Source organism: Oncorhynchus tshawytscha, unplaced genomic scaffold (assembly GCF_018296145.1).
Source record: "Oncorhynchus tshawytscha isolate Ot180627B unplaced genomic scaffold, Otsh_v2.0 Un_contig_8410_pilon_pilon, whole genome shotgun sequence".
Lineage (NCBI taxonomy): Eukaryota > Metazoa > Chordata > Actinopteri > Salmoniformes > Salmonidae > Oncorhynchus > Oncorhynchus tshawytscha.
In genome coordinates this window covers 1-60,000 of record NW_024609226.1, presented here as the reverse complement: position 1 = coordinate 60,000, position 60,000 = coordinate 1, and the positions used below count along the sequence as shown (strand labels likewise).

Here is a 60,000-nt window from a genome sequence, read left to right as displayed (position 1 = left end):
CAGTATGAAGGGAGAACCACTGTGTGAGGTATTAGATAAGACAACGACAGTATGAAGGGAGAACCACTGTGTGAGGTATTAGATGACAGTGTGAAGGAGAACCACTGTGTGAGGTATTAGATAAGAAGACAACAACAGTATGAAGGGAGAACCACTGTGTGAGGTATTAGATAAGACAACGACAGTATGAAGGGAGAACCACTCTGTGAGGTATTAGATGACAGTGTGAAGGGAGAACCACTGTGTGAGGTATTAGATAAGAAGACAACAACAGTATGAAGGGAGAACCACTGTGTGAGGTATTAGATAAGACAACGACAGTATGAAGGGATAACCACTGTGTGAGGTATTAGATAAGAAGACAATGACAGTGTGAAGGTGGTGTCATGGCTTTAGTAGGAACAAGGACCATCTCGTTCCCTGAGGACTGACAGTAATGTTTCATTATTTGACCAGGACAAAGCAGACACATTGTACAACCATAACTGACCAGTATTTTGGAACAGTGAACACACAGGCATACAGCACAGTGGTTTACAGTAGTATATTCATGATCACTGTAGGCTGTATGGTACTGTATCCAATCTGTGAGTTATTCAGATTGAGAAACCTCTTCTACATCACAGTGAGGCGATGAGGTCACCCCGTTTCTAACCGAGTTACACTCAGAGGCTTCCTGTAACTCCCTCATCTTCCCCTCTAGTCTCTCGGCCATCACACTCTGATGGGTCTTCCTCAGTATTTCAGGGAGTCTCCTCAGGTCTTCCTCTGAGGCATCCCTGATCCAGTCCTTCACCTGGCCCTGCAAGAGGCCTCTCTGGCCGGACTGGGAGAGGCTGCTGGCTGGGTGCTGCTGCTGCTCCTGCTCAAATAAAATCAAATTCAACTTTATTTAAATTGCATTTAAAATTGAGGCACATTTTCAAATAATAAAATGTAGGAGAAATACAACAGAAGGCAAATACAAGAGAATAATGAAGTGAAATCATTGATTAAAGGCCAGGTTAAATGTAAACCTCTAACTGTGTGTGTTGGTCATTTGGTATTTAATTAGGATCCCCGTTAGTTGTTGCCAGAGCAGCATTACTCTTCCTGGGTCCCACACGCAACATAAACCAGGACATAATACAGAACATGAATAGACAACAACAGCTTAACAACAGAACTACATCACTGTACAGTGGGGCAAAAAAGTATTTAGTCAGCCACCAATTGTGCAAGTTCTCCCACTTAAAAAGATGAGAGAGGCCTGTAATTTTCATCATAGGTACACTTCAACTATGACAGACAAAATGAGAAAAAAAAATACAGAAAATCACATTGTAGGATTTTTAATGAATTTATTTGCAAATTATGGTGGAAAATAAGTATTTGGTCACCTACAAACAAGCAAGATTTCTGGCTCTCACAGACCTGTAACTTCTTCTTTAAGAGGCTCCTCTGTCCTCCACTCGTTACCTGTATTAATGGCACCTGTTTGAACTTGTTATCAGTATAAAAGACACCTGTCCACAAGTATTGAGATAAACTTTTGTTATTGACCAAATACTTATTTTCCACCATAATTTGCAAATAAATTCATTAAAAATCCTACAATGTGGTTTTCTGGATTTTTTCTAATTTTGTCTGTCATAGTTGAAGTGTACCTATGATGAAAATTACAGGCCTCTCTCATCTTTTTAAGTGGAAGAACTTGCACAATTGGTGGCTGACTAAATACTTTTTGCCCCACTGTAAAACAAGAGAAATATAACTAAGGTTCTGTACTGACTCAAAACAGAGGAAAACAAGACAGAGACCTGCTATTCTAGGTCTCCATTTCTCATGTATGTGTTCATATATGACATTACATTCAGTAGCATCGATCAGTGCAGACACACACAATACTTAGGGTCTGTCTCTCTAACCTGGTGCTCCTGCTCCTCTTCAGTGGCCATCAACCTCCAGACCAGCTTCCTCAGCTTCACCACTCTCATCTTGTGATGAGTGAAGAAGTCAGGAAGGAAAGTTCTGAGTAGTTTAAACTCACCTGCCAACGAGGAAAACATTTTGATGTGTCTGTCAGTAACACTAACGTAATACTAATGCATAATACCAATGTAATACAAAAATATACGAATATTACTTTCATTACATTTCATAAAAGTCTGCAATAAATAAAATATAGACCACCAATTCTGTTTCAGTATTTGGGTTTGAAATACACCACAGCTAAAAACAAAAGTCAATATCAAGATCTTGTCGATAATGTGATACCCACCTCCATCTTTCAGTTCTTCACAGGAAAGGGCGCAGAGGTTGTCGTGCCAACACGTACCCCTGAGGACCGTCTTCCGCCCCAGTGACGCGCAATCCGTGTGATTTACGCACAGCGCGCGAAGAAGTGCTGTAGGAGAAGGAACCGGGAGGGCATTTTTCACACTCTGTGTCCGTCTCCGTCGTACCTGTGGGGGCATTTGACATTTTTAAACACATGTATATTACTATTTGTCCGTTATAAACCGTTATATACCGTTTTTCGATCTATCTGCAAAATAACGCTATTGCGCAAAGACGGAAATGGTGATATATCTGTCCATTCTGTTTCTTACCTCTCCGTTTCACCCCGTAGCCAGAAGGACACTCCGAGTGTCTGATACAGAAATCGGCGTCCCAGTAATATCCTCCTTTGCACTCACACACCCTGTCATTGAGGACCGAGCACTCCTCCTTGACCACCTGGTGCTCCCCACAGAACGTGCCGCAGTACAGGCACTTGTGCAGGTAGTTCCAGTACTGAGTGTAGTGGCCTGATGGACATGGTGTACACACGGTCTGCGTGGTGGCGGTGCAGTGCGCAGACATGTGATGGCCAGGTGGACAGCGATGACAGGTGAGTAACTGGCCGGTGGAGGAGTCCAGGTGGTGATACGTGGCGGGGGTCTGACTTTGAAGAACCTCTTTCGTTGCGCTACAGCTGAGATCAACCGACGCCAGCACTACGAGGATTGTGAACAACTGTAAATATAAGAAAATAATGCACTTTGTTTAGAGCACGTTGTGACAATACATTTGATTGATATAAAGGTTTCAACTGTAGGCTAAGGGGCTACCAATTTATTACACAACATTATTGTAAAATGGACTAATAATTACAAACAGCTTTTTGTCATGGCAACACATTCACATTGTACAATATACCGAAATATGTAACTTTAAAATGTTGCAATATATAAATAATGTGTTAAAAAGGAACATCCTTGTATGTGTCATTATCCCATCATGAGAAGAGTGACTCACCATGTTGATGTTGTCGCTTGTCCAGCTGTAAAAGGACTTGATCATGGATCCTTCTCTGCCCTTTATCGTCAACCGTGGACTAGAAAGAGGAAGGGGAGGAGTCATATCCTCTATTGTGGGCTGATTCAGACCTTATCGCCCTTTATCGTCAACGGTGGACTAGAAAGAGGAAGGGGAGGAGTCAGGAGACATGCCCTCTATTAGATCATATTATAACACCTTCACAACACACCTGGTGTCCCCTATTAGTTATAACACACCTGGTGTCCCCAATTAGTCACAACACGCCTGGTGTCCCCAATTAGTCACAACACGCCTGGTGTCCCCAATTAGTCATAACACGCCTGGTGTCCCCAATTAGTCATAACACACCTGGTGTCCCCAATTAGTCATAACACGCCTGGTGTCCCCTATTAGTCATAACACACCTGGTGTCCCCAGTTAGTCACAACACACCTGGTGTCACCAGTTAGTCATAACACGCCTGGTGTCCCCAGTTAGTCATAACACACCTGGTGTCCCAGTTAGTCACAACACACCTGGTGTCCCAGTTAGTCATAACACACCAGGTGTCCCCAGTTAGTCATAACACACCTGGTGTCCCCAGTTAGTCATAACACACCTGGTGTCCCCAGTTAGTCATAACACACCTGGTGTCCCCAGTTAGTCATAACACGCCTGGTGTCCCAGTTAGTCATAACACACCTGGTGTCCCCAGTTAGTCATAACACACCTGGTGTCCCCAGTTAGTCATAACACACCTGGTGTCCCCAGTTAGTCATAACACACCTGGTGTCCCCAGTTAGTCATAACACGCCTGGTGTCCCCAGTTAGTCATAACACACCTGGTGTCCCCAGTTAGTCATAACACACCTGGTGTCCCCAGTTAGTCATAACACACCTGGTGTCCCCAGTTAGTCATAACACACCTGGTGTCCCCAGTTAGTCATAACACACCTGGTGTCCCCAGTTAGTCATAACACACCTGGTGTCCCAGTTAGTCATAACACACCTGGTGTCCCCAGTTAGTCATAACACACCTGGTGTCCCAGTTAGTCATAACACACCTGTGTCCCCAGTTAGTCATAACACACCTGGTGTCCCCAGTTAGTCATAACACACCTGGTGTCCCCAGTTAGTCATAACACACCTGGTGTCCCCAGTTAGTCATAACACACCTGGTGTCCCCAGTTAGTCATAACACACCTGGTGTCCCCAGTTAGTCATAACACACCTCCCCAGTGATAACACACCTGGTTGCATCACTGGTGTCCTGAGTCCTGACTGGTGGCACCTGCTCGGCCTCCTACCGCAAGGCAATACAGAGGGTAATGCGTATGGCCCAAGCTTCCCGCCGTCCAGGACCTCTATACCAGGCGGTGTCAGAGGAAGGCCCTAAAAATTGTCAAAGACTCCCCTGTCATAGACTGTTCTCTCTGCTACTGCACAGCAAGAGATACCGGAGCGCCAAGTCTAGGTCCAAAACGCTTCTAACAGCTTCTACCCCCAATCCATAAGACTCCTGAACAGCTAATCAAATGGCCATCCAGACTATTTGCATTGCCCCCCCCCCTCTTTTACACTGCTACTACTCTCTATTTATGGTTTATGCATAGTCACTTTAACTGTACCTACATGTACATATTACTCGACTAACCGGTGCCCCCGCACATTGACTCTGTACCGGTACCCCTGTATATAACCTCCACATTGACTCTGTACCGGTACCCCTGTATATAACCTCCACATTGACTCTGTACCGGTACCCCCTGTATATAACCGCCACATTGACTCTGTACCGGTACCCCTGTATATAGCCTCCACATTGACTCTGTACCGGTACCCCTGTATATAGCCTCCACATAGACTCTGTACCGGTACCCCAGTATATAGCCCCCACATTGACTCTGTACCGGTACCCACTGTATATAGCCTCCACATTGACTCTGTACCGGTACCCCCAGTATATAGCCCCCACATTGACTCTGTACCGGTACCCCTGTATATAGCCTCCACATTGACTCTGTACTGGTACCCCTGTATATAGCCTCCACATTGACTCTGTATCCCCCCTGTATATAGCCTCCACATTAACTCTGTACTGGTACCCCTGTATATAGCCTCCACATTGACTCTGTACTGGTACCCCTGTATATAGCCTCCACATTGACTCTGTACTGGTACCCCTGTATATAGCCTCCACATTGACTCTGTACTGGTACCCCTGTATATAGCCTCCACATTTTACTTCTGACTCTGTACTGGTACCCCAGTGCATGTATATAGCCTCCTACTGTTATTTTACTTCTGACTTTTTTTAATTCATTTTTGTTCCATATAGCTGTATTAGCCTCCATTTTTGTAAGGCCTCACACAGATGCTGTATTTGTGACTAATACAATTTGATTTGAGATGTGTTACCCACACATTAATGCTGATATCATTTGTATCCCACTAGGCCATTATTAAAGATCTTTAATTAACAAGACATAAGGATACTTTAGATCCATCTGCCTGGCTCTCAGTCACACACACACACACACACACATTCTCACTCTTACTTCCCATGACAACCAAACATGTCTATAAAAAGGTCTGTAAAGGTCACCACTACTTCCTAAAGGTAAAAATGTGGAAGGGCTGCTGGGTCCTCATGTAGACCACAGCAGAACAGTCTTTAAAGGTCAGCTGACCAGACTCTAACCTGGTCCCAGATCTAGTTTGTACTGTCTTACCAACTCCTATGGTCATGCCAATGACAATAGGACTTGGGATCAGGCTAGACTCTGGTCAGCTGACCTTTAAAGATATCATAATAACATGTATGACAACATTATGATCCTCTGTAGGAAGTTACCCTGACTACACACTCCTGACAACCAAACAAGGAGCTCTGGTTCCTTTCTGAGGAGCAAGGTGAGATGGCGTGAAACGGCAGTAGGTACAAAGCAACATCAAACCAACAGGGATCAGACTAGTTGTAACCAGATCAGACTAGTTGTAACCAGATCAGACTAGTTCTAACCAGATGAGACTAGTTGTAACCAGATGAGACTAGTTGTACCCAGATCAGACTAGTTGTAACCAGGTCAGACTAGTGTAACCAGATCAGACTAGTTGTAACCAGATCAGACTAGTGTACCCAGATCAGACTAGTTCTAACTAGATCAGACTAGTTTTACCCAGATCAGACTAGTTGTAACCAGGTCAGACTCTTCAGACTAGTTTTACCCAGATCAACTAGTTGTAACCAGGTCAGACTAGTTGTAACCAGATCAGACTAGTTGTAACCAAATCAGAGGTAACCAGGTCAGACTGGCCCAGACTCCAGTCACCAGATCAGACTAGTTGATCAACCAGGTCAGACAGTTGTAACCAGATCAACCAACCAGGTCAGACTAGTTCCAGATCAGACTAGTTGTACCCAGACTCAGACTAGTTGAACCAGGTCAGACTAGTTGTAACCAGATCAGACTAGTTGTAACCAGATCAGACTAGTTGTAACCAGATAACTAGGATCAGACTAGTTTTAACCAGGTCAGACTAGTTGTAACCAGATCAGACTAGTTGTAACCAGATCAGACTAGTTGTAACCAGGTCAGACTAGTTGTACCCAGATCAGACTAGTTGTAACCAGATCAGACTAGTTGTAACCAGATCAGACTAGTTGTAACCAGGTCAGACTAGTTGTAACCAGATCAGACTAGTTGTAACCAGATCAGACTAGTTTTACCCAGATCAGACTAGTTGTAACCAGGTCAGACTAGTTGTAACCAGATCAGACTAGTTGTAACCAGGTCAGACTAGTTGTACCCAGATCAGACTAGTTGTAACCCGATGAGACTAGTATAGTCGTAACTAGTTTGATCTGGTTACAACTAGTCTCATCTGGTACAGAGGAGACAATGACCCTAGAAGACATCACAAACAGATCTGGGACCACACTAGTGGAGGTGAGACAGTGAACCGCCTTCCAGGAGACAGAATGACCCAGTGAATAACCTTCCAGGAGACAGAATGACCCAGTGAATAACCTTCCAGGAGACAGAATGACCCAGTGAATAACCTTCCAGGAGACAGAATGACCCAGTGAATAACCTTCCAGGAGACAGAATGACCCAGTGAATAACCTTCCAGGAGACAGAATGACCCAGTGAATAACCTTCCAGGAGACAGAATGACAGTGAATAACCTTCCAGGAGACAGAATGACCCAGTGAATAACCTTCCAGACAGAACCAGGAGACAGAATAGTTGAATGATAACCTTCCAGGAGACAGAATGACTAGTTCTAACCTTCCAGAGACAGAATGACCCAGAATAGTGAATAACCTTCCAGGAGACAGAATGACCCAGTGAATAACCTTCCAGATCAGACTGAGTGAATAACCTTCCAGGAGACAGTGACAGAATAACTTCCAGAGACAGAATGACCAGTGAATAACCAGGAGACAGAATGAGTGAATAACCAGGAGACAGAATGACCCAGTGAATAACCTTCCAGGAGACAGAATGACCCAGTGAATAACCTTCCAGGAGACAGAATGACCCAGTGAATAACCTTCCAGGAGACAGAATGACCCAGTGAATAACCTTCCAGGAGACAGAATGACCCAGTGAATAACCTTCCAGGAGACAGAATGACCCAGTGAATAACCTTCCAGGAGACAGAATGACCCAGTGAATAACCTTCCAGGAGACAGGAATAGAGACAGAATGACCCAGTGAATAACCTTCCAGGAGACAGAATGACCCAGTGAATAACCTTCCAGGAGACAGAATGACCCAGTGAATAACCTTCCAGGAGACAGAATGACCCAGTGAATAACCTTCCAGGAGACAGAATGACCCAGTGAATAACCTTCCAGGAGACAGAATGACCCAGTGAATAACCTTCCAGGAGACAGAATGACCCAGTGAATAACCTTCCAGGAGACAGAATGACCCAGTGAATAACCTTCCAGGAGACAGAATGACCCAGTGAATAACCTTCCAGGAGACAGAATGACCCAGTGAATAACCTTCCAGGAATGAACCTTCCAGGAGACAGAATGACCCAGTGAATAACCTTCCAGGAGACAGAATGACCCAGTGAATAACCTTCCAGGAGACAGAATGACCCAGTGAATAACCTTCCAGGAGACAGAATGACCCAGTGAATAACCTTCCAGGAGAATAACAGGAGACAGAATGACCCAGTGAATAACCTTCCAGGAGACAGAATGACCCAGTGAATAACCTTCCAGGAGACAGAATGACCCAGTGAATAACCTTCCAGGAGACAGAATGACCTTCCAGTGAATAATAACCTTCCAGGAGACAGAATGACCCAGTGAATAACCTTCCAGGAGACAGAATGACCCAGTGAATAACCTTCCAGGAGACAGAATGACCCAGTGAATAACCTTCCAGGAGACAGAATGACCCAGTGAATAACCTTCCAGGAGACAGAATGACCCAGTGAATAACCTTCCAGGAGACAGAATGACCCAGTGAATAACCTTCCAGGAGACAGAATGACCCAGTGAATAACCTTCCAGGAGACAGAATGACCCAGTGAATAACCTTCCAGGAGACAGAATGACCCAGTGAATAACATTCACATACTAATTTTGCAGTAGAGTAAAGATGAGTCAAGTCATTTCATAGAACAGGACGGACATTTTTATTTTACCTTTATTTAACTAGGCAAGTCAGTTAAGAACAAATTCTTATTTTCAATGACAGCCTAGGAACAATTGCCTTGTTCAGGGGCAGAACGACAGATTTGTACCTTGTCAGCTCGGGGATTTGAACTTGCAACCTTCCGGTTACTAGTCCAACGCTCTAACCACTAGGCAACCCTGCCGCCCCCTACATATCAGCTGTACACTGAAGCTTCACATAAACACTATATTTCCAAGGAAGGAATACCACATCCTTATTGAGTAAGTGTATTCCTGTTTCTTCCTGTTTCTTAATGAATGCCCGTAACAAGACTGAGTCAATAGGAGGAGTGGTGTGTATCAGAAGTCCGTCAGACACATGTTACTGCAAGGAGAGTAACGACACCAGGGCTCTACATTCACACTAACGTAAGGGGAAATAAAAACAATACAACACTTGTCATTTAAAAAAAAAACATACAACAATTTTATCAAATGGATTTTAATCAGATAATTCGACATAATGTTTACAAATGTTAAGGACATGAAAAGGGCTGGTCCAACCAAAAACATCCCAAATAAAGATCCATACCTTTTTTATACAAAAATGATTTACAAAACAAATCCCTTCAGCTACAAACAAACAACATTCAAACCTGCAGCATTCAGAATCCAGTTTTTTTTTTAATAGAGAAATAAAAATAAGCTTTTACAAACAAATTTGGTAAGAAAAATTACATTTAAAGAAAACAAATTGCACTCCTTTGTACATTCATAAAAGCTGACAATGTTTGAAATGTTTTGACAGTGTCAATAGAGCTTTGGATGTCAGCAGTCCACACAGAACAGCGGGGGTGGCACCCTATTCCCTATATAGTGCACTACTTTTGACCAGGGCCAATTGGGTAGTAGTGCACTATATAGGGAATAGGGTTCCATTTGGAACGCACACAGGAGGAAACATTTCATTATGAAATAAATCTCCTCCTTTTAAAACAGTGAAAAAGCAAGACGACCCCTCTTCCCTATCACCCTCCCTTCCCTATCACCCTCCCTTCCCTATCACCCTCCCTTCCCTATCACCACCCCCTTCCCTATCACCACCCCCTTCCCTATCACCCTTCCCTATCACCCTCCACCCACTCCCTTCCCTATCACCCCCCTTCCCTATCACCCCCCTTCCCTATCACCCTCCCTTCCCTATCACCACCCACTTCCCTATCACCACCCCCTTCCCTATCACCCCTTCCCTATCCCCCCCTTCCCTATCACCATCACCCCACTTCCCTATCACCACCCCCTTCCCTTCCCCTATCACCATCACCCCCCTTCCCAATCACCACCCCCTTCCCTTCCCTATCACCCCTCTACCTCACCTTAAAAACACCAGACTATATACACATTTTAAATAGTTTTCTCTTTTCGCTAAGGTTGGAATCAATTCCATTTTTAATTCAGTCAATTCAGCAAGTGAATTCAAATTCATATTCACAAACAGAAATAAAAATCCTCATGAATTGAATTTCCACTAAATTGACCCCAACCCTGTTTTTTCACACAGTTAGGACTAATCCTAATTTACATTTTAATGGAATTTTCACTTAGTCATGCATTGATATCAATGGGAGACCAAGTGAAAATTTGACGTAAGTGGACGTTAGGATCCACCCCATCAGACCTGGGTTGCAAATACTTGAAACATGAATTTACAACCTTTATCTGACCCTGATTGAGCTTGTCTGGAGCAATAAACCAATAGAAACATCACAAAAACGTCAAACCCCATCCATCTGACACTCCAGGCAGACTCTAACAAATTCTACATTTTTTAAGTATTTGAAACCCAGTTCTGCCCCTCCCCTCCCCCACCTTAGACCCGCCCCATTTCTCCTATTGGTTGAAGGGTTTGGTGTTGAAGCAGGTCCCGTCCTCGATCATGTTGAGGAACATCTTCTCGTACATCTTGTGTATGGAGGAGGTGGAGATGATCCGGTTGATCTTCTTGATGCTCCTGAGGAGCGGGCGTGGTGCCCCTGCTGCCGAAGCCTGCTCAGGCTGTGAGCCAGACCCTTTCATTGATGGAATAATAGATTAGCTTTTATTTTGACCATTTAAACAAATACATACACTGACTACATTGTTTTAACGATCAAGGAGAACACAAAGTGATCAAGTCAGTTACTCCGTCTTCTCCATTGCGGTGCTTTTATCAAAGGAAACCCAACACTCTTCTAATTGGATAATCTTATCTTGTTGTTGGTACGTAGAAAAGGAAAATGAGGAATGTCCACAGTCATAATTGGTCTAGATTAAGGCAGGCGTGTTAATGTGCATGGTGGTGGCGGACCAATACCTTATTGATGTCCAGGTCCTTGTTCTGGTTCTTCCAAAGGTGTAGGAGCTGCAGGAGGTACTGCTGGGATCGGCATGAGGAGACCACGGCCCTGATGTCTTCCTCGTGAGCCCGGACCCCTGGAAGACTCTTCATCACCATCATCAGGTCACCCAGGGTCAAGTTCTTCAAACCCGCACACCTGGACACCTCTTCAAACCCGCACACCTGGGACACCTTACGCTCACAGTGGTTCACACCTGAGATAACAGGGTAGAGGAGGAACTCAGGTTAAACTGATACTACTGTAAGACACCTGGACACCTTACGCTCACAGTGGTTCACACCTGAGATAACAGGGTAGAGGAGGAACTCAGGTTAAACTGATACTACTGTAAGACACCTGGACACCTTACACTCACAGTGGTTCACACCTGAGATAACAGGGTAGAGGAGGGAACTCAGGTTAAACTGATACTACTGTAAGACACCTGGACACCTTATGCTCACAGTGGTTCACACCTGAGACAACAGGGTAGAGGAGGGACTCAGGTTAAACTGATACTACTGTAAGACACCTGGACACCTTACGCTCACAGTGGTTCACACCTGAGATAACAGGGTCAGAGGAGAACTCAGGTTAAACTGATACTACTGTAAGACACCTGGACTCCTTCTGACAGCTGGACAAAGGATAGGGAGAAAGTTTAATGATACTATCAGCTGGAAGGCTGCCACTTAACCAACGGTTATGGATGAGGAACTCAGGTTAGAACATCAGGGAAATTGAAAACTAATTTGTAGAACAAACAGCTGACTGAAGACGGGATGGCTGGGAACACTCGTGGTGGTTGAGTCAGTCTCTGCTATAACATGGACTCTACAGTGTGATGAAACTTTGTTGCTCCAGGCTGAAAAGAAGCAAGGTGCTGTAGCAGACAGCTGGATTAGGTTGCCTAGGCAACCCCTCCCCATTTGTATTGTCTTTGTTGTTGTTGCTATTCCAACGGTTATATTAAACAGCTGACTGCGGTCATTTGGCTGACCAATAACCATCATCTAAAATACCACCCCTAACCTGGACACCCCTAACCTGGACACCCCAACCTGGACACCCTTAACCTGGACAGCCCTAACCTGGACAGCCCTTGGAACCTGGACAGCCCTAACCTGGACACCCTTAACCTGGACACCCTTAACCTGGACACCCTTGGAACCTGGACAGCCCTAACCTGGACAGCCCTAACCTGGACACCCTGGACACCCTAACCTGGACACCCTTAACCTGGACACTCTTAACCTGGACACCCCATACCAGCCCTAACCTGGTCACCCCTAACCTGGACACCCCTAACCTGGACACCCTTAACCTGGACACCCCATACCAGCCCTAACCTGGACAGCCCTAACCTGGACACCCCTAACCTGGACAGCCCTAACCTGGACACCCCTAACCTGGACAGCCCTAACCTGGACACCCTTAACCTGGACACCCCTAACCTGGACACCCTTAACCTGGACAGCACCCTAACCTGGAACCTGGACACCCCCTGGACACGTGGACACATTTAACCTGGACACCCTTAACCTGGACACCCCATACCAGCCCTAACCTGGACACCCCTAACCTGGACACCCCTAACCTGGACACCCTTAACCTGGACAGCCCTAACCTGGACACCCTTAACCTGGACACCCTTAACCTGGACACCCCATACCAGCCCTAACCTGGACACCCCTAACCTGGACACCCTGGAACCTGGACACCCCATACCAGCACCCCAACCTGGACACCCCTAACCTGGACACCCCTAACCTGGACAGCCCTAACCTGGACACCCTTAACCTGGACACCCCTAACCTGGACAGCCCTAACCTGGACACCCCTAACCTGGACACCCTTAACCTGGACACCCTTAACCTGGACACCCTTAACCTGGACACCCCATACCAGCCCTAACCTGGACACCCCTAACCTGGACACCCTTAACCTGGACACCCTTAACCTGGACACCCCTAACCTGGACACCCCTAACCTGGACACCCTTAACCTGGACAGCCCTAACCTGGACACCCTTAACCTGGACACTCTTAACCTGGACACCCCATACCAGCCCTAACCTGGACACCCCTAACCTGGACACCCCTAACCTGGACACCCCTAACATGGACACCCCTAACCTGGACACCCCTAACCTGGACACCCCTAACCTGGACAGCCCTAACCTGGACACCCTTAACCTGGACACCCTTAACCTGGACAGCCCTAACCTGGACACCCTTAACCTGGACACTCCTAACCTGGACACTCCTTAACCTGGAACCTGGACACCCTTAACCTGGACACCCCATACCAGCCCTAACCTGGACACCCTAACCTGGACACCCCTAACCTGGACACCCCCTGGACACCTGGACACCACTAACCTAACCTGGACAGCCCCTAACCTGGGACACCCTAACCTGGACACCCCTAACCTGGACACCCTGGACACCCTAACCTGGACACCCTAACCTGGACAGCCCTAACCTGGACACCCCTAATCTGGACACCCTTAACCTGGACACCCTTAACCTGGACACCCTTAACCTGGACACCCCATACCAGCCCTAACCTGGACACCCCTAACCTGGACACCCTAACCTGGACACCCTAACCTGGACACCCCTAACCTGGACACCCTTAACCTGGACACCCTAACCTGGACACCCCTAACCTGGACACCCCTAACCTGGACACCCCTAACCTGGACACCCATTAACCTGGACACCCTAACCTGGAACCTGGACCTGGACACCCTAACCTGGACACCCCTAACCTGGACAGCCCTAACCTGGACACCCTTAACCTGGACCTGGATACCCTAACCTGGATACCCCCTAACCTGGACACCCCTAACCTGGACACCCTTAACCTGGACAGCCCTAACCTGGACACCCCGAACCTGGACACATTTAACCTGGACACCCCTAACCTGGACAGCCCTAACCTGGACACCCTTAACCTGGACACCCCTAACCTGGACACCCCTAACCTGGACATCCTGAGACAACAGGTGGACACCCCTAACCTGGACAGCCCTAACCTGGACACCCCTAACCTGGACAGCCCTAACCTGGACACCCCTAACCTGGACACCCTGAGACAACAGGGTGGACACCCCTAACCTGGACAGCCCTAACCTGGACACCTTCCACTCACAGTGGTTCACTGGATAATAGATATGATGAGCCCAGGACATAACAGGACCCTCTCATTGGATAATAGATATGATGAGTCCAGGACATAACAGGACCCTCTCACTGGATAATAGATATGATGAGCCCAGGACATAACAGGACCCTCTCACTAGATAATAGATATGATGAGCCCAGGACATAACAGGACCCTCTCATTGGATAATAGATATGATGAGCCCAGGACATAACAGGACCCTCTCACTAGATAATAGAAATGATGAGCCCAGGACATAACAGGACCCTCTCACTAGATAATAGATATGATGAGCCCAGGACATAACAGGACCCTCTCACTAGATAATAGATATGATGAGCCCAGGACATAACAGGACCCTCTCACTAGATAATAGATATGATGAGCCCAGGACATAACAGGACCCTCTCACTAGATAATAGACATGATGAGCCCAGGACATAACAGGACCCTCTCATTGGATAAAAGTCTTTAGAACTCATATGCAGCAGCCAATAGCAGAGCTCTACTAAACGGATCCTACTGACCTTGAATGATGCCGTAGAGTTTAACCTGGTCTTTGTTCTGTTCTCTCCAGAGTCTCAACAGGAGTAGTATCTGCTGCTGGGGGGAGCAGGCCTTCTTAAGCCTCTCCAGACTCTTCCTGTCCACCCTCTTCCCAGGCAGGCTCTCCAGGAGACGCTCCAGGGGGACGGAGGACAGACGGAGAGACGCCAGAGACTGGAAGATGGCCTCCTCACACAGCGACACGTCTGAGACAGAGAGGGAGAGAGAGAGAGAGGACACTGACGTTACATCCTGGTACTCAGGTACATGTTTTCTTTCCGATACATTGAGATGTTGATTGATTCTGTGTGAAGAGACAGATGTGTTTGGTTTACTCTATTGGGACCATAATTGTATCCTATTCCAGAAACAGCCTTTCTATTTCAGGTTCTATCAAATAAACATTCATTTATTCTATTGAACAGATATCAAATCACTAGATGGTGAGCACCAGTTCACATGAAGACCTCAACGCCTGCGGAGATGGACCTCAACCTTCCCCTGATACGGCTCACTGTGATACGTCACACAGCAGACCTGCTGTGATGGAACAAAGGTGTTCTGTGTGTGTGCATCGTTCTGGTTCTAGAACTCAGTACTGTGTTTGGGTCTCCTGGGAGACTCATCAGGCTCACTCTGATGTGGTGTGTGTGTGTGTGTGTGTGTGTGTGTGTGTGTGTGTGTGTGTGTGTGTGTGTAATGGAGGGTATCCAGTCATTACCAGACCAGATAATGAAAACATCACTTCCTCTCACTTCTTTGTTCCATCCCAGCGGCGACACACTCATTTCCCTCACAGCCTCTCCTCCTTCATCCTTATGTACTTCTGGCTTCGTTCCTAAGTCTGTAGTTGACTCTAAAGTGCACCGCATTCCCTTTATAGTGCACTACATTTGACCAGGGCCAATAGGGCTCTGGTCAAAAGGAGTGCACTATATAGGTAATAGGGTGCCATTTTTGGGATGCAGGTCTGACCTACAGCAGGGCTGACTTGGTTGGGAGTTACCCTGGTGGTGGGGTGTGGGGTTACACTGATGCCATGATTACTGTATTTATGTCATAACCTTTAAACACCTGCAATGTGCAATGATGGAAAAGTACTGGGTAAATGGAGATGTACTGCTTCAAGTTCTCAGGATGAGAATCGTCTGCACCTGCTGATAGTCACACAGCCTCAAGGACGAGATAGTAGAGAGAAACCACAGTCTAGACCTGTTTTTCTCATCTTAGATACTTTGTTTCAAATCCAATGCAACAATGTTATGATATGATTGACGGTAGATCGTATAAAGAGCGTTGTCTCCTGTTTCACCACACAGATCGTTACGATAGACTACTGAGGTACTCTGCATGTGAATCTCTGTCTGCAATTACATTTTATTACTAACGAGTTTAATACCAAAGTTCCTGTGTCATCTATCTGGAAGACTGATTGTTGAAGGAAACTGACATCACCCCATGCAAAGGACCACCCAACTTAGAGCAGGTCTGACTTACAGCAGGTCTGATTTATAGCAGGTCTGATTTACAGCAGGTCTGACTTACAGCAGGTCTGACTTACAGCAGGTCTGACTTACAGCAGGTCTGACTTACAGCAGGTCTGACTTACAGCAGGTTACTGATTTACAGCAGGTCTGATTTACAGCAGGTCTGATTTACAGCAGGTCTGATTTACAGCAGGTCTGACTTAGAGCAGGTCTGACTTAGAGCAGGTCTGATTTACAGCAGGTCTGATTTACAGCAGGTCTGACTTAGAGCATTTTCTCAAATCTAAACCAACGGCTTAGACATATTTCCTCTCAATTTGACATTTTTACTTCAAACTATTTTCTAATTCTTTGCAAACGATCTGCGGTGTCACCATAGAAATACAACGACTGAATCATTGTAATTGTATGTGTGTCGTATCCTACGAAAACAAATCCTGAATGAATTGTTAAGGAGAGCGTCAGTCCCCAGGGAAAGTAACAGTTCTGGGTGTTCTACTCTGAGAGTTGTTAGTCATCCTATAGGAACTCAGTTTCATGTGAAGAGTTGATTCTCATGGAAGTCAACCTCCCCTGACACGGCTCATTGTGATACATCACACAGCAGAGATGGTGTGATGGAAGACAGGTGTTCTGTGTGCATCGTTCAGGTTCTAGAATGAGAACTCAGTACTGTGTTTGGTCTCCTGGGAGACTCATCAGGCTCAGTCTAATGTGTTGTGGTTCTGTGGTGTGTGTGTATGTGTGTGTGTGTATGGTGTATGTGTGTGTGTTCTCAGCAGCATTCTTCATGGTTTCAGCCTGAGTAAGACCCAAACTGGCGGCCTGTGAGCAAAGAAACAAACATGTTTTTCATGGTTGGGCATAAGATACTGTAAAAACACCAGCAAATCAGCTCCAATTGATTTTAATTTAGGAAATCTGTTCCCAAGTATTCCCACGTATACTAGAAAGACACGTGATCGTAAACTTTTTTATTTTATTTAACCTTTATTTAACTTGGCAAGTCAGATAAGAACAAATTCCTATTTACAATGACGGCCTAACCGGGGGACGACGATGGGATGTGAGCCATTTGTGAGCCGCCCTATGGGGATGTGAGCCGCCCTATGGGAATGTGAGCCGCCCTATGGATGTGAGCCGCCTCCGCCCTATAGATGTGAGCCGCCCTATGGAATGTGAGCCGCCCTATGGAGCCTATGGAATGTGTGGGAGCCGCCCATATGGGATGTGAGCCGCCCTATGGGATGTGAGCCGCCCTATGGAATGGGATGAGCCGCCCTGGGATGGAGCGCCCTATGGGATGAGCCGCCCTATGGAATGTGATGCCGCCCTATGTGAATGGGATGAGCCGCCCGCCCTATGATGGAATGTGAGCCGCCCTATGTGAGATGAATGAGCCGCCCTGTGGGATGTGAGCCGCCCTATGGGATGTGAGCCGCACCTATGGGATGTGTGAGCGCACCCCCTATGGGATGTGAGCACCCTGGGATGGGCGCCCTATGGGATGTGAGGCGCCCTGGGATGGGATGGGATGTGAGGCGCCCTATGGGATGTGAGCCGCCTTATGGGATGTGAGCCGCCCTATGGGAAGTGAGCCGCCCTATGGGTTGTGAGCCGCCCTTATGGGATGTGAGGCGCCCTATGGGGTTGTGAGCCGCCTATGGATTGTGAGCCACTACCCTATACAAATGTATGCAAGGTTTGAAATTATTATTTATTAGTCAAATATTATATATGTTTGGGCTTCTTGCGGGGAATTTGCAGTCTGCAAATGATCTGTAATTGTGTTCCGGCCCCCAGACCATCTGCTCAAGAAAAAAACTGTCTGGAGTTACTGGAGTTAGTGGATGACGCCTGGAGTTATCTGGAGTTAGTGGGATGACGCTTGGAGTTACTGCAGTTAGTGGGATGACGCATCTGAAGTTACTGGAGTTACTGGAGTTAGTGGGATGACGCCTGGAGTTACTGGAGTTAGTGGATGACGCCTGGAGTTACTGAGTTAGTGGGATGACGTCTGGAGTTACTGGAGTTAGTGGGATGACGTCTGGAGTTACTGAGTTAGTGGGATGACGCCTGGAGTTACTGCAGTTAGTGGGATGACGTCTGGAGTTACTGCAGTTAGTGGGATGACGTCTGGAGTTACTGGAGTTAGTGGATGACGTCTGGAGTTACTGCAGTTAGTGGGATGACGTCTGGAGTTACTGCAGTTAGTGGGATGACGTCTGGAGTTACTGCAGTTAGTGGGATGACGCCTGGAGTTACTGGAGTTAGTGGGATGACGTCTGGAGTTACTGGAGTTAGTGGGATGACGCTGGAGTTACTGGAGTTAGTGGATGACGTCTGGAGTTACTGGAGTTAGTGGGATGACGTCTGGAGTTACTGGAGTTAGTGGGATGACGTCTGGAGTTAGTGGGTTGACGTCTGGAGTTAGTGGGATGATGTCTGGAGTTACTGGAGTTAGTGGGATGACGTCTGGAGTTACTGCAGTTAGTGGGATGATGTCTGGAGTTACTGGAGTTAGTGGGATGACACCTGGAGTTACTGCAGTTAGTGGGATGACGTCTGGAGTTACTGCAGTTAGTGGATGATGTCTGGAATTAGGTGGATGACGCCTGGAGTTACTGGAGTTAGTGGGATGACGTCTGGAGTTACTGGAGTTAGTGGGATGATGTCTGGAATTAGTGGGATGACGTCTGGAGTTACTGGAGTTAGTGGGATGATGTCTGGAGTTAGTGGGATGACGTCTGGAGTTAGGTGGATGACGTCTGGAGTTACTGCAGTTAGTGGGATGACGCGTCTGGAGTTACTGGAGTTAGTGGGATGATGTAGACCTGCTGTTCAAGTGAAACGCTGTAGGCAGCTGTGATTAACTGGGTTTCAACCAGTGTTTACCTGCTGAGATCAAGCCTAGGTATTTTCTTGGGGATGGAAAACAGTTTCAGGTGAAGTTACCATTAACCTCTGTTGCACATCTGTCCCATTCAGACTCACATACTTGTAAAAGTACAGGACTCAGACACTGTGGTCATTTAGTCAGTGTGAAGCTGAGCGGGTCGTCATGCAGAGCTGTGGATTAGGGATGCTCATTCCTTTTTTAATAGACATTACGTGGTGTATGTGCTGTGGTCATGTGTGGCTCAGTAGGTAGAGCGTGGCGTTTGCAACGCCAAAGGTAGTGGGTTCACTTCCCGCTGGTCCACCCATACAAAAAAAAACAATGTATGACTTTTAAATCACTTATATTGTATATTCTGTATATTCTCACCAGTGTGACACTGTGTGTGGTGTTGGGAGCACTCCAGGACAGATCCTTCAGCCTTGTTCTCACACAGTGTGTTCTGGGTGGGGGTCCCTGGTCGGAGGGTCTTCAAGCCCAGCTCAGAGCAGTTCCTGTGAGGCACACACGGCTCGCTGGCAGACATCCGGCTGGAGAACAGGCCCTGACAGCCTCACAATCTGTGTCTATCTCTGGTGTACCTAGGAGAGAAGAACACAAAACGAACTTCCAATTTATGACACCTGACCAAGATCATTTCTTTTTTACAGGTGGGGATCATGTTTTTATCATAATCTGAGAGAAATTGCTCTTTTCACATCAAGCCTCTTCAGGTTATACATTTCCAATATGTCAAGTTTCAAGTTGTGGTACGTCTTTCTCATCATAAAGCAGCAGTGGAAGTGTGGAGTTTCTGTGGCATTGTTTAGAGAGGAGTAAACTACTAACGGTGCTATAACGCTATCTACCACATCCTGTTTTAGATCAGAGAAGAAGTGAGAATCGGAGACTTTATAAAGGTCCTTCATGCATCCAGTATGATGATATTTAACAGAGATGAAAAGGCATATTTGCGTGAAAACAGATGACATGATGACAAAGCATGTGACAAGGCATATTTGTGTGAAAACAGATGACAGGATGACAAAGCATGTGACAAGGCATATTTGTGTAAGTACATTAACTAATAGGTCTATATGAAATGACTAGTTATTACTACAAGTGACCAGCAGAGCATCTTCACTGGGTCATAGATCCTCAGGTTGACAAGCCATACAGTGGTCATAGATCCTCAGGTTGACAAGCCATACAGTGGTCAGGGATCCTCAGATTGACAAGCCATACAGTGGTCATAGATCCTCAGGTTGACAAGCCATACAGATGGTTGACAAGCCACAGTGGCCAGACTTCTAGATAAGCTCAGGTTGATAAGCCATACAGTGGTCATAGATCCTCAGGTTGATAAGCCATACAGTAGTCATAGATCCTCAGGTTGATAAGCCATACAGTGGTCATAGATCCTCAGGTTGATAAGCCATACAGTGGTCATAGATCCTCAGGTTGATAAGCCATACAGTGGTCATAGATCCTCAGGTTGACAAGCCATACAGTGGTCATAGATTCTCAGGTTGACAAGCCATACAGGGCTTGACAAGCCATACAGTGGTCAGAGATCCTCAGGTTGACAAGCCATACAGTGGTCATAGATCTCAGGTTGATAAGCCATACAGTGGCCATAGATCCTCAGGTTGAGCCATACAGTGGCCATAGATCCTCAGGTTGATAAGCCATAGATCAGTGACAAGCCATACAGTCATAGATCCTCAGGTTGACAAGCCATACAGTGGTCATAGATCCTCAGGTTGACAAGCCATACAGTGGTCATAGATCCTCAGGTTGATAAGCCAAACAGTGGTCATAGATCCTCAGGTTGATAAGCCAGTGGTCATAGATCCTCAGGTTGACCTACAGTGGTCATAGATCCTCAGGTTGAGCCATACAGTGGTCATAGATCCTCAGGTTGATAAGCCATACAGTGGTCATAGATCCTCAGGTTGATAAGCCATACAGTGGTCATAGATCCTCAGGTTGACAAGCCATACAGTGGTCATAGATCCTCAGGTTGATAAGCCATACAGTGGTCATAGATCCTCAGGTTGATAAGCCATACAGTGGTCATAGATCCTCAGGTTGATAAGTTGTGGTCACAAAAGCCATACAGTGGTCATAGATCCTCAGGTTGACAAGCCATACAGTGGTCATAGATCCTCAGGTTGTTGACAAGCCAGGTACAGTGGTCATAGATTCTCAGGTTGATAAGCCATACAGTGGTCATAGATCCTCAGGTTGACAAGCCATACAGTGGTCATAGATCCTCAGGTGGTGATCCTCAAGCCATACAGTGGTCATAGATCCTCAGGTCAGGGCCATAGATCCTCAGGTTGATAAGCCATACAGTGGCCATAGATCCTCAGGTTGACAAGCCATACAGTGGTCAAGCCATAGATCCTCAGGTTGACAAGCCATACAGTGGTCATAGATCCTCAGGTTGATAAGCCATACAGTGGTCATAGATCCTCAGGTTGATAAGCCAAACAGTGGTCATAGATCCTCAGGTTGAGGTTGATCAAGCCATACAGTGGTCATAGATCCTCAGGTTGATAAGCCATACAGTGGTCATAGATCCTCAGGTTGATAAGCCATACAGTGGTCATAGATCCTCAGGTTGACAAGCCATACAGTGGTCATAGATCCTCAGGTTGACAAGCCATACAGTGGTCATAGATCCTCAGGTTGATAAGCCATACAGTGGTCATAGATCCTCAGGTTGACAAGCCATACAGTGGTCATAGATCCTCAGGTTGACAAGCCATACAGTGGTCATAGATCCTCAGGTTGACAAGCCATACAGTGGTCATAGATCCTCAGGTTGACAAGCCATACAGTGGTCAGAGATCCTCAGGTTGATAAGCCATACAGTGGTCATAGATCCTCAGGTTGACAAGCCATACAGTAGTCATAGATCCTCAGGTTGATAAGCCATACAGTGGCCATAGATCCTCAGGTTGACAAGCCATACAGTGGTCATAGATCCTCAGGTCCTCAGATTGACAAGCCATACAGTAGTCATATATCCTACGTTTGACAAAACCATACAGTGGTCATAGATCCTCAGGTTGATAAGCCATACAGTGGTCATAGATCCTCAGGTTGACAAGCCATACAGTGGTCATAGATTCCTCAGGTTGATAAGCCATACAGTGGTCATAGATCCTCAGGTTGACAAGCCATACAGTGGTCATAGATCCTCAGGTTGATAAGCCATACAGTGGCATAGATCCTCAGGTTGACAAGCCATACAGTGGTCATAGATCCTCAGGTTGACAAGCCATACAGTGGTCATAGATCCTCAGGTTGATAAGCCATACAGTGGTCATAGATCCTCAGGTTGATAAGCCATACAGTGGTCATAGATCCTCAGGTTGACAAGCCATACAGTGGTCATAGATTCTCAGGTTGATAAGCCATACAGTGGCCATAGATCCTCCGGTTGACAAGCCATACAGTGGTCATAGATCCTCAGGTTGACAAGCCATACAGTGGTCATAGATCCTCAGGTTGACAAGCCATACAGTGGTCATAGATCCTCAGGTTGATAAGCCATACAGTGGTCATAGATCCTCAGGTTGATAAGCCATACAGGCCATTTGGAAAGTATTCAGACCACTTAACTTCTTCTACATTTTCTTAGGTTACAGACTTATTATTTTCTCATCAATCTACACACAATACCCCATAATGACAAAGCAAAAAAATGGTTTTTAGAAATGTTTGCAAATGTATAAAAATACAAAAAAACTGAAATATGACATTTACATAAGTACTCAGACCCTTTACTCAGTACTTTGTTGAAGCACCTTTGGCAGTGATTACGGCCTGGAGACTTCTTGGGTATGACGCCACAATCTTGGCACACCTGTATTTGGGGAGTTTCTCCCAGTCTTCTCTGCAGATCTTCTCAAGATCTGTCAGGTTGGATGGGGAATGACACTGCACAGCTATTTTCATTGTCTCTCCAGAGATGCCCGGGTTTTGGCTGGGACCCTCAAGGACATTGTCCTGTTGGAAGGTGAACCTTCACTCCAGTCTGAGGTCCTGAGCGCTCTGGAGCAGGTTTTCATCAAGGATCTCTCTGTACTTTGCTCTGTTCATCTTTACCTCAATCCTGACTAGTCTCCCAGTCCCTGCCGCTTAAATACATCCACACAGCATGATACTGCCACCACCATGCTTCACCGTAGGGATGGTGCCAGGTTTCCTCCAGATGTGACGCTTGGCATTCAGGCCAAAGAGTTCAATCTTGGTTTCATCAGACCAGAGAATCTTGTTTTACATGGTCTGAGAGTCTTTAGGTGCCTTTTGGCTAACTCCAAGCGGGCTGTCATGTGCCTTTTACTGAGGAGTGGCTTCCGTCTGGCCACTCTACCATAAAGGCCTGATTGGTGGAGCGCTGCAGAGATGGTTGTCCTTCTGAAAGGTTCACCCATCTCCACAGAGGAACTCTGGAGCTCTGTCAGATTGACCATTGGGTTCTTAGTCAGCTCCCTGATCAAGGCCCTTCTCCCCGGATTGCTCAGTTTGGCCGGGTGGCCAGCTCTTGGAAGAACTTTGGTGGTTCCAAACTTTTTACATTTAAGAATGATGGAGGCCACTTTGTTCTTGGGGACCTTCAATGCATCAGAAATGTTTTGGTAGTGTTCAGAATAAAAAAAATTATGACTACCCCATCTCTGTACCCCATACATTCAATTATCTGTAAGGTCTCTCAGTCAAGCAGTGAATTTCAAGCACAGATTCAACCACAAAGACCAGGGAGGTTTTCCAATGTTTTCGTAAAAAGAAGGGAACCTATTGGTAGATGGGTAAAAATATCCCTTTGAGCATGGTGCAGTTATTCATTACGCTTTGGATGGTGTATCAATACACCCAGTCACTACAAAGATACAGGAACCCTTTCCAACTCAGTTGCCAGAGAGGAAGGAAACTGCTCAGGGATTTCACCAATGGTGGTTTTAAAACAGTTACAGAGTTTAATGGCTGAGATAGGAGATAACTGAGGATGGATCAACAACACTGTAGTTACTCCAGAAATAATAACATAAAGGACTGAGTGAAAATAAAGAAACATTTCCAGAATAAAAATATTCCAAACATGCATCCTGTTTGCAATTAGGCACAAAAAAATACTGAAAAGAATGTGGCAAAGCAATTAACTTTTTGTCCTGAATACAAAGCGTTATTCAATCTTCATATTTTCAAGGAAGATGGTGGCTGCATTGTGTTATGGGTATGCTTGTCACCGGCAAGGACTAGGGAGTTTTTTTGAGGGAAAAATAAACCGAATAGAGCTAAGCAAAACGTGGTTCAGTCTGCTTTCCATCAGACACTAGGAGACAAATTCACTGTTCAGCAGGACAAGGACAAATATACAATCCAGGTGTGCAAAGCTCTTGGAGATGTCACGATCGTCGTATGAAGCGGACGAAAATGCAGCGTGGTATGTGTTCATGATGATTTTTAAAATAAAAGAAAGCTCTGAACACTGAATACAAACTATACAAAACAATAAACGAATAACGACCGTGACGCTACAATGAGAACTGTGCTGAACACAAGCAACTAACATAGACAATCACCCAACAAACAAACAGTGAAACCCAGGCTACCTAAGTATGATTCTCAATCAGAGACAACTAATGACACCTGCCTCTGATTGAGAACCATACTAGGCCCGAAACATAGAAATCCCCAAAATCATAGAAAAACAAACATAGACTGCCCACCCCAACTCACGCCCTGACCATCCTAAATAATGACAAAACAAAGGAAATAAAAGGTCAGACAGGAGAACCAGGTGCAGTCCATTTAGTGAGTAGCCAGACCAACACTAGAGAGGTAGGGAGAGAACAGAGGGAGGGAGGGAGGGAGGGAGGGAGGGAGGGGAGGGAGGGAGGGAGGGAGGGAGGGAGGGAGGGAGGGAGGGAGGGAGGGAGGGAGGGAGGGGAGGGGGAGGGAGGGAGGGAGGGAGGGAGGGAGGGAGGGAGGGAGGGAGGGAGAACCAGGTGCAGTCCATTTAGTGAGGAGCCAGACCAACACTACTGATTAATAGTCCTCTAGTATATGAGGTCAGCGTTATGGAATAGCTGTGCCAGTGTGTGTTTTACAAAAGACTGTAAAAAGCTGTAATCGCTGTCAAAGGTTATTCTGACATGTATTGACTCAGCGGGTTGAATACTTCATTAATCAAGATATATTAGTGTTTTATTTTACATTAATCAAAAAAATCTATATTTGAATTGTTCTTCCACTTTGACATTACAGAGTATTTTGTGAGGTTCATTGACTAAAAATGTACAATTAAATCAATGTTAATCCCAATTTGAAACAAATTAGGTAGGTAGGAAACACCTTCCAGTCCCAGTGTGTCTAACACAGACTCAGGTAGGAAACATCTTCCAGCCCCAATCTAACAGTCTGACACAGACTCAGGTAGGAAACATCTTCTAGCCCCAGTCTAACAGTCTGATACAGACTCAGGTAGGAAACACCTTCCAGCCCCAGTCTAACAGTCTGACACAGACTCAGGTAGGAAACATCTTCTAGCCCCAGTCTAACAGTCTGACACAGACTCAGGTAGGAAACATCTTCTAGCCCCAGTCTAACTGTCTAGACTCAGGTAGGAAACACCTTCCAGCCCCAGTCTGTCTGATAACACATCTTCCAGCCAGTCTGATACAGACTCAGGTAGGAAACAGTCTAACAGTCTGATACAGACTCAGGTAGGAAACATCTTCTAGCCCCAGTCCAGCCCAGACTCAGGTCATCTTCTAAGTCTAACAGTCTGATACAGACTCAGGTAGGAAACACCTTCCAGCCCCAGTCTAACAGTCTGACACAGACTCAGGTAGGAAACATCTTCTAGCCCCAGTCTAACTGTCTAACACAGACTCAGGTAGGAAACACCTTCCAGCCCCAGTCTGTCTGATACAGACTCAGGTAGGAAACATCTTCTAGCCCCAGTCTAACAGTCTGATACAGACTCAGGTAGGAAACACCTTCCAGCCCCAGTCTAACTGTCTGATACAGACTCAGGTAGGAAACACCTTCCAGCCCCAGTCTAACAGTCTGATACAGACTCAGGTAGGAAACACCTTCCAGCCCCAGTCTAACTGTCTGACACAGACTCAGGTAGGAAACATCTTCTAGCCCCAGTCTAACTGTCTAACACAGACTCAGGTAGGAAACACCTTCCAGCCCCAGTCTGTCTGATACAGTCTGGAAACACCTTCCAGCCCCAGTCTAACAGTCTGATACAGACTCAGGTAGGAAACACCTTCCAGCCCCAGTCTAACAGTCTGATACAGACTCAGGTAGGAAACACCTTCCAGCCCCAGTCTGTCTGAGACTCAGGTAGGAAATATCTTCAGCCCCAGTCTAACAGTCTGATACAGACTCAGGTAGGAAACACCTTCCAGCCCCAGTCTAACTGTCTGATACAGACTCAGGTAGGAAACACCTTCCAGCCCCAGTCTAACAGTCTGATACAGACTCAGGTAGGAAACACCTTCCAGCCCCAGTCTAACAGTCTGATACAGACTCAGGTAGGAAACACCTTCCAGCCCCAGTCTAACTGTCTGATACAGACTCAGGTAGGAAACATCTTCTAGCCCCAGTCTAACTGTCTAACACAGACTCAGGTAGGAAACACCTTCCAGCCCCAGTCTGTCTGACAGACTCAGGTAGGAAACACCTTCCAGCCCCAGTCTAACAGTCTGATACAGACTCAGGTAGGAAACACCTTCCAGTCCCAGTCTGTCTGATACAGACTCAGGTAGGAAACACCTTCCAGCCCCAGTCTAACTGTCTGATACAGACTCAGGTAGGAAACACCTTCCAGTCCCAGTCTAACAGTCTGACACAGACTCAGGTAGGAAACATCTTCTAGCCCCAGTCTGTCTGATACAGACTCAGGTAGGAAACATATTCTAGCCCCAGTCTAACTGTCTAACACAGACTCTAGGAATCACAGAGTCTGTCAGGTAGGAAACACCTTCCAGTCCCAGTCTAACAGTCTGATACAGACTCAGGTAGGAAACATCTTCTAGCCCCAGTCTGTCTGATACAGACTCAGGTAGGAAACATATTCTAGCCCCAGTCTGTCTGATACAGACTCAGGTAGGAAACATATTCTAGCCCCAGTCTAACAGTCTGATACAGACTCAGGTAGGAAACACCTTCCAGCTCCAGTCTGTCTGATACAGACTCAGGTAGGAAACATCTTCCAGCCCCAGTCTAACTGTCTGACACAGACTCAGGTAGGAAACATCTTCTAGCCCCAGTCTAACAGTCTGATACAGACTCAGGTAGGAAACACCTTCCAGCCCCAGTCTGTCTGATACAGACTCAGGTAGGAAACATCTTCCAGCCCCAGTCTGTCTGATACAGACTCAGGTAGGAAACACCTTCCAGTCCCAGTCTAACAGTCTGATACAGACTCAGGTAGGAAACATCTTCCAGCCCCAGTCTGTCTGATACAGACTCAGGTAGGAAACATCTTCCAGCCCCAGTCTGTCTGATACAGACTCAGGTAGGAAACACCTTCCAGCCCCAGTCTAACAGTCTGATACAGACTCAGGTAGGAAACATCTTCTAGCCCCAGTCTGTCTGATACAGACTCAGGTAGGAAACATATTCTAGCCCCAGTCTAACTGTCTAACACAGACTCAGGTAGGAAACATCTTCTAGCCCCAGTCTGTCTGATACAGACTCAGGTAGGAAACACCTTCCAGTCCCAGTCTAACAGTCTGATACAGACTCAGGTAGGAAACATCTTCTAGCCCCAGTCTAACAGTCTGATACAGACTCAGGTAGGAAACATCTTCCAGTCCCAGTCTAACTGTCTAACACAGACTCAGGTAGGAAACACCTTCCAGCCCCAGTCTAACTGTCTAACACAGACTCAGGTTGGAAACATCTTCCAGTCCCAGTCTAACTGTCTAACACAGACTCAGGTAGGAAACACCTTCCAGTCCCAGTCTAACTGTCTAACACAGACTCAGGTAGGAAACACCTTCCAGCCCCAGTCTGTCTGATACAGACTCAGGTAGGAAACACCTTCCAGCCCCAGTCTAACTGTCTGATACAGACTCAGGTAGGAAACACCTTCCAGCCCCAGTCTAACTGTCTGATACAGAGACAGAGAGGAAATATGGAGCTGATCCTGTCTAACTGTCTCCAATAGAATCTGACATGTCTCTATTCATCATCTCTAACTGAGACGTTCAACATACTATTGAAACTAAAACTCTGTCCAGAAACAAAACCCTCCACTCCTCTCCACCCTTCTCCTCTCTTCTCCCCTCCTCTCCTCTCTTATCCTCTCTCCTCCCCTCTCTTATCCTCTCTCCTCCCCTTCTCCCATCCTCTCCTCTTCTCCCATCCTCTCTTCTCCTCTCTCCTCCCCTCTCTCCTTTCCCCTCTCCTCTTCTCCCATCCTCTCTTCTCCTCTCTTCTCCCCTCCCTCCTCCTCTCTTATCCTCTCTCCCCTTCTCCCATCCTCTCCTTTCCCCTCTCCTCTTCTCCCATCCTCTCTTCTCCTCTCTCTCTCCCCTCTCCTCTTCTCCCATCCTCTCCTTTCCCCTCTCCTCTTCTCCCATCCTCTCTTCCCCTCTCTCCTCCCCTCTCCTCTTCTTTCCTCCGACTCTCTTCTTTCCTTCCCCTCTCCTCACCCCTCTTCTCTCCCCTCTCTCCCAGCCTCTCCCCTCCTCTTCTCATCTCCTCTCTCCTCTCCCCTCTTATCATCTGGCCTGGAATACGTCTGAAATCACAAACCAGGACTGAAGGCTGAGGAACGTTATAATTAAAAGGAGGGGAAGGAGGCCAACGAGAACAACGTACAAAATGACAAAGGCGTAGTTTAGTGTCTGGCGTGATCTTGATCATGCTTAGCTTTGTTTGTGTCCCAAATGGCACCCTATTCCCTATATAGTGCACTATTTTAGACGAGGGCACATAGGGCTCTGGTCAAAAGTAGTGCACTATATAGGGACATGTGGGACATAACCTATCTGAGTGAGCTGACAGGAGAGGAGAGATCCTGGTGATGATGACAGCCAGGCAGCAGAGTTATTATGTCTGATGAAAAGGCCTGCCACTCACAGATCTGCCTCTGTCTGGTCCTCCGCCAACACACTCAGTACTATCAGTGGGCTCTCATAGAGAACAGAACAGGTCAGGACCATACAGCAGTGGATTCTGGGTAATGGAGAGTACAGTACTATTATATTGTAGACTGATTAGACCTACCACAGGCTGAGTAAACACTTCCCCCTCTGAGGACATGGGCTGACCAGGAATAACATTTGCAAACCATTATGTATGAGTATATAACTGGAAGTACCAATCAAAAGAGAGGGAGGATCTTCAGCCAAGTTAAATAAACCAACAGCAGTTAAAGAATGAACAAGATCCTTCAGCACCACAGCTTCATTTGCATCATAAAACAAAAACCAAAAAAACCAACATCCTTTCAGTCAATCAATTAATTCAGTCATTGGTTGATTGTAATACCAACATAGATGACCTACCTAGAGCAGTCACGCCGAAGCCAGGTGGACAGGACGTGTGTTTGATGCAGAACTCCACCACCAGGTGGTAGCCTGGGATACACTCACACAGCTGGTCGTGGGTTCTGTTACACTCCTGACTGACCAGCTGCCTCTCCTTGCAGACGGTCGTGCAGTATTGGCAGCTGTCGCCCCAGTGCCAGTGTTCTGAGAAGGACCGGTCGGGGCACGGCGAGCAGGCGGTGGGGGTTTCGGCGGTACAGTGGGTCAGGACAGCCGTGCCGGGCGGACACTGGTCACACAGGAGGAGTTCAGAGGTCAAGGGGTCGTAGTGCTGGTACTTAGGGGGTGGGACCTCGTGGAACGCCCAGGAGAAGGAAATGGCGAAGAGCTGTGGAGAAATAGAGAGAGAGAGGGGGAAGAGAGAGGAGGGGGGAGAAGAGAGATAGTGGGGAAATGAAAGAGAGAACAGAGAGAGAAGAGGGAGAGAGAGATATAGAAAGATAAAGAGAGAGTCAGAGAACAGAGAGAGGAGGGGGAGGGAGAAGAGAGATAGTGGGGAAATGAAAGAGAGAACAGAGAGAGAAGAGGGAGATATAGAAAGATAAAGAGAGAGTCAGAGAACAGAGAGAGGGGGGGAGAAGAGAGATAGTGGGGAAATGAAAGAGAGAACAGAGAGAAATATAGAAAGATAAAGAGAGAGAGAGAACAGAGAGAGGAGGGGGAGGGAGAAGAGAGATAGTGGGGAAATGAAAGAAGAACAGATAAAGGGAGAGAGAGATATAGAAAGATAAAGAGAGAGTCAGAGAACAGAGAGAGGAGGGGGAGGGAGAAGAGAGATAGTGGGGAAATGAAAGAGAGAACAGAGAGAGAAGAGGGAGAGAGATATAGAAAGATAAAGAGAGTCAGAGAGAACAGAGAGAGGAGGGGGGGAGGGAGAAGAGAGATAGTGGGGAAATGAAAGAGAGAACAGAGAGAAATATAGAAAGATAAAGAGAGAGTCAGAGAACAGAGAGAGGAGGGGGAGGGAGAAGAGAGATAGTGGGGAAATGAAAGAGAGAACAGAGAGAGAAGAGGGAGAGAGAGATATAGAAAGATAAAGAGAGTCAGAGAACAGAGAGAGGAGGGGGAGGGAGAAGAGAGATAGTGGGGAAATGAAAGAGAGAACAGAGAGAGAAGAGGGAGAGAGAGATATAGAAAGATAAAGAGCGAGTCAGAGAACAGAGAGAGGAGGGGGGGGGAGAAGAGAGATAGTGGGGAAATGAAAGAGAGAACAGAGAGAGAAGAGGGAGAGAGAGAGGTGAAAAGAGAGACAGAAAGGGAGAGAGAACAGAGAGGAGAACCACCAGATTAGACAGAACGAATGTTTACAGCCTATCTGATGCCAGAGAAACTAAGTGTTCAGGCTTGTTGTGATTGACCGGGTGTAACCCAAGCCTGGGGTGATTGACTGAGTGACTAAGTGTTATATGAAGCCAGAAACCAGGCAGGACTAAATAGAAGCGTGTCTGTGATTGACAGTGTAAAGCAGCAGTAAGCAAGGCAGCAGCCTTCACCGCTGTGGCCCAGATGTCAATTCTCCCTCCGGGGACTTCCCCTACCTCCCCTACGCCACTGTCATGAAAAGCACTGTATCCAGTCAGCAATGTCCCTCAGAATCTCCTGCAGAACTGTATAGGCCTTGGCCTGGGGTGACCTATACTGGCCTGGGGTGACCTATACTGGCCTGGGGTGACCTAAACTGGCCTGGGGTGACCTAAACTGGCCTGGGGTGACCTAAACTGGCCTGGCGTGACCTATCAACTGGGGTGACTTAAACTGGCCTGGCCTGGGGTGCCCTATACTGGCCTGGGGTGACCTATACTGGCCTGGGGTGACCTATACTGGCCTTGGGTGACCTAACTGGCCTGGGATGACCTATACTGCCCGGCCTGGGGTGGGGGACCTATACTGGCCCGGCCTGGGGGACCTATACTGGGCCTGGGGTGACCTATACTGGCCCGGCCTGGGGTGACCTATACTGGCCCGGCCTGGGGGACCTATACTGGCCCGGCCTGGGGTGACCTATACTGGCCCGGCCTGGGGGACCTATACTGGCCCGGCCTGGGGGACCTATACTGGCCTGGCCTGGGGTGACCTATACTGTCCTGGCCTGGGGTGACCTTTTCTGTCCTGGCCTGGGGTGACCTATAATGGCCCGGCCTGGGGGACCTATATTGGCCCAGCCTGGGGTGACCTATACTGGCCCGGCCTGGGGTGACCTATACTGGCCCGGCCTGGGGGGCCTATACTGGCCTGGGGTGACCTATACTGGCCTGGGGTGACTTTTCTGTCCTGGCCTGGGGTGACCTATAATGGCCCGGCCTGGGGGACCTATATTGGCCCGGCCTGGGGTGACCTATACTGGCCTGGGGTGACTTTTCTGTCCTGGCCTGGGGTGACCTATAATGGCCCGGCCTGGGGGACCTATATTGGCCCAGCCTGGGGTGACCTATACTGGCCCGGCCTGGGGTGACCTATACTGGCCCGGCCTGGGGGGCCTATGACTGGCCTGGGGTGACCTATACTGGCCTGGGGTGACTTTTCTGTCCTGGCCTGGGGTGACCTATAATGGCCCGGCCTGGGGTGACCTATACTGGCCCGGCCTGGGGTGACCTATACTGGCCCGGCCTGGGGGACCTATACTGGCCTGGGGTGACCTATACTGGCCTGGGGTGACTTTTCTGTCCTGGCCTGGGGTGACCTATAATGGCCCGGCCTGGGGTGACCTATAATGGCCCGGCCTGGGGGCTATAACCTGGGGTGACCTAGGCCTGGGGTGACTTTTCTGTCCTGGCCTGGGGTGACCTATAATGGCCCGGCCTGGGGGACCTATATTGGCCCGGCCTGGGGTGACCTATACTGGCCTGGGGTGACTTTTCTGTCCTGGCCTGGGGTGACCTATAATGGCCCGGCCTGGGGGACCTATATTGGCCCAGCCTGGGGTGACCTATACTGGCCCGGCCTGGGGTGACCTAAATGGCCCGGCCTGGGGGGCCTAACTGGCCTGGGGTGACCTAAACTGGCCTGGGGTGACTTTTCTGTCCTGGCCTGGGGTGACCTAAATGGCCCGGCCTGGGGTGAAACTGGCCCGGCCTGGGGTGACCTATACTGGCCCGGCCTGGGGGCCTAAATCTGGCCTGGGGTGACCTAACTGGCCTGGGGTGACTTTTCTGTCCTGGCCTGGGGTGACCTAAATGGCCCGGCCTGGGGTGACCTATAATGGCCCGGCCTGGGGGGCCTATACTGGCCTGGGGTGACCTATACTGGCCTGGGGTGACTTTTCTGTCCTGGCCTGGGGTGACCTAAATACCCGGCCTGGGGGACCCATGCATTGCTTGTTTTACTCCCGGAAATGCCCCTGTGCATTCTGTATATGGAAGTTCTGGAATAAAGACATTGTTGAACTTTTGACCTTTCATCATTCAGTGGGAAGTCACCATTCAATGACATTCTGCTACAGAGCTCTAGACCAAAATTACACGCTGCTCTGTCGCCCATAATTACAATGTTCTGATCATCTGAAGGGAAGTCACATTGGATGACTCCTGTGGCCGTTCGCCAGCTGAGAGGGAATACAGCTGGAGTGTGTACATCCCCTCAATCAGACAGAGGCTTAGTGGCTCAGCGGTCTTAAGGCGCTGCATCTCAGTGCTTAGAGGCGTCACTACAGACCCTGGTTCGATTCCAGGCTGTATCACAACCGGCCGTGATTAGGAGTCCCATAGGGCGGCGCACAATTGGCCCAGCGTCGTCCGGGTTTGGCCGGAGTAGGCTGTCATTGTAAATAAGAATTTGTTCTTAACTGACATGCCTAGTTAAAATAAAAATATGGCTCCCTATGTAGTGCACTACTTTTGACCAGAACCCATAGGACTATATAGGGAATAGGGTGCAATTTGGGACGCATTAAGAGTTTACTAGTGTATTACACAGTAGTCAGTCAAGGAGATGTTATTCTGCTCGTCAGTGTCCAAACCGCTGAATGACACGAGAATTGAAATCAGGGCAGGAGCGTGATTTAAAAAACAAAATACTACTTCCTCTGACTAACTCAGGCTATGGAGCAGGATTTAAAAGACTTCCTCTGACTAACTCAGGCTATGGAGCCCTCTGACTAACTCAGGCTATGGAGCAGGATTTAAAAGACTTCCTCTGACTAACTCAGGCTATGGAGCCCTCTAACTAACTCAGGCTATGGAGCAGGATTTAAAAGACTTCCTCTGACTAACTCAGGCTATGGAGCAGGATTTAAAAGACTTCCTCTGACTAAAGTGCTGTAGCCTAATGGCTTTCCATATTCAACCTAAACCACCATCTCCCCCCCGGAGGGATGACAGACAGTCATTTCCATGTGTATCATTTCCCTGCATTAAGCACTGAGGAGGAACACACCCAGCAGCTGACTAAGAGGAACGCATTGGAGGACCTAGGCTACGTACCAAATGGCCCCCATATTCCCTATGTAGTGCACTATATAGGGAATAGGGCCCCCATAGGGCTCTGGTCAACAGTAGTGCACTATATAGGGAATAGGGCCCCCATAGGGCTATGGTCAACAGTAGTGCACTATATAGGGAATAGGGCCCCCATAGGGCTCTGGTCAACAGTAGTGCACTATATAGGGAATAGGGCCCCCATAGGGCTCTGGTCAACAGTAGTACACTATATAGGGAATAGGGCCCCCATAGGGCTATGGTCAACAGTAGTGCACTATATAGGGAATAGGGCCACCATAGGGCTCTGGTCAACAGTAGTGCACTATATAGGGAATAGGGCCCCCATAGGGCTATGGTCAACAGTAGTGCACTATATAGGGAATAGGGCCCCCATAGGGCTCTGGTCAACAGTAGTGCACTATATAGGGAATAGGGCCCCCATAGGGCTATGGTCAACAGTAGTGCACTATATAGGGAATAGGGCCCCCATAGGGCTCTGGTCAACAGTAGTGCACTTCCATAGGGAATAGGGCCCCCATAGGGCTCTGGTCAACAGTAAGCACTATATAGGGAATAGGGCCCCCATAGGGCTCTGGTCAACAGTAGTGCACTATATAGGGAATAGGGCCCCCATAGGGCTCTGGTCAACAGTAGTGCACTATATAGGGAATAGGGTCCCCATAGGGCTCTGGTCAACAGTAGTGCACTATATAGGGAATAGGGCCCCCATAGGGCTCTGGTCAACAGTAGTGCACTATATAGGGAATAGGGCCCCCATAGGGCTCTGGTCAACAGTAGTGCACTATATAGGGAATAGGGCCCCCATAGGGCTCTGGTCAACAGTAGTGCACTATATAGGGAATAGGGCCCCCATAGGGCTATGGTCAACAGTAGTGCACTATATAGGGAATAGGGCCCCCATAGGGCTCTGGTCAACAGTAGTGCACTATATAGGGAATAGGGCCCCCATAGGGCTATGGTCAACAGTAGTGCACTATATAGGGAATAGGGCCCCATAGGGCTCTGGTCAACAGTAGTGCACTATATAGGGAATAGGGCCCCCATAGGGCTATGGTCAACAGTAGTGCACTATATAGGGAATAGGGCCCCCATAGGGCTCTGGTCAACAGTAGTGCACTATAGAGGGAATAGGGTGCCATTTAAGATACAGACCTAGGCAATGTCCCAACTATCTCTCCTTCCTCCTAAAGTGTGCACTTGGTCACTTCCCTTAAAGCCCCAATGCAGTCTTTTTAATTGTATTTTTAAACCATCACCATGTGTGTTTATTTCATGAAAATAACTCAAAAAATATTTTTTATCATTTATTTCCCTGAGCTACCTTTTGCCATTGAAATGCTCAGTCCGATCGTGTGGGCGTGTCGATACACATTTTTAAATGTTTACAATACACGGCCCTGATTGGCGGTTAGGATGGTCTCGACTCGAGCAGGGGTCTCCAACATCACGAGCTACCAGTAGCTCACAGCCTACCTATGAGTAGCTAAATCAACCCAACATTGACATTATCCCACCCCTGGTTAGCCACTATTGGCTTAAAAGCCAAACCTAACACAATATCTGCCAATTAATTTCCAGCAATATCGCCCCTGTCTGTCTGTGTTGTGCGAGCGTCTGTCTATCACTCCGTGTGTATCAAGTTGATGTGATAACCATCTTGTTGGTTGACAGAAATACTTTCCCCCAAAAACACTCTCATATAAATGTTAACTGCAAAGTAGGCTTACCTGGCACAAGTGTTTAATGAGTAGATATAATTTGTATGTATAATTTGTTATTGGCTAACTTTGCCATAGAATGAGTAGCAGCAGTATAAAACCATCACCAGACCGGCTTGTTAGACGGCACATTCCTCACGCGCTACATATTAAAGGGACAGACGCCCAATTAAAGAGGAATTACACAAAACCCCAGACAATGGTCTTCTGATGTGATGTCATCATTAACATGGACTCAGAACATCTATTGGAGTTGTTTATTAAACCCTTATTTTACCAGGCATGTTGTCAGAAAACATAGTACACTACTTTCTGTTGTACACTAAGGACCAGGGAAGAGTTGATAACATAGTACACTACTTTCTGTTCTACACTAAGGACCAGGAGAAGAGTTGATAACATAGTACACTACTTTCTGTTCTACACTAAGGACCAGGGAAGAGTTGATAACATAGTACACTACTTTCTGTTCTACACTAAGGACCAGGGGAAGAGTTGATAACATAGTACACTACTTTCTGTTGTACACTAAGGACCAGGAGAAGAGTTGATAACATAGTACACTACTTTCTGTTGTACACTAAGGACCAGGGGAAGAGTTGATAACATAGTACACTACTTTCTGTTCTACACTAAGGACCAGGAGAAGAGTTGATAACATAGTACACTACTTTCTGTTCTACACTAAGGACCAGGGGAAGAGTTGATAACATAGTACACTACTTTCTGTTCTACACTAAGGACCAGGAGAAGAGTTGATAACATAGTACACTACTTTCTGTTCTACACTATGTTATCAACTCTTCTCCTGGTCCTTAGTGTACAACAGAAAGTAGTGTACTAAGGACCAGGAGAAGAGTTGATAACATAGTACACTACTTTCTGTTCTACACTAAGGACCAGGAGAAGAGTTGATAACATAGTACACTACTTTCTGTTGTACACTAAGGACCAGGAGAAGAGTTGATAACATAGTACACTACTTTCTGTTGTACACTAAGGACCAGGAGAAGAGTTGATAACATAGTACACTACTTTCTGTTGTACACTAAGGACCAGGGGAAGAGTTGATAACATAGTACACTACTTTCTGTTGCACACTAAGGACCAGGAGAAGAGTTGATAACATAGTACACTACTTTCTGTTGTACACTAAGGACCAGGGGAAGAGTTGATAACATAGTACACTACTTTCTGTTGCACACTAAGGACCAGGGGAAGAGTCGATAACATAGTACACTACTTTCTGTTGTACACTAAGGACCAGGGGAAGAGTTGCAGGGGAGAGGAGAATAAGAGAAGGATGCACCTATTTGAAAGTTTGAAAAAAAATGAGTAGCTTGTGACGTGTGTTTTTTATTAAGTAGCTCTCATGCTAGAAAAGGTTGGAGAACCCTGCTGTAGAGCCTACCTCGTTAACCCCTTCAAATAGAACTGCTCATTGGTCAGAATAATCTAATCGTATTGTGATGTCATGCTGTGGCCAAAAACTCCATCCCACCTGAACAGGCTTTTTCTTTTTTTTTAAAAGCTCTTATACTAAAAGGACATTATCATAATTTTCACAATTTGAGAGTGTTATTTCGACCTCAAAGTGCTGAAATAACATGAATGAAACTGTAAAATCACTGCACTGCCCCTTTAACTCATTTGAAAGGAGAGGACTGGTATACAATGCTTTTAGATTTGTGGGAAGTAGTAAACGAACGCACACATCAGTAGAAAGTAGACTCGCCTCCAGACGTTCTAAGTTTGGTTTAAAAAAAACGTCAAGCAACAAGACTATGGAGGACCAAATGTATTGTACACACAGCGGTAAGTCTCTTTGGATAACAGAGTCGGCTATATGGTATACATCATTAGGTCTATTACAATGGAGGATCAGAAGGCTGGAGAGCTGAGGGATGGATGGATGGAGTCAGTACTGCTGTTCAGGTGGTCTGCCTGGGGATTTCAGCTCTTCAGAGACATCAAACACACACACAGACTGACCCAGCCCTCTGCCTCTAACTAAACTGACTGATGTAAAATCCCCCCCATTAAAAGGCCTCAGAGGCTACATCCCAAAATGGCACCCTATTCCCTATATAGTGCACTACTTTAGACCAGAGCCCTATGGCACCCTATTCCCTACATAGTGCACTACTTTAGACCAGAGCCCTATGGCACCCTATTCCCTACACATAGTGCACTACTTTAGACCAAAGTCCTATGGGCCCTGGTCAAAAGAGTACACTGAATAGGGATTAGGGTGCTATTTGGGACACACTAGTGGGAGGCCTGGCATCAAACAGCACTCTTGATGAAATCCTAAAACCATCAACGACCCCAGCAGCTATGAGCAGATGGGTCGGTACCCATAATACCCATAACAAATCAAATGTTAGTATACAGATGATATAACATACACATACTGTGAGACATTACAACTTAATAAACCTAGGAGAATGACAAATCTGGCACGTTCAACTCTTACAATCAAATCAAATGTTATTTGTCACATGCGCCCGAATACAACAGGTGTAGGTAGACCTTACAGTGAAATGCTGAATACAACAGGTGTAGTAGACCTTACAGTGAAATGCTGAATACAACAGGTGTAGTAGACCTTACAGTGAAATGCTGAATACAACAGGTGTAGTAGACCTTACAGTGAAATGCTGAATACAACAGGTGTAGTAGACCTTACAGTGAAATGCTGAATACAACAGGTGTAGTAGACCTTACAGGAAATGCTGAATACAACAGGTGTAGTAGACCTTACAGGGAAATGCTGAATACAACAGGTGTAGTAGACCTTACAGGGAAATGCTGAATACAACAGGTGTAGTAGACCTTACAGGGAAATGCTGAATACAACAGGTGTAGGTAGACCTTACAGGGAAATGCTGAATACAACAGGTGTAGTAGACCTTACAGGGAAATGCTGAATACAACAGGTGTAGTAGACCTTACAGGGAATGCTGAATACAACAGGTGTAGTAGACCTTACAGGGAATGCTGAATACAACAGGTGTAGTAGACCTTACAGGGAATGCTGAATACAACAGGTGTAGTAGACCTTACAGTGAAATGCTGAATACAACAGGTGTAGTAGACCTTACAGTGAATGCTGAATACAACAGGTGTAGTAGACCTTACAGTGAAATGCTGAATACAACAGGTGTAGTAGACCTTACAGTGAAATGCTGAATACAACAGGTGTAGTAGACCTTACAGTGAAATGCTGAATACAACAGGTGTAGTAGACCTTACAGTGAAATGCTGAATACAACAGGTGTAGTAGACCTTACAGTGAAATGCTGAATACAACAGGTGTAGTAGACCTTACAGTGAAATGCTGAATACAACAGGTGTAGTAGACCTTACAGTAAAATGCTGAATACAACAGGTGTAGTAGACCTTACAGTGAAATGCCGAATACAACAGGTGTAGTAGACCTTACAGTGAAATGCTGAATACAACAGGTGTAGTAGACCTTACAGTGAAATGCTGAATACAACAGGTGTAGTAGACCTTACAGTGAAATGCTGAATACAACAGGTGTAGTAGACCTTACAGTGAAATGCTGAATACAACAGGTGTAGTAGACCTTACAGGGAATGCTGAATACAACAGATGTAGTAGACCTTACATTTAAATGCTGACTGACAAGCCCTTAACCAACAATGCAGTTTAAAAAAAAAAAAAACGAACAAAAATAAGAATAAGAAATAAAAGTCACAAATCAATATTTGGGTCAATAAAGTCCACCAACTAACTTTTAGAAACCTGTAACAGTACAGGCAGGTAGCCAAGTATGAAAGCAAAACAGTAGCAGCGATAGCAGAGATTCATACAGTATGTGTAACCATGGCAGAGTATGTCATTGATCTCCATATCATTTAGTCCCAGGCTGTGTTCCACTGTCTCTGATTTATGCAGCATTACAACTAACAGATGATCATTTATGAGTGGGAGGCCGTAGCAAGAGTTTGGCACGGTCAAGTGGGTATTTGTTAATGATTAACTAAAGATAATATAAACATTTCTGATGAAACTGAGTCTGATATATATATATATCAGACTCAGTTTCATCAGAAATGATTGAAACTGAGTCTTTCTCCATCAGAAATGTTTATATTATCGTTAGTTAATCATTAACAAATACCCACTTTACCGTGCCAAACTCTTGCTACGGCCTCCCACTCATAAATGATCATCTGTTAGTTGTAATGCTGCATAAATCAGAGACAGTGGAACACAGCCTGGGACTAAATGTATATATATATATTCTGTTTGTTTTGAAGGATTCTTTCAATGGACATTTCCACCAACTTCCGAGTCATTTTGGAGGATGTTTACACATACCACCTAACTCACCTGAGAACCAGGGTGAATCCCGAAATGGAAACGTGTTCCTGTAGTAATTCAGATGGCATCAGTCATGCGGTTTCCACAGTACATGACAACAACTTAAACAGTAGAGAAAAGGATAGAGACACTGTCTCTCAGTGTTTCAATGTTATTAGAGTAGAGAAAAGGATAGAGACACTGTCTCTCAGTGTTTCAATGTTATTAGAGTAGAGAAAAGGATAGAGACACTGTCTCTCAGTGTAGTAGAGAAAAGGATGGAGACACTGTCTCTCAGTGTTTCAATGTTATTAGAGTAGAGAAAAGGATAGAGACACTGTCTCTCAGTGTTTCAATGTTATTAGAGTAGAGAAAAGGATAGAGACACTGTCTCTCAGTGTTTCAATGTTATTAGAGTAGAGAAAGGGATAGAAACACTGTCTCTCAGTGTAGTAGAGAAAAGGATAGAGACACTGTCTCTCAGTGTAGTAGAGAAAAGGATAGAGACACTGTCTCTCAGTGATTCCATGTTATTATACCATATCCAACCTATTAGTTCCACCACCCACACATGCAATGACATCTCCTGGTTTCAATGATGTTTCTAGAGACAATATCTCTCTCTTCATCACTCAATACCTAGGTTTACCTCCACTGTATTCACATACTACCATACCTTTGTCTGTACATTATACCTTGATGCTATTTTACCACCCCAGAAACCTCCTTTTACTCTATGTTCCAGACGTTCTAGACGACCAATTCTCATAGCTTTTAGCCATACCCTTATCCTACTCCTCCTCTGTTCCTCTGGTGATGTAGAGGTGAATCCAGGCCCTGCAGTGCCTAGCTCCACTCCTATTCCCCAGGCGCTCTCTTTTGATGACTTCTGTGACCGTAATAGCCTTGGTTTCATGCATGTTAACATTAGAAGCCTCCTCCCTAAGTTTGTTCTATTCACTGCTTTAGCATACTCAGCCAACCCGGATGTTCTAGCTGTGTCTGAATCCTGGCTTAGGAAGACCACCAAAAATTCAGAAATTTTAATTCCAAACTACAACATTTTCAGACAAGATAGAACTGCCAAAGGGGGCGGTGTTGCAATCTACTGCAAAGATAGCCTGCAGAGTTCTGTCCTACTATCCAGGTCTGTACCCAAACAATTTGAACTTCTACTTTTAAAAATCCACCTCTCTAAAAACAAGTCTCTCACCGTTGCCGCCTGCTATAGACCACCCTCTGCCCCCAGCTGTGCTCTGGACACCATATGTGAACTGATTGCCCCCATCTATCTTCAGAGTTCGTGCTGCTAGGCGACCTAAACTGGAACATGCTTAACACCCCAGCCATCCTACAATCTAAACTTGATGCCCTCAATCTCACACAAATTATCAATGAACCTACCAGGTACCTCCCCAAAGCCTTAAACACGGGCACCCTCATAGATATCATCCTAACCAACTTCCACTCTAAATACACCTCTGCTGTCTTCAACCAAGATCTCAGCGATCACTGCCTCATTGCCTGCATCTGTAATGGGTCAGCGGTCAAACGACCTCCACTCATCACTGTAAAACGCTCCTTGAAACACTTCTGCGAGCAGGCCTTTCTAATCGACCTGGCCGGGGTATCCTGGAAGGATATTGATCTCATCCCGTCAGTAGAGGATGCCTGGATATTTTTTTAAAATGCCTTCCTAACCATCTTAAATAAACATGCCCCATTCAAGAAATTTAGAACCAGGAACAGATATAGCCCTTGGTTCTCCCCAGACCTGACTGCCCTTAACCAACACAAAAACATCCTATGGCGTTCTGCATTAGCATCGAACAGCCCCCGTGATATGCAGCTGTTCAGGGAAGCTAGAAACCATTATACACAGGCAGTTGGAAAAGCCAAGGCTAGCTTTTTCAAGCAGAAATTTGCTTCCTGCAACACTAACTCAAAAAAGTTCTGGGACACTGTAAAGTCCATGGAGAATAAGAACACCTCTTCCCAGCTGCCCACTGCACTGAAGATAGGAAACACTGTCACCACTGATAAATCCACCATAATTGAGAATTTCAATAAGCATTTTTCTACGGCTGGCCATGCTTTCCACCTGGCTACTCCTACCCCGGTCAACAGCACTGCACCCCCAACAGCAACTCGCCCAAGCCTTCCCCATTTCTCCTTCTCCCAAATCCATTCAGCTGATGTTCTGAAAGAGCTGCAAAATCTGGACCCCTACAAATCAGCCGGGCTAGACAATCTGGACCCTTTCTTTTTAAAATTATCTGCCGAAATTGTTGCCACCCCTATTACTAGCCTGTTCAACCTCTCTTTCGAATCGTCTGAGATTCCCAAAGATTGGAAAGCAGCTGCGGTCATCCCCCTCTTCAAAGGGGGACACTCTTGACCCAAACTGCTACAGACCTATATCTATCCTACCGTGCCTTTCTAAGGTCTTCGAAAGCCAAGTCAACAAACAGATTACCGACCATTTCGAATCTCACCATACCTTCTCTGCTATGCAGTCTGGTTTCAGAGCTGGTCATGGGTGCACCTCAGCCACGCTCAAGGTCCTAAACGATATCTTAACCGCCATCGATAAGAAACATTACTGTGCAGCCGTATTCATTGATCTGGCCAAGGCTTTCGACTCTGTCAATCACCACATCCTCATCGGCAGACTCGACAGCCTTGGTTTCTCAAATGATTGCCTCACCTGGTTCACCAACTACTTCTCTGATAGAGTTCAGTGTGTCAAATCGGAGGGTCTGCTGTCCGGACCTCTGACAGTCTCTATGGGGGTGCCACAGGGTTAAATTCTTGGACCGACTCTCTTCTCTGTATACATCAATGAGGTCGCTCTTGCTGCTGGTGAGTCTCTGATCCACCTCTACGCAGACGACACCATTCTGTATACTTCCGGCCCTTCTTTGGACACTGTGTTAACAACCCTCCAGGCAAGCTTCAATGCCATACAACTCTCCTTCCGTGGCCTCCAATTGCTCTTAAATACAAGTAAAACTGAATGCATGCTCTTCAACCGATCGCTACCTGCACCTACCCGCCTGTCCAACATCACTACTCTGGACGGCTCTGACTTAGAATACGTGGACAACTACAAATACTTAGGTGTCTGGTTAGACTGTAAACTCTCCTTCTAGACCCATATCAAACATCTCCAATCCAAAGTTAAATCTAGAATTGGCTTCCTATTTCGCAACAAAGCATCCTTCACTCATGCTGCCAAACATACCCTTGTAAAACTGACCATCCTACCAATCCTCGACTTTGGCGATGTCATTTACAAAATAGCCTCCAATACCCTACTCAACAAATTGGATGCAGTCTATCACAGTGCAATCCGTTTTGTCACCAAAGCCCCATATACTACCCACCATTGCAACCTGTACGCTCTCGTTGGCTGGCCCTCGCTTCATTCTCGTCGCCAAACCCACTGGCTCCATGTCATCTACAAGACCCTGCTAGGTAAAGTCCCCCCTTATCTCAGCTCGCTGGTCACCATAGCATCTCCCACCTGTAGCACACGCTCCAGCAGGTATATCTCTCTAGTCACCCCCAAAACCAATTCTTTCTTTGGCCGCCTCTCCTTCCAGTTCTCTGCTGCCAATGACTGGAACGAACTACAAAAATCTCTGAAACTGGAAACACTTATCTCCCTCACTAGCTTTAAGCACCAACTGTCAGAGCAGCTCACAGATTACTGCACCTGTACATAGCCCACCTATAATTTAGCCCAAACAACTACCTCTTTCCCAACTGTATTTAATTTTAATTAATTAATTTATTTTGCTCCTTTGCACCCCATTATTTTTATTTCTACTTTGCACATTCTTCCATTGCAAAACTACCATTCCAGTGTTTTACTTGCTATATTGTATTTACTTTGCCACCATGGCCTTTTTTGCCTTTACCTCCCTTCTCACCTCATTTGCTCACATTGTATATAGACTTGTTTATACTGTATTATTGACTGTATGTTTGTTTTACTCCATGTGTAACTCTGTGTCGTTGTATCTGTCGAACTGCTTTGCTTTATCTTGGCCAGGTCGCAATTGTAAATGAGAACTTGTTCTCAACTTGCCTACCTGGTTAAATAAAAGGTCAAATAAAATTTTTAAAAAAAAATTAGAGTAGAGAAAAGGATAGAGACACTGTCTCTCAGTGTAGTAGAGAAAAGGATAGAGACACTGTCTCTCAGTGTTTCAATGTTATTAGAGTAGAGAAAGGATAGAGACACTGTCTCTCAGTGTTTCAATGTTATTAGAGTAGAGAAAGGATAGAGACACTGTCTCTCAGTGTTTCAATGTTACTAGAGAAGAGAAAAGGATAGAGACACTGTCTCTCAGTGTTTCAATGTTATTAGAGTAGAGAAAGGATAGAGACACTGTCTCTCAGTGTTTCAATGTTATTAGAGTAGAGAAAAGGATAGAGACACTGTCTCTCAGTGTAGTAGAGAAAAGGATGGAGACACTGTCTCTCAGTGTAGTAGAGAAAAGGATAGAGACACTGTCTCTCAGTGTTTCCATGTTATTAGAGTAGAGAAAAGGATAGAGACACTGTCTCTCAGTGTAGTAGAGAAAAGGATAGAGACACTGTCTCTCAGTGTAGTAGAGAAAAGGATAGAGACACTGTCTCTCAGTGTAGTAGAGAAAAGGATAGAGACACTGTCTCTCAGTGTAGTAGAGAAAAGGATAGAGACACTGTCTCTCAGTGTAGTAGAGAAAAGGATAGAGACACTGTCTCTCAGTGTAGTAGAGAAAAGGATAGAGACACTGTCTCTCAGTGATTCCATGTTATTAGAGTAGAGAAAAGGATAGAGACACTGTCTCTCAGTGTAGTAGAGAAGAGGATAGAGACACTGTCTCTCAGTGATTCCATGTTATTAGAGTAGAGAAAGGATAGAGACACTGTCTCTCAGTGTAGTAGAGAAAGGATAGAGACACTGTCTCTCAGTGTAGTCGAGAAAAGGATAGAGACACTGTCTCTCAGTGTAGTAGAGAAAGGATAGAGACACGGTCTCTCAGTGTAGTAGAGAAAAGACACTGATAGAGACACTGTCTCTCAGTGATTCCATGTTATTAGAGTAGACCGGTAGGACAGAAACACTACTGACGGCATCACTACTACTGTTGATGTAAAAGAGGAAGTTACTGTAGTCGCTGTGAAAAAGCTTCCCTTCAGGATGATGTGTTCCTTTCTTAATAAACGTTAGGTGGTGGATGTGTGTGTGGATGTGTGTGTGTGTGTGTGTGTGTGTGTGTGTCCTCTGTGTGTGTGTGTGTCCTCTGTGTATGTGTGTGTGTCCTCTGTGTGTGTGTGTGTCCTCTGTGTGTGTGTGTGTGTGTGTCCTCTGTGTGTGTGTGTGTGTGTGTCCTCTGTGTGTGTGTGTGTGTGTGTGTGTCCTCTGTGTGTGTGTGTCCTCTGTGTGTGTGTGTGTGTGTGTGTCCTCTGTGTGTGTGTGTGTGTGTCCTCTGTGTGTGTGTGTGTGTGTGTCCTCTGTGTGTGTGTGTGTGTGTGTGTGTCCTCTGTGTGTGTGTGTCCTCTGTGTGTGTGTGTGTGTGTGTGTGTGTGTGTGTGTGTGTGTCCTCTGTGTGTGTGTGTGTGTCCTCTGTGTGTGTGTGTGTGTGTCCTCTGTGTGTGTGTCCTCTGTGTGTGTGTGTGTGTGTGTGTGTGTGTGTGTATTTGACAACAAAAAAAACAGATTTGTGTTTATTCTACAGGGCGTGACCTTTTGACACATTTCTCTCTGCCTCTCTGTCACCTCGTGAACGGCTCATTTTGGGGAAGTTGTCTGTAACAGACGCCACCGAGTGCAGACACCACCGAGTGCAGACACCACCGGGGGCAGAGCATAAAGATAAAGAGTTAAAAGATAACAAGCCACATGTAGAACAATCCACATAGAAGAATAGCTCCCTGGCTCTGCTTTCACATTAATATCACCTGCATTCATTTACACAGAAGGCAAGTGTAGCCTATCATATCAGACACAATGTGTATCTGTGTTTCAATCATTTAACACACACACACACACACACACACACACACACACACACATGCACACACACACACACACACACACACACACACACACACACACACATGCACACACACACACACACACACACACACACACACACACACACACACACACACACACACACACACACACACACACACACACACACACACACACACGACATAAAGAGTTCAATGAAAATAGAATACGTTTATTTTCATACAAGTTCTCTACTGGTTTTTAATCTGATACAGATCTCAACATGGACATATGCAAACCCCTTTATGAGGCCCAGATAGGAAGGACACCATGCAAAACACATCAAAGGAAACAACTGTGCTTTCTGTACCAAAACAGAGAGGTGAGAACTACACTACCACCAGTGTAATATCCTATAGCATTATTATGACACATCATCGCCTGACTACTAACACACCGTTGGGCCAGAAGCAGGCACTTTTAGGACAAATTCTCACAGCTGTCACTCACTATCTATGGAATCTTGATTCACTTCACATTGGTCCTACAGGAAATAAAAACATAACCTACATCTCAACCCCATTAGCCTAGTGGGGTGGCAGGTAACCTAGCGGTTAGAGTGGAGGGACGGCAGGTAGCCTAAATCAAACCAAATTTATTTATATAGCCCTTCGTACATCAGCTGATATCTCAAAGTGCTGTACAGAAACCCAGCCTAAAACCCCAAACAGCAAGCAATGCAGGTGTAGAAGTACGGTAACCTAGTGGTTAGAGTGTAGGGACGGCAGGTAGCCTAGTGGTTAGAGTGGAGGGACGGCAGGTCGCCTAGTGGTTAGAGTGGAGGGACGGCAGGTAGCCTAGTGGTTAGAGTGTAGGACGGCAGGTCGCCTAGTGGTTAGAGTGGAGGGACGGCAGGTAGCCTAGTGGTTAGAGTGTAGGACGGCAGGTAACCTAGTGGTTAGAGTGTAGGGACGGCAGGTAGACTAGCGGTTAGAGTGGAGGGGCGGCAGGTAGCCTAGTGGTTAGAGTGAAGGGACGGCAGGTAGCCTTGTGGTTAGAGTGAAGGGACGGCAGGTAGCCTAGTGGTTAGAGTGAAGGGACGGCAGGTAGCCTTGTGGTTAGAGTGAAGGGACGGCAGGTAGCCTAGTGGTTAGAGTGAAGGGACGGCAGGTAGCCTAGTGGTTAGAGTGAAGGGACGGCAGGTAGCCTAGTGGTTAGAGTGAAGGGACTGCAGGTAGCCTTGTGGTTAGAGTGTAGGGACGGCAGGTATCCTAGTGGTTAGAGCGTTGGGCCAGGAACCGAAAGGTTGCAATATTGAATCCCCGACCTGAGAAGGTAAAAGTCGTTCTGCCCCCAAAAACAAGGCAGTTGACTCACAGTTCCTAGGCCGTCATTGAAAATAAGAATTTGTTCTTAACTGACTTGCCTAGTTTAAAAAAAAATGTAAATACAAAATTGACGTATTGTCACGTTTCATGCATGTCGCACAAATAAAAATAAATACTGATGCAGTTCATGGTTCCTTTTTAGGATTAGTTTAGGAAAATTACACATGGTATGTGTAGGGGTGGGAACCATCTCTAACCAACAAGTTATGCAAATTCAGCCTGAAACAAATTGAGTCATGACGGAGAGAGTTGAAAATACAATACACACCTATGTCAGGAGAGTCATGTGGTCGAGAAATATAGCAGCATCTTGGTGTTTAGGCTCTATGAAGCCGGTACTATTTATAATAGTCATTGACGCATAAACATTATCGACTTAGTTTACATTAAAATACAAAATATGAAATATGTAAAAGAAATTTGTTCAAAACTTTCGTCCATACAACGAGGTTTCAAAACAATCACAGTTAGAAACGTCTCATTTCTACTAATATTGGACTCCCCTTCACCAAAGACAAAGAGCTACAATTTCTATAATCAAAGATGATTTAAACACAGAATAGACTACCTACCTGTGCTGCGTTTTGATGAAGGAGCGCATCGCATCGAATATAACCGGGATGTATCGTTCATCTGCACACTGTTCTCATCTCACAATTCACTCGTTGGAATAATCTATTCAATCGTTAGAATAAACCCCTTCGCCAAACATAGTCCACGGAGAGTATCAACAACGTGAAGGTAAAATACTCACCACGTGTAATTTCATTGCTGGCTGTGGTCTCATACTGTTAGCGCTCATCTCCGTCTCCTCTGTAGTAGAAATCCGTTAGGACGAGACGAGGTTGTTTCCATACTTATACTTAGGAAGTGTGCCCACCCACTTTGGTGGCATTACGACTAGCGGGCTTCTTCGCTTTGCCTTCTTACAGGGTTTCTCCTTCAAATAAATGCATACTTGCTATGATTGCGTCATCACTTACGTAGACTATAGAGGCAGTTTAAAAAAAATCAATTTATGGTTTAGCACTGGAAATAAAATGAATATTTACAATTTGATGTATAATGCCGTTAACTCATATGAACAATAGCCTTTTTTAAGTTATTTAAAAAATAGTTATTCAAACAATGAAATTAACAAAGGAGGGCATTGATCATTCTTGCCTAATGCCTATAATGCCGAATGTTTAGGTTGTTATTGTCTCCTTCCTGGATGGGGAAGACGAGGTATTGGTTCAGAGAGAGGTTGGGTGACCAGGTATTGGTCCAGAGAGGGTTAGGTGATGAGGTATTGGTCCAGAGAGAGGTTGGGTGATCAGGTATTGGTCCAGAGAGGTTGGGTGACCAGGTATTGGTCCAGAGAGAGGTTGGGTGACGAGGTATTGGTTCAGAGAGAGGTTGGGTGACCAGGTATTGGTCCAGAGAGAGGTTGGGTGACCAGGTATTGGTCCAGAGAGAGGTTGGGTGACCAGGTATTGGTCCAGAGAGAGGTTGGGTGACGAGGTGTTGGTCCAGAGAGAGTTGGGTGACCAGGTATTGGTCCAGAGAGAGGTTGGGTGACCAGGTATTGGTTCAGCGAGAGGTTGGGTGACTTGTGTCGAGCACATTTTGTGAAGACAACAACCTCACAGAAGATGAACCATATCCATCAAACCTACCATATTTCCTGGTTAATTACAGACAGAACTGTCATATACTTTACAGTGAGTGCCTTCAGAAAGTATTCATACCCCTTTACTTGTTCCACATTTTGTTGTGTTACAGCCTGAATTCAAAATGGATTTATGTATAATAATATCTCTTATTGACAAAGTGAAAAGATGGGGTTTTAGATTTTTTTTTTTTCTCCAAATGTATTGAAAAGGAAATACTGAAAAATCTAATTTACATATACTACCATTCAAAAGTTTGGGGTCACTTAGAAATGTCATTATTTTTAAAAGATAAGCACATTTTTTTGTCCATTAAAATAACATTGAATTGATCAGAAATACAGTGTAGACATTGTTAATGTTATAAATTACTTTTGCAGCTGGAAACAGCTGATTTTAATGGACCTGATTTTTTCTTTGTAACGGCTGATTTGAATGGGCCTCTGTGCATAGGCGTACAGAGACCCATTATCAGCAACCATCACTCCTGTGTTCCAACTGCCCGTTGTGTCAGCTAGTCCAAGTTTATCATTTTAAAAGGCTAATTGATCATTAGAAAACCCATTTGCGATTATGTTAGCACAGCTGAAAACTGTTGTTTGTGATTTAAGAAGCAATAAAACTGACCTTCTTTAGACTAGTTGAGTATTTGGAGCATCAGCATTTGTGGGTTCGATAACAGGCTCAAAATGGCCAGAAACAAATACCTTTCTGCTGAAACTCGTCAGTCTATTCTTGTTCTGAGAAATGAAGGCTATTCCATGCGAGAAATTGCCAAGAAACTGAAGATCTCATACAACGCTTTGTGCTACTCCCGTCACAGAACAGCGCAAATTGGCTTTAACCAGAATAGAAAGAGGGGTGGGAGGCCCCGGTGCACAACTGAGCAAGAGGACAAGTACATTAGAGTGTCTAGTTTGAGAAGCAGACGCCTCACAAGTCCTCAATTGGCAGCTTCATTAAATAGTACCCACAAAACACCAGTCTCAACGTCAACAGTGAAGAGGCGACTCCGGGATGCTGGCCTTCTAGGCAGAGTTGCAAAGAAAAAGCCATATCTCAGACTGGCCAATAAAAAGAAAAGATTAAGATGGGCAAAAGAACAGAGACACTGGACAGAGGAACTCTGCCTAGAAGGCAGAGTCGCCTCTTCACTGTTGACTTTGAGACTGGTGTTTTGTGGGTACTATTTAATGAAGCTGCCAGTCTCCCAGTGTCTATTGGAAAGCAGACTGAATCAGGTTTTCCTCTAAGATTTTGCCTGTGCTTAGCTCTATTCCGTTTCTTTTATCCTAAAACTCCCTAGTCCCTCCCGGGTGGCGCCGTGGTTAAGGGCGCTGTACTGCAGCGCCAGCTGCACCACCAGAGACTCTGGGTTCGCGGCCAGGCTCTGTCGTAACCGGCCGTGACCGGGAGGTCCGTGGGGTGACGCACAATTGGCCTAGCGTCGTCCGGGTTAGGGAGGTTTTGGCCTGTAGGGAAATCCTTGTCTCATCGCGCACCAGCGACTCCTGTGGTGGGCCGGGTGCAGTGCGCGCTAACCAAGGTTGCCAGGTGCACAGTGTTTCCTCCAACACATTGGTGCGGCTGGCTTCCGGGTTGGATGGCGCTGTGTCAAGAAGCAGTGCGGCTTGGTTGGGTTGTGTATCGGAGGACGCATGACTTTCAACCTTCGTCTCCCCGAGCCTGTGCGGGAGTTGTAGCGATGAGACAAGATAGTAGCTACTAAACAATTGGATACCATGAAATTGGGGAGAAAAAGGGGTAAAATTTAAAAATAAAAACTCCCTAGTCCTTGCCTATGACAAGCATACCCATAACATGATCCAGCCACCACCATGCTTGAAAATATGAAGAGTTGTATTGGATTTGCCCCAAACATAATGATTTGTATTCAGGACATACATACAGTATATTTCTTTGGCACATTTTTAGCAGTTTTCCTTTAATGCCTTACTGCAAACAGGATGCATGTTTTGGAATATGTTTTATTCTGTACAGGCTTCCTTCTTTTCACTCTGTCATGTAGGTTAGTATTGTGGAATAACTACAATGTTGTTGATCCATCCTCAGTTTTCTCCTGTCACAGCCATTAAACTCTGTAACTGTTTTAAAGTGACCACCAACCTCATGGTGAAATACCTGAGCGGTTTCCTTCCTCTCCGACAACTGAGTTAGACAGGACATCTGTATCTTTGTAGTGACTGGGTGTTTTGATACACCATCCAAAGTGTAATTAATAACTTCACCATGGTCAAAGGGATATTCATTGTCTGTTTTTTTTTACCCATCTACCAATAGGTGCCCTTCTTTGCGAGGCATCGCAAAACCTCCCTGGTCTTTGTGGTTGAATCTATTTTTAAATTCACTGCTCGATTGAAGGACCTTACAGATAATTGTATGCGTGGTGTCCAGAGATGAGGTAGTCATTCAAAAATCATGTTAAAACACTATTATTGCACACAGAGTCCATGCAACTTATTATGTGACTTGTTAAGCACATTTTTACTCCTTTTTTTTAGGCTTGCCCATAACAAAGGAGTTAAATACCTATTGATTCAAGACATATTCAGCTTTTCATTTATTTATTATAAAAATGTAAAAAAGTATAAAAACATGATTCCACTTTGACATTATGGTGTATGGTGTGTTGGTCAGTAAAACAACATTTCACTTCAATACATTTTAAATTCAGGCTGTAACACAACAAAAGTCAAGGGGTGTGAGTCCTTTAAGGTACTGTACTGTTTGTCTGGAATTTGTAATCAAATTCAAATTAATTATGGCTAAACCTCCTCTCACCCTAGAATTATTGACTATGCAAATACTATGTACAGGTATTAGGAAAAGTAGGACTGGGATTTATGAGGTGGGATTTATGAGGTATAAAGTATAGTTGTCAATGTGGTTGTTTATTATTCATTGCAGTCCTGAGTGTCCACTTCCGCCTAAAGATATTAACATATTCCTACAGATATTAACATATCCCTAAAGATATTAACATATTCCTAGAGATATTAACATATTTCTACAGATATTAACATATTCCTACAGATATTAACATATCCCTACAGATATTAACATATTCCTAGAGATATTAACATATTTCTACAGATATTAACATATTCCTACAGATATTAACATATCCCTACAGATATTAACATATTCCTAAAGATATTAACATATTCCTAAAGATATTAACATATTCTTACAGATATTAACACATTCCTAAAGATATTAACATATTCTTACAGATATTAACACATTCCTAAAGATATTAACACATTGTCACGTTCTGACCTTAGTTCTTTTGTCATGTCTTTGTTTTAGTATGGTCAGGGCGTGAGTTGGGTGGGTTATCTATGTTAGTTTTTCTATGATTTGCCATTTCTGTGTTTGGCCTGGTATGGTTCTCAATCAGAGGCAGCTGTCAATCGTTGTCCCTGATTGAGAACCATATTTAGGAGCCTGTTTTCTATTGTGTTTGGTGGGTGATTATTTTCTGTTTCCTGTTGTGTGTCTGCACCAGCCAGAACTGTTTTCTGTTGTGTGTCTGCACCAGCCAGAACTGTTTTCTGTTGTGTGTCTGCACCAGCCAGAACTGTTTTCAGTCGTTCTCTTTGTTGTTTTTGTTATTTCCGTGTTCATTTAATAAATATGGACACATACCACGCTGCATCTTGGTCCTCACCTACTTCCACCAACATTGGTTGTTACACATATAAGATATTAACATATTACTACAGATATTAATATATTCCTACAGATATTAACATATTCCTACAGATATTAACATATTCCTAAAGATATTAACATATTCCTGCACCCCAATAGTTCCTCCCTATTTCCAAACTACACCTTTATCTGATTGACATTTAGTGTGCTGTGGAGTCCAAATATTTATTGACCTACTCTTATAACTCAACCAATTTAGATCAAAAGTTATTTTTTTAACTAGGCAAGTAAGTTAAGAACAAAAGTTTATTTACAATGACGGCCTACCAGGGAACAGTGGGTTAACTGTCTTGTTCAGGGGCAGAACGACATATTTTTACCTTGTCAGCTTGGGGATTTGATCCAGCAACCTTTCGGTTACAAGGACCCCAGGACCAGCAGAAGCCAAATGACCCCATAACATCACAGATCCACCACTATATTTTACAGGTATGACCTTAACAAGGGCCCCAGGGCCAGTGGAAGCTAAATAGCCCCATAACATCACAGATACACCGCTATATTTTACAGGTATGTTGTTATTTTCTGCTTATGAATCTTTCTTTAGACAAAGGTTCCAACAAATGTAAACGCCTGGAGTTTGATAAACGGCACTGGCTCTTGGATCGGAACCTTTGTTCAAATGACATGAAAATTGAATTCTGAAAATGGCGCAGGTGAAGGATATCAAAGATCTGGAAAGATGCTGAAAGGAGGAATGATACCTCCCAATGTATTCTCCAATCTCATCAAACATTTTAGTAAAGGTTGTGTTATCTTGGCAAGGTGAGGCAATGAAAGGTATTAAAAACAGGACTTATTTTACAAAACAAAATTAATGTAACTTTACCACATTAGTGGAGCATACAATATAGCTTGGTACTATTTATTTTTATTTATTAGTATTTTCTTTTAGTTATTATTGCCAATCTGTATCAAGGGTGTCATTAAATATGGACTGTATATGGCTCCAGGGGCGCTGTGTGTGTGTGTGTTGTGAGATCAGCACAGAAGACAACTGCCAGTCTCTCCAGAACTGCACTAAGTTCTATTCTAAAGTTCTATTCTAAAGTTCTATTCTAAAAGTTCTATTCTAAAGTTCTATTCTAAAGTTCTATTCTAAAAGTTCTATTCTAAAGTTCTATTCTAAAGTTCTATTCTAAAGTTCTATTCTAAAGTTCTATTCTAAAAGTTCTATTCTAAAGTTTTATTCTAAAGTTCTATTCTAAAGTTCTATTCTAAAGTTCTATTCTAAAAGTTCTATTCTAAAGTTTTATTCTAAAAGTTCTATTCTAAAGTTCTATTCTAAAAGTTCTATTCTAAAACAGGGATTAGCAGACGATCGTGACTCACCCACTGGGTGACGTACCAGACAGATGACGTAGAAAACCTAGATCAATACGTACCAGACCTACAGTCTACGTAGTTAGACACGAGCCTCATCCTCGTAGGCAGGAGGGAAACCTCGGCTGTGAAGTCACAACACCACAACGACAACACAACGATAGCTGGAGACATCCTACACACACACACGACAGTCACACCACAACCCAGCGTAACGGTAGCTGGACATCCTACACACACACGGCATCAGTGACGCGTGGACGAGGCGTGGACGCCTGGTCAGATGTCCTGCGGTGAGGTCTCTCTCCTGACACCAACGGACTCACAAAGGAGACGTGGTGAGAGGAGGTAAACCATCTACTACACAGCTTAGCCCTGTCCCTCTGACCAAGTCAAAACCCTTACCCACACACCAATTACATATCACAATGCTGCACCCTTTGGTGGCTAGCCTAGCAGTACTGTTTTCACAGACTAGACTGCTGGCTTTGGCCCATAAATAACGTGCCAAATGGCACCATATTCCCGATATAGTGCACTACATTTCACCAGGTTCCATAGGACTCTTGTGAAAAGTAGTGCACTATAGAGGGAATAGGATGCCATTTGGGACACATGCCAACAACTACTATTGTGATTTATCTTTACTACTTTTGGAAGCGGTCGATGGTAGACCTTTAAATCTGAGATTTTAGTCATGTTTGCTGTAATTTACAACCTGTCTTATGCAAAATGTCCACGTCAAATGCGTTTGTTGGTTAAATCTTTGTTTAGATTCTGCAGCGACGCAGCGATCTCTGATTTAAATACAAAACAAGCAGAAAGATTAAAAGATTATGTTTCCTGCATCATGTAGCATAGAGGGTTAAGAGGCCAAATGGAACCCTCTTCCCTGTTTAGTGCACTATTTTTGACCAAGGCCAATAGGACTCCGGTCAAATGTAGTGCACTATATAGGAAATAGGGTGCCATTTGGGGGACAGGACAAGGAATCTCATGCCATCTCATTTGCATCCTCTGCAGTCTGATATGAGAGGTTTCACTCTTTTCCCTTTGTTTAGCCATTCGTTCCCATGTGTTCCTGTCAGCCTGCAAAGCTAACCAAACACAACCCATTTCCATAACAGATCTCACAAATGAATGGAAAAAGGGAACCTTAACTGATAGCTGGCCTCTAGCCCTGGACAACAGTCTGTTATGAGAGAGAGAGCCTGGGACAACCTGAACAACAGTCTGTTATGAGAGAGAGAGCCTGGTACAACCTGAACAACAGTCTGTTATGAGAGAGAGAGAGTCTGGTACAACCTGAACAACAGTCTGTTATGAGAGAGAGAGAGTCTGGTACAACCTGAACAACAGTCTGTTATGAGAGAGAGAGCCTGGTACAACCTGAACAACAGTCTGTTATGAGAGAGAAAGAGCCTGGTACAACCTGAACAACAGTCTGTTATGAGAGAGAGAGAGTCTGGTACAACCTGAACAACAGTCTGTTATGAGAGAGAGAGAGTCTGGTACAACCTGAACAACAGTCTGTTATGAGAGAGAGAGAGCCTGGGACAACCTGAACAACAGTCTGTTATGAGAGAGAGAGTCTGGTACAACCTGAACAACAGTCTGTTATGAGAGAGAGAGAGTCTGGTACAACCTGAACAACAGTCTGTTATGAGAGAGAGAGCCTGGTACAACCTGAACGATTGTCTGTTATGAGAGAGAGAGAGCCTGGTACAACCTGAACGATTGTCTGTTATGAGAGAGAAAGAGCCTGGTACAACCTGAACGATTGTCTGTTATGAGAGAGAGAGAGCCTGGTACAACCTGAACAACAGTCTCTTATGAGAGAGAGAGAGTCTGGTACAACCTGAACAACAGTCTGTTATGAGAGAGAGAGAGCCTGGTACAACCTGAACAACAGTCTGTTATGAGAGAGAGAGCCTGGTACAACCTGAACAACAGTCTGTTATGAGAGAGAGAGCCTGGTACAACCTGAACAACAGTCTGTTATGAGAGAGAAAGAGCCTGGTACAACCTGAACAACAGTCTGTTTATGTGAGAGAAAGAGCCTTGTACAACCTGGACAACAGTCTGTTATGAGAGAGAGAGTCTGGTACAACCTGAACAACAGTCTGTTATGAGAGAGAGAGAGAGAGAGAGAGAGAGAGAGAGAGAGAGAGAGAGAGAGAGCCTGGTACAATCTGAACAACAGTCTGTAATGAGAGAGAGAGAGAGAGAGAGAGAGAGAGAGGAGAGAGAGCCTGGTACAATCTGAAAAGTCTGTTATGAGAGAGAGTGTGGTACAACCTGAACAACAGTCTGTTATGAGAGAGAGAGAGAATAGAGAGAGAGAGCCTGGGACAACCTGAACACTATAAGCAGCATACCTCACTGAGCAGTACGATACGTATTAAATCAAACTCGAAAACACTGGATAAATATACTTTTATCCCACAATCTAATAAAATACAAATATCAAACAGCTTACACTAACTTCAACGATCATAAGGTCATATTACACACAGATCATAATGAAATATTACACACAGATCATAATGAGATATTACACACAGATCATAATGACATATTACACACAGATCCAAATGAAATATTACACACAGATCCTAATGAAATATTACACACAGATCATAATGAGATATTACACACAGATCATAATGAGATATTACACACAGATCATAATGAGATATTACACACAGATCATAATGAGATATTACACACAGATCATAATGAGATATTACACACAGATCCTAATGAGATATTACACACAGATCCTAATGAAATATTACACACAGATCATAATGACATATTACACACAGATCATAATGAGATATTACACACAGATCCTAATGAGATATTACACACAGATCATAATGACATATTACACACAGATCATAATGACATATTACACACAGATCATAATGACATATTACACACAGATCCTAATGAAATATTACACACAGATCCTAATGAAATATTACACACAGATCATAATGACATATTACACACAGATCATAATGAAATATTACACACAGATCATAATGACATATTACACACAGATCATAATGAAATATTACACACAGATCATAATGACATATTACACACAGATCATAATGAAATATTACACACAGATCCAAATGAAATATTACACACAGATCCTAATGAAATATTACACACAGATCATAATGACATATTACACACAGATCCTAATGAAATATTACACACAGATCATAATGAAATATTACACACAGATCATAATGACATATTACACACAGATCCTAATGAAATATTACACACAGATCATAATGACATATTACACACAGATCCTAATGACATATTACACACAGATCCTAATGAAATATTACACACAGATCATAATGACATATTACACACAGATCATAATGAAATATTACACACAGATAATAATGACATATTACACAGATTATAATGAAATATTACGCACAGATCCTAATGACATATTACACACAGATCATAATGACATATTACACACAGATCCTAATGACATATTACACACAGATCCTAATGACATATTACACACAGATCATAATGACATATAACACACAGATCATAATGAAATATTACACACAGATAATAATGACATATTACACACAGATCATAATGACATATTACACACAGATCATAATGACAAATTACACACAGATCATAATGACATATTACACACAGATCATAATGACACATTACACACAGATCCTAATGACATATTACACACAGATCCTAATGACATATTACACACAGATCATAATGACATATTACACACAGATCCTAAAGACATATTACACACAGATCCTAATGACATATTACACACAGATCCTAATGACATATTACACACAGATCATAATGACATATTACACACAGATCCTAATGACATATTACACACAGATCCTAATGACATATTACACACAGATCATAATAAAATATTACACACAGATAATAATGACATATTACACACAGATCATAATGACATATTACACACAGATCGTAATGACATATTACACACAGATAATAATGACATATTACACACAGATCATAATGACATATTACACACAGATCATAATGACATATTACACACAGATCATAATGACATATTACACACAGATCATAATGACATATTACACACAGATCATAATGACATATTACACACAGATCATAATGACATATTACACACAGATCATAATGACATATTACACACAGATCATAATGACATATTACACACAGATCATAATGACATATTACACACAGATCATAATGACATATTACACACAGATCATAATGACATATTACACACAGATCATAATGACATATTACACACAGTTCTATTTGTAAATGTGTTCATCTTTTGTTGTTCGTACATGAGAGAGAAATCTGTTTTCAGACAGTGAGTGGATGGAGAGTCTGACAGTCATGTGCCAATCTCTCTGGCCAGTCAGTTGCATGCGTGGCAGACTCAGGCGGGATGATAGAACAGGCCCAAGGTTACAGTAGGTTTGCTGGAGGACTGGAGGTATTACCAACCAACCCTTTGGCTGTAGCGGGGTGACCAGACCAGACCTCGGGCCGGCTGGACACACAGCGTAGAGGATCCATGTGAGCTCTGTGACCTTCTCGTGTTCTCCTTCGCCGGAGCCTTGCGGTCTTCCTCAGAGTTCTCATTTCGCCATGTTTTCATCTCTCAGTTTCCATGCCTCTCCAACATAAGTCAACTGGACAATACTTTATGTTCGGCATCCCAAATGGTACTTATTCTTATATAGTCCCCTACTTTTGATCATGAGCCCTGGTCAAAACTAGTACTATATAGGGAATAGGGTGCAATTTGGGGACCTCACATATTTGTGCTTGACGCAACTTTTTACATTTAACTAAGCAAGTCAGTTAAGAACAAATTCTTATTTACAATGACGGCCTAACCCGGCCAAACCTGGACGACGCTGGGCCAATGTGCGCCACCTTGGGACTCCCAATCACAGCCGGATGTGATACAGCCTGGATTTGAACCAGGGACTGTAGTGATGCCTCTTGCACTGAGATGCTGTGTCTTAGCCGCTTCGCCACTCGGGAGAGTAACATCACAAAGGCAATTGAAATGAGGGACGAATATGGGACATGTCTTCTGACGAGGCTTCCAGACGTCAACCTGCTGTGGAGTCTGTGTCAGTGAAAGCAGGGAGTCACATGACATCTTGGGAAGACAATAACACTGGAACTCCATCCGACAAGTTAAACTGCAGCTGATGTAGTGGTTGGCTTTTCTCCTGCTGTAGTGTTTTAAATAACTGAGGAGAAACCGTAGACTTAGCAGTGATGCGTAAATTGAGGAGGAATGGAAGTATCTGTTTATGTGCTGTTGGGTTATTTTGTTAGTTCAAAATGTTTTGTTTGGTTGTCA

The 60,000-nt window shown here is 44.9% G+C and overlaps 2 protein-coding genes across 3 annotated transcripts; both read right to left on the bottom strand.

Moving 5' to 3' along the window:
- Window positions 1–373: 373 nt before the first annotated feature.
- On the bottom strand, window positions 374–3,330 carry LOC112241750 (tumor necrosis factor receptor superfamily member 6B). Its single transcript, XM_024409789.2, is given in 6 exon segments — window positions 374–862; window positions 1,908–2,029; window positions 2,261–2,379; window positions 2,381–2,444; window positions 2,592–2,997; window positions 3,280–3,330. Coding segments are annotated over 6 exon segments (1,026 nt in total). The 5' UTR covers window positions 3,325–3,330; the 3' UTR covers window positions 374–592.
- A 7,459-nt stretch (window positions 3,331–10,789) lies between these two features.
- Window positions 10,790–48,799, bottom strand: LOC121844452 (tumor necrosis factor receptor superfamily member 11B-like). Of its 2 annotated transcripts, none has more exons than XM_042314558.1 (6): window positions 48,608–48,799; window positions 29,928–30,297; window positions 14,997–15,221; window positions 11,580–11,602; window positions 11,277–11,465; window positions 10,790–10,992 (listed from the first exon to the last, which is right to left on the bottom strand). In XM_042314558.1, exons 1-6 carry the CDS (start codon window positions 48,653–48,655, stop codon window positions 10,858–10,860), a joined length of 990 nt encoding a protein of 329 aa, XP_042170492.1. In that variant the 5' UTR covers window positions 48,656–48,799; the 3' UTR covers window positions 10,790–10,857. The 2 variants fall into 2 exon arrangements, with proteins under 2 accessions (XP_042170492.1, XP_042170491.1); XM_042314557.1 differs by lacking the exon at window positions 11,580–11,602 and adding an exon at window positions 11,842–11,864 and having other exon boundaries at window positions 48,608–48,798.
- Between the last annotated feature and the right edge of the window lie 11,201 nt (window positions 48,800–60,000).

Excerpts from the sequence above, each read along its gene's own strand:
- LOC121844452 (XM_042314558.1), bottom strand. The coding sequence starts at position 48,655 with ATGAGCGCTAACAGTATGAGACCACAGCCAGCAATGAAATTACACGTG. Across the intron at positions 15,222-29,927 it reads CTTCGGCGTGACTGCTCTAG|ACGTGTCGCTGTGTGAGGAG; the intron begins GTAGGTCATCTA and ends TCTCTGTCTCAG. Across the intron at positions 10,993-11,276 it reads AGGACCTGGACATCAATAAG|GGTCTGGCTCACAGCCTGAG; the intron begins GTATTGGTCCGC and ends CATCAATGAAAG.